This window comes from Papio anubis, chromosome 20, assembly GCF_008728515.1.
Source record: "Papio anubis isolate 15944 chromosome 20, Panubis1.0, whole genome shotgun sequence".
NCBI classification, from domain to species: Eukaryota; Metazoa; Chordata; class Mammalia; order Primates; family Cercopithecidae; genus Papio; species Papio anubis.
The window spans coordinates 37035421-37090555 of NC_044995.1; the positions used below are offsets into that span (position 1 = coordinate 37035421).

The 55135-nt window shown below is 46.0% G+C and overlaps 1 protein-coding gene and 1 long non-coding RNA gene across 2 annotated transcripts; one reads left to right on the forward strand and one right to left on the reverse strand.

Moving 5' to 3' along the window:
• Positions 1-11929: 11929 nt before the first annotated feature.
• Positions 11930-24833, reverse strand: CCDC105 (coiled-coil domain containing 105). Its single transcript, XM_003915064.4, has 7 exons — positions 24159-24833; positions 21469-21573; positions 14561-14759; positions 13693-13859; positions 13501-13596; positions 13287-13400; positions 11930-12337 (listed from the first exon to the last, which is right to left on the reverse strand). The coding sequence occupies exons 1-7, from the start codon at positions 24726-24728 to the stop codon at positions 12089-12091; spliced, it is 1500 nt and encodes a 499-aa protein (XP_003915113.2). The 5' UTR covers positions 24729-24833; the 3' UTR covers positions 11930-12088.
• LOC103879962 lies at positions 24740-39207 on the forward strand. Its single transcript, XR_004180359.1, has 4 exons — positions 24740-25070; positions 33931-33996; positions 34860-35015; positions 38726-39207. It is a non-coding gene; the product is annotated as an uncharacterized LOC103879962 (long non-coding RNA).
• The last annotated feature ends 15928 nt before the right edge of the window (positions 39208-55135 follow it).

The window sequence follows — 55135 nt, forward strand, 5'->3', positions numbered from 1 at the left end:
GCCTTCCCTCCCTGAAAGTATGAAAGTTTTGCAAGGCATTGAGCTAGCGATGCAATGGGGAGCCCAGCTGTGCAGCTGTAATTTCTCAAGCAATCTCCAAGAGAATTCTTGGTGTTTTTTTACTTCATCTCATTTTTTTATGTTCCTTCTGGGTGTCTATTGCCATGTGCATTCTCAATTAAAAAATTCAAACACGTTTAGTAGTAGCAGTCACACCAGCAGTAGTAGCTGTTGTTGTAGTAGGATGAAAATCTTGATGGCCTTTGCAACTGTTCTTGCAACTCAGCCCTGTGAAGAAGGGGGATTGATTTATCATCAAGGCAAGGAATGCATATCACCCATGTCACTTTTCAAAACAAAATTTACATACAATATACATGGAAGCTGTCAATCACACAGAATACCTATATTTCAGGTGCGATAGGTATTCTTTTACTGACCTTCACTTATCTGAGTCACAGGATTGAGGGATGCTCTTCATTCACTTAGAGCATTTTTTTTTTCTTTTTCATAGAAAAGGGGTCTTGCTGTGCTGCCCAGGCTGGTCTCGAACTCCTGGGCTTAAGCGATCCTCCCACCTCGGCCTTTCAAAGAGAGCTGGGATTACAAGAGTGAGGACTTAGAGCATTTTAAGCATAGAAATGCGAATCCCGACAACAACTGTGCAACTGCATGGAGAAAACTGAGGTTTAAGAACAGTTACATAACTTGGCTCCCAAGTGTTGCAGCTGGGCTCTGACGGCAGCTCTCTGGAACTCCCAAATCTTCTTATTTCCCTTCCTTTATGGTCCAAGGATGGGCTCCATGAAACAGAAATGAAGGAAATGCTTGGCTACTCTCTATGTCCATCCTGAGACGCTCACATGAGTTTGGCAGAATAAATGAGTTAGTCAAAGCTGCTCTGGGGGAACTGAAGCAGGTTTGATAACAAAGGCAGTTCTGTCTCTCTCACCTTAACCTGCATGGCTGCACTTCTGCATTCTCTGATGTGGTGCATCTTTTGACTATTTATGTGTTGCTTCTATCCCTACCAAGTTGCTATCTGTGTGTGTGTGTGTGTATGTGTGTGGTGTGAGGGGTGCAGGTGGAAGAGATGCAAATTCAAGTGAGGCATTTTCATTCTGTAGCAAGCAGATAGTTGAACAGCACGATGATAAAAATGTATCCTTTGAAATCAGACTTTCTGGGTTGGATTCGTGACCCTAGTGACTCGAATTCCGAGTTATGTAACCTTTTAGTGGCTGAGTTTCCTTACCTGTAAAGAAGCGGTAGTAATAACCACGTTACTGGAGTGTGGTGAGGGGTTAATATATCTAAAACACTTGGAAGAGTTTCTGTCATCTAGGAAGCATTCTGTTTTACTCCCCAAGTACTTATTGACTTCATCCTTTTCTCTCCAACATCCCTTCCTGTGCCCTAGTTGAGATGTCCAATATCTGTGACCTGGGGAGCAGATGTAGACTCCTAATAAATCCCTACTAGCTGGTTGTGTGACCTGGAAAGGCCCCTGCCACACCCCAGGACAACCTCCTCTTTAGTATCCACAAGGAAGTTGTCTCTGGTTAGCCAGCTGGTGTTTTGGAAGCTGTGTGGTGTGTGCGTTGCAGGTCTTTTTCGTGATGAAGGTGGAGGAAAGGAGGTGGCCATAACTGATACTATCCATGAGCTGGGCCAAGTCTTCAGGGAGGACCTGGTTCACACCCCATGGGATGAGATGACCTAATAGCAATTAATGATGCCTGTAATCATTGAGGTATTAGTGAGGCAGGAGATGAAGATAGAGGGATAATTATTGTATATTAGTACCATGAACAAGCAGAAATGGCAATGGTGGTGACTCTTGCAATGAAGAGTCACAAGCATGTTTCTGTGTTCAAGAAAGGGGTGAGGAAAGAGATAGGGAAGAACGACTGAGAGAATCGCAGCAAGTATGTGAAAGGGTGCTTGGGTAGAAGATGATAACTAGAAGAGGAGCTTCAACAGAATTGCCTGTGCCAGGCCCTTTCTACACAGAACGATGAAATGAAAGTCCACTGTTGTCAACAACGTATCAACTGATGGGACATTGTGAATCTAAGGGAATCTATTGATAAGATGTAGAGGCCTTTCTAGAAAGAACCTGAAAGGCCAGAAGTGGAAAATGTCTACGTGAAATCAGATCCCCCAAAGACTGACCTTAAGAAAGTCTCCTCCTCTCCTTCCCTCCCTCTCTCCCTCCCTCTCCCCGTTCCTCCCTTTCTCCCTCCCTCCCTCCCTTCTTTCCTTCCTTTTTTCCTTCCCAAACCCACCACATGCTTTCCTTCCTGCCCCAGGACCGTTGCACAGGTTGCTATGCTTTCCTGGCTCTTCTTCCTCACTCTCTCTTTTTTACCTGACTGATGTCCATTCATACTTCAGATGTCAGCTTTAATGTCAGCTTTCTTAGGGACTTCCCTGACCTGCTTTCACTTCCACTGGGGAAGATCTCCTTCACTTTATGCATCAGTCACACCTGGCCCTCTTCCTTTTGATCCTTTTTATTTTTTTTTTTTTTTTGAGATGGAGTCTTGGTCTGTCGCCCAGGCTGGAGTGCAGTGGTGTGATCTCGGCTCACTGCAGCCTCTGCCTCCCGGGTTCCAGTGATTCTCCCACTTCTGTCTCCTGAGTAGCTGGGACTACAGGCATGCGCCACCATGCCTGGCTAATTTTTGTATTTTTAGTAGAGACAGGGTTTCACCATATTGGCCAGGCTGGTCTCGAACTATTGACCTCATGATTCACCCACCTCGGCCTCCCAAAATACTGGGATTACAGGCATGAGCCACCGCACCCAGCCCTCCTTTGATCTTTTTAATGACTCAGGTCAACATTTATCCCCTCTGTTGATGGAGCACTCACTCACTGTGTGCTAGGCGCTATAGTGAGCACTTTAAGGAACATTATCTCATTTAATTCTCACAGCCCTGCAAGATAAGAATCTTTATTATGACCATTGTATATCAGGGAAACTGAGGCACAGAGAGTTTAAATAGTTTGGCCAGGGTCTCTCAGTTAATAATCACCTGCATCACAATTTGAACCGAAAGCTGACTCCAGCATCCACACTGTGCAATACTTCCTGCAGCATAGAGGGAGGAGGGGTGAGGCTGGACAAGTATGCAGGGGCTTCTCAGAGCAAGATGGCTCTGCTTTTCCTAGCCCCTTCTGACACTCAGAACTTTTCCTGTAAAACAGGGATCATTGGCTGGGTGAGGTGGCTCATGCCTGTAATCCCAGCACTTTGGGAGGTCAAAGCAGGCAGATCATGAGGTCAGGAGTTCAAGACCAGCCTGACCAACATGGTGAAACCCCGTCTCTACTAAAAATACAAAAATTAGCTGGACGTGGTGGCGCATGCCTGTAGTCCCAGCTACTCAGGAGACTGAGGCAGGAGAATCACTTGAACCTGGGAGGCAGAGGTTGCAGTGAGCCGAGATCGCGCCACTGCACTCAGCCTGGCAACAGAGCGAGACTCCGTCTCAAACAAACAAAAACAGGGATCATTAAACCCCCTTTTGGGTCTTACCAAACAGAGATATAATGCTTTGCAGGGACATATGGTTAAGTCAGTAGATGACTCCAGTGATGAACTGGGGAAGGTGGGAGGAGAGAACTGCTTAGTGGTCCATGGTTATGCCTCTGGAGGTGGAGAGGCAAAGGGGACCCTAGACTTCTACTAACACAATGTGGAAACTGAAAGAAATAATCCACCCCCACCCCATATATTACTTACACGTTTGGTAGTCTTATAGAATATAAGTAACTGGGCCGGGCGCAGTGGCTCACGCCTGTAATCCCAGCACTTTGGGAGGCCAAGGCAGGTGTGTCACCTGGGGTCAGGAGTTTGAGACCAGCCTGGCCAACATGGCGAAATCCTGTCTCTACTAAAAATACAAAAAATAGCTGGGTGTTGTGGTGGGCACCTGTAATCCTAGCTACTTGGGAGGCTGAGGCAGGAGAACCGCTTGAATTTGGGAGGCAGATGTTCCATGAGCTGAAATCGTGCCACTGCACTCCAGCCTGGGTGACAGAGTGAGACTCTGTCTCAAAACAAAACAAAACAAAACAAAAAACCCACTGTTTTAGTCCTTTGTGAGGCTCCCTGGAAAATTATAGCCCATGCTTGATTGCTTCTGTGCCAGGGAACTCACTACCTTGCAAAGCATGACCTCCATGGTTAGAAGCAATAAGGTCTTTCTTAGAGTGAAATAAGAAGCGACTGGTGATGGGCACAGGGTCTCCTTTTTGGGGAGATGTAAATACCTTGGAACTAGATAGAGGCACTGGTTGCACAACAATTGTGAATTCACCAAATGCCACTGACTGTAAGATGGCTCATTTTATGTGAATGTCATTTTGATAAACAAAAAGAGCGTAAACCATGTGTGGAGACCTCCCCACATGTCAGGCCCTGAACTAGATGAAAAACCCCATTGTCTTAATGGATCCTCCCAGCAACTTGATGAGAGAGGTGAGAGGTACTTTTATCATCCAGTTTTATTTTATTTTTCAGTTTATTTTGTTTTATGTATTTATTTATTTTTTGAGATGGAGTCTCGCTCTGTCACCCAGGCTCGAGTGCAGTGGTGCAGTCTCCACTCACTGTAACCTCCGCCTACCAGGTTCAAATGATCGTCCTACCTCAGCCTCCCGGGTAGCTGAGATTACAGGTGCCCGCCACCACACCCAGCTACTTTTGTATTTTTATTAGAGATGGGGTTTCACTATATTAGTCAGGCTGGTCTCAAACTCCTGACCTCAGGTGATCCACCTGCCTCGGCCTCCCAAAGAGCTGGGATTACAGGCTCACTGAGCCACCACACCCAGCCCATTCACAGTTTTATAGGTCACGAAAACAGAGGGTCAGAGAGGTTGAGCAAGTTGCCCGAGGTAACACAGCTCTAAAGGGTCAAGCCTAGGTCTGCATCTCTCCCACAGTGGATACTGTACTGCTTGCTTCCTATGTCAGTTGCTCACCTTCCAGGAAAATTAGAAAGATAATAAGGAAGACAGCAAAGCATGGTGAACTGGATGATTACAAAGGGAACTTTCCAGGTCTAAAGTGGAAAATTAAATAAGACAATGCACACAGTAACACTCTGCAAACTTTGTCTGTTTATTTGTTCATGTATTCACTTAAATATTTACCTAATGTCGGCCGGGAGCAGTGGCTCACACCTGTAATTCCAGCACTTTGGGAGGCCTAGGCGGGTGGGTCACCTGATATCAGGAGTTCGAGACCAGCTTGACCAACATGGCGAAACCCCGTCTCTAACAAAAACGTAAAAATTAGCTCGGTGTGGTGGTGCGTGCCTGTAATCCCAGCTGTTCTGGAGGCTGAGGCAGGAGAATCGCTTGAACCCAGGAGGCAGAGGTTTCAGTGAGCGGAGATCACGCCATTGCACTCCAGCCTGGGCAACAAGACTGAAAATATGTCTCAAAAAATAAAAAATAAAAGAATTAAATAAGTAAAATAAATACAAGAATGAGAGGAAAGTGCCCAATATTTTAAGGGGAAGTTGTAGGGTCAAATTTTGGGTTTTATGGGCCTTAGGCACATTTACCTTTGTGAGTTCCTTCTTCCATCAAAAATAAATAAATAGATAAAACTTTATTGATGTAGCTTATATGAGGTACCTGGAATAGTCAAAGGCATATACAGAAGGTGGTATCTGTGGTATCAGTGGTTGCCAGGGGTTGGGGGATGAGGAGGAGGGAAGGAGCAGTAATTGCTTAAAGGGTGTAGACTTTCTGTTTTGCAAGATTTAAAGGGTTCAGGAGATGGATGGTGGTGAAGGTTGCACAATACTGTGAATGTACGTAATGCTGCTGAACTGAACACTTAAAAATGGTGAAGAGGGTAAATTTTGTTATATGTAGTTTACCACAATGAAAAAAACATTGAAAAGGCAAAGTGCAGTGGCTCACGCTTCTAATCTCAGCATTCTGGGAGGCCAAGGTGAGAGGATCACTTGAAGCCAGGAGTTTGAGACCAGCCTGGGCAACAGAGAAAGACCCCATCTCAAAAAAAAAAAAACAAAAAACAAAAAAAACAAAAAAACACAAAAATTAGCCAGGTGTGGGGGCATGCACCTGTAGTCCCAGCTACTCAGGAGGCCGAGACAGGAGGCTCACTTGAGCTCAGGAGTTTGAAGCTGCAGTAAGCTATGATTATGCCACTGCATTCCAGTCTGGGCGTCAGAGTGAGATCCTGTCTCAAAAACCCCCCAAAACTCCCAAAACGCGAAAAACACCCCTACATTGGTATAGAGATGAATATAAATTGTGTATCACATAAATAACATACAATGCAATATGTATTTATTATTATATTCATATTTTTCTTCTGATTTAAAACAAAATTACAGGTCGGGCACAGTGGCTCACATCTGTAATCCCAGCACTTGGAGAAGCCGAGGTGGGCAGATCACCTGAGGTCAGGGGTTTGAGACCAGCCTGATCAACATGGTGAAATCCCGTCTCGACTAAAAATACAAAAAATTAACTGGGCATGGTGGCAGGTGCCTGTAAGCCCCCCAGTTACTTGGGAGGCTGAGGCAGGAGAATCTCTTGAACCTGGGAGGCGGAGGTTGCAATGAGCCGAGATTGCACCACTGCACTCCATCCTGGGTGACAGAGCGAGACTCCATCTCAGGAAAAAAAAAAAAAAAAAAAAGAAATTACAAGCTGGGCACGGTGGCTCAAGCCTGTAATCCCAGCACTGGGAGAGGCGAGATGGGGCGGGATCCGAGGTCAGGAGGTCGAGACCATCCTGGCTAGCGGTGAAACACAAAAACTAGCGAGGCGGGGTGAGGTGGGCACCTGTAGTCCAGCTACTCGGGAGGCTGAGGCAGGAGAATGGTGTAAACCTGGGAGGCCGGGCTTGCAGTGAGCTGAGATCCGGCCACTGCGCACTCCAGCCTGAAGCGACAAGCGAGAGACTCTGTCTCAAAAAAAAAAAAAAAAAAAATTACAGTAAAAATATTTTTTGTGGGCTCTCTCATTAGTGTTTACTATGCCCAATGCGGAAGTCAGCCCTGGGAAACCTGCAACAGCAATGCCGGTTTCAAACATTGGCGTGCATTGGACTTTCCTAGAAAGTTCACGAGCAATGCGGATTGTTGTGCCACAGCCTGAGGTTCCGATTCCGTAGGTCTGGAGTGTGACCCTGGAACCCGGTGCATGTAGGTGTTCTCATGCAGGTGATACCTGATCATTGTTTGAGGGGCATGGGAGGACTTTTTTTTTTTTTTTAAGGTAGGGTCTTGCTCTGTCACCCAGGCTGGAGTGCAGTGGTGTGACCGCAGCTCACTGCACCCTCAGACTCCTGGGCTCAAGCAATCCTGTTGCCTCAGCCTCCCAAGTAGCTGGGACTATAGGCATGGGCCACCATGCCCAGCTAATTTTGTAAACGTTTTTGTAGAGATGAGGGCTTCGCTGTGCTTTCCAGGCTTGTCTCAACTTTCCCGGCTCAAGCAATCCTTCCACCTCAGCCTCCAGTGCTACAGGGTTACAGATAATGAACCCTGTGTCCAGCCAGGAGGGACTTTTTTGAGGTGGGAAGTGGACTCCTACAGTTCCACTACAGTTTATTTTATTTTATTTTATTTTATTTTATTTTATTTTTATTTTTTATTTTATTTTTATTTTTATTTTATTTTTTTGAGGCCAGTCTTGCTCTGTTGGCCATGCTGGAGTACAGTGGTGTGATCTTGGCTCGCTGCAACCTCTGCCGAGAGGTTGAACCGAGGGGTTCAAGGGATTCTCCTCCTGCCTCAGCTTCCTGAGTAGTTGGGACTACAGGCGTGTGCCACCATGTGCGGCTAATTTTTGCATTTTTTAAAGTAAAGACAGGGTTTCGCCATGCTGGCTAGGCTGGTCTTGAACTCCTGACCTCAAATGATCTACCTGTCTCAGCCTCCTAAAGTGCTGGGATTACAGGCGTGAGCTACCACGCCTGCCCTGCCTACAGCTTTTACAGCCCACACTTAGCCCCTTACTTGCTGGGTGGTGGCATTTATGCGTTTTGTGCTGCTTTGAGCCTATTTCTTCATCTCTAAGGTTGGGATGATGACACCCACCTCATGGTGTCACGGAGAAGCTTGCTGGGTACTCAGGACTCACATCTGGGGCAGCTGCTGAAATCTCAGCTCTGAGGCAATGGGGGGAATTGTGCAAATGCTGTTTGGGGACATTGTGTGAGCTGAGGTCACAAACTGGGGCGGTGTCAGCAAGGATGAGGGTGGCAGGCTGTAAACCCCAGGGCAAGACATTGCTTGCGAGGGGAGTATTTGCATCCTATGCAAGATTTCTGGGCATCAGGATGGATAAAGGTGAGGGTAAAGGGATAATTCCCGGCCCCAGGAAGGACCTGCATGAGGGTCAAAAGCCAGCAGGATGGTTCGGCCCATAGGGGACACTGGCCAATGGACAGAGAGGTGGGTAGGGGCATTTCCCAGCGTCTACACTGCAGCATCACAGAGTTAGATGTTCCCATCTGCTAACAGCCCTTTCCCTTGAGACCCACAGGTGGGCAAGGCTCCCCGCAATCACCGCCATGTGGCTATCATGCTAGCTATCCTTTGAGGTTTCCCCACTCGCTGCTCGCACCTTTGCAAACACAGCTAATTCCTGTCATTTACAGTAATGGTCTATAAAGCCACCACGCACCCTCAATCAGGGAATGCTGAACCATGGCTCATGGGGAAACACAGGGTTGGATTTCTGTGAGCCTCTGGTCACAGCCCTTTTGTCAACGAATCAAGACATAAACTTGTTTTGTGTGTTTCTATTTAAAAAGACTTTATTTGGCCAGGTGCGGTGGCTCATGCCTGTAATCCCAGGACTTTGGGAGGCCGAGGGAGGTGCTCAGCAGTTCATTTGAGGTCAGAAGTTCGAGACCATCCTAGCCAACATAGTGAACTCCCCCGCTTTACTAAAAATACAAAAATTAGCTGGGCATGGTGGTGCGTGTCTAATTCCAGCTACTCGGGAAGCTGAGGCAGGAGAATCGCCTGAACACAGGAGGCGGAGGTTGCAGTGAGCCAAGATTGCACCACTGCACTCCAGCCTGGGCACAAAGAGTGAGACTCTGTCTCAAAAAAAAAAAAAAAAAAAAAGACACCTTATGTAATATATGTGATGGATTCATGCACACGGAAGTCACGGCCACCGCACTGTAATACATGCCTGAATGAAGCTTATCTAACACATATATTTTTTCCCCTAAGACACATTTCAGCCTTCTTGTGCTCAGGGACGGTAGACAGCACTTCAGCACGATCCCCTGGAAGTCATTTTATTTTATTTTATTTTATTTTATTTTTTTGAGGCGGAGTCTCGCTCTGTCACCCAGGCTGGAGTGCAGTGGCCAGATCTCGGCTCACTGCAAGCTCCGCCTCCCGGGTTCACGCCATTCTCCTGCCTCAGCCTCCCGAGTAGCTGGGACTACAGGCGCCCGCCACCTCGCCCGGCTAGTTTTTTGTAATTTTTAGTAGAGACGGGGTTTCACCGTGTTAGCCAGGATGGTCTCGATCTCCTGACCTCGTGATCCGCCCGTCTCGGCCTCCCAAAGTGCTGGGATTACAGGCTTGAGCCACCGTGCCCGGCCGGAAGTCATTTTAAATAGCAAAAATCACCAACGAAATACACAAAAATGCAAAAAAAAAAAAAAAAAAAAAAAAGAGAGAGAGAGAGAGAGATGCTAAATAGTCTGCAACAAGGACACTTGTTTACGGTAAGAGAACTGGTACAAAAAGGCAGCATCATCTTGTTTGACCTCAGAGGGGCAATGTGCGCATCAGGTGGCTAAAAACGTTTTCATGGCTCTGTGCAAATGATCGTGAAAGCACTACAAGTACTGATTTTGAAGTGACAAATACATTTCGGTCAGTGAATTAGCAAGTGAATTGGGGGATAATGAGCATCAACTACTGTGGTCTCTTTCTTAAACTTCTTTCTTTCTCTCTCTCTCTCTCTCTTTTAAGACAGTCTCACTCTGTCACCCAGGCTGGAGTGCAGTGGGGCAATCTCAGCTCACTACAACCTCCACCTCCAGGGTTCAAACGATTCTCCTACCTCAGTAGCTGGGACTACAGGCGCCCACCATCACGCCTGGCTAGTTTTTGTATTTTTAGTAGAGACAGAGTTTCACCATGTTGGCCAGGCTGGTCTCGAACTCCTGACCTCAAATGATCTGCCCGCCTCGGCCTCCCAAAGTACTGGGATTACAGGCATGAGCCACCACACCCGGCCCTTAAACTTCTTTCAAACGGGAGTGTGCTGTTTCTTGTTGATATCCTGACTGGTACTGGGAAGAAATGCTTGAAGAAGAACAGTTTATGTGGAAGTCTGAGCCCCAGAGAGACTGGGGGCCTGTAACCCCAAAGCTGTAGAGTCCGTCTTGACATGAGGGAGCTGGCTGTGATCCACAATGCTTCTGAGTCAGCCCAATGGAGCTGAGCCCCAGCTGAACTCCTACCCAGTTCTGTCATCCTGGGCAGATGGCTCTCTTTTTGCCCATGCATTTTTCTGTCCAATGGCCAGAATTTACCCAATCTCCATTCTGCTGTTTTGGGGACTCATTCAGATCCTGGTCGCTGCTTGAGATGCGGAGCATGACAGGTTCAAATCCTTCTTTACCCATCTCTTGACTGTGTAACCCGGGAAAAATGAGAAGAAAAATGAGCTTCATTTTCTTCTCTGCAAAATGTTGGTGCTTGGGTCCATACGACTGGCTGGCTTTGCCTAAAAGATACCAACATTTGTGAGGGCCATTCTTGGCATAGGCACTGTGAGCTCCACGATGGAGGGACACATCCTCGCTGTATCCCTGGCACCTCACACCGCCTCTGACACAGAGCAGTTGCTTAGGAGATATCTGTGCCTGTAATGCACGTTCCTTCTGTATGTGTGCAACCCCCTGGATCTTCCTGTGAAGAGCAGATAAGAATCATAGCTCAACGTGAGGGGTCCTGTGATGGGAGGGTGTCCAAGAGGCTACCGGAATACCTAGAAGGACCTGAACCAGAGGCACACCCAGATGGATGATGTTAGCTGCGCCGGATCAACCTGTGACCTCCCTGAGGGTGGGGACTACATCAGCCCTGCTCACTGCTTTATTCTCAGTGCCGGGCTCAGGACCAGACACGGCATGGGGTAGGACAGAGCAGAGCTCCTAGAAGTTCCACTTAGAGTGCAGGCTTTTGAGTCTGGAATGAAAATTCCAGCTTTGCTACTTCCTGTGTGACCTTGGGCAAGCTGCACAGCCTCTCTGTGCCTGTTTCTTCAACAGTAAAATGGAGATGCCAGTAATAACAGCTCGGGTGCCTTGAGGATATACTATGCAACCACCATGCTACAGGGCTTTCATGCATGAACTCATCTGTCCTCACAGCCACCATTTTTTTTTTTTTTTTGACACAGAGTCTTGCTCTTGTCCCCCATGCTGGAGTGCAGTGGCTTGATCTCAGCTCACTGCAACCTCCACCTCCTGGGTTCAAGCGATTCTCCTGTCTCAGCCTCCCTAGTAGCTGGGATTCCACGTGCACACCATCAGGCCGGGCTAATTTTTGTATTGTTAGTAGAGATGTTAGCCAGTCTGGTCTCGAACTCTTGACCTCAGGTGATCTGCCTGCTTCGGCCTTCCAAAGTGCTGGGATTACAGGCGTGAGCCACCGCGCCCCGCCTACAACCACCATTTGAAGTGGGTGCTGTCATGCTCCTCATTTTACAGATTGGAGAGACCAAGGCCAGAGAGGGACAGTGACTTGCCCAAGGCCACATAGCTTGAAACTGAGAAGGTGGGATTTAAATCCCAGCCATCTGGCACCCAAATCCATTCTGTTAACTACCAGGATATGCTGCTATAACGTGTCCTAGGGTAAGTGGTTGACATACAGTAGGTGCCTAATACATGATAATTATTGTTATTTTTAATTATAATTCTCCTAGAGGGCACTTGGAGGGAGGGTGCATCAGGGGAGAGAGAGGGCCCCATGGGGCTATGTCTGCTCTCTGAGGTCCCAGCCAGTATCCAACCAGCCAGCTGGGGCGGGGGACGCTGGGGTCACTAGGGGTCGGAGCTGCTCTTGCTGCGCGGCGGCGGCGTGCGCGGGTCCCAGTCATTAACCAGGCGCTGCGCCTGCTCGTAGCACACGTGCGGTTGCCGCTGGCGCAGGCGCAGGCGCACCACGCTGCCGTCCACCTCATGCCCAATGGTTTTGCAGTTGAGGCCCCAGGTGAGGTTCTTGTGCGTGGCGAGCAGCTCGTCCAGGTTCTTTTCCAGGTGCGTGATGTGGCGCTGCAGCTTGTCGGTGCCCTGGAGAGGGAGCAGGGCAGACCCGTGAGGCAGAGCAGAAGGCAGGTAGCTACCTGGGGTGAGCAGGCACCCCTGCGCCAGATGTGTGTGTAAGGAACACAGGTGAGGAGGGGAACACATCTGGGTGGGCCAGGTGCGCCTGAAAAAACAAAAACAAAAACAAAAAACCATGACAGGGCAGGCTAAGGGAGGGGAATGCATCTAGTCAAGATGTGTAGGAAGGAGCCTCCTTAGGAAGTGGGCTTAATAATAACAGCTCAGGGCCGGACGCGGTGGCTCACACCTGTAATCCCAGCACTTTGGGAGGCTGAGGCGGGCAGATCACCTGAGGTCAGGAGTTCAAGACCAGCCTGGCCAACATAGCAGAACTCTGTCTCTACTAAGAATACAAAAATTAGCTGGGTGTGGTGGCACACACCTGTAAGCCCCAGCTACTAGGGAGGCTGGGGCAGAAGAATGGCTTGAACCCAGGAGAGGAAGGCTGCAGTGAGCAAAGATTGCACCACTGCACTCCAGCCTGGGCGACAGAGTGAGACTCTGTCTCAATAATAATAATAGTAATAACAACAACAACAACAACAACAGCTCGGCTGCTTTAAGGGTATTCTATGGAGGTGCCATGCTACACGCCTTTCATGCATGAACCCATCTGTTCTCACCACCACCATCTGAAGTGAGTGCTGACGTGCTCCTCATTTTATAGGTTAGAGAGACTGAGGCCAGAGTGGGACAGTGAGGGTGTGTGTGAGAGGGGAGGACAGGGGTTGAGGGGACTTATTTGAGCCACGTGTGGGTACTGAAGCCCCCTCCCCTCCCCACTTCGTGGCAGGAGTTGAAGGACAGGCCGACTTGGGTGAGCGGGGAATCATACCTGGTCCAGATGTGCTTGAGGAAGGAGCCTTACCATTGGCGCAGCTGCGCCTACAGGGGTATCGGGGAGGGGGTTTACCTGCGCGAGGCGCGCAGCCTCAGGGAGTTGGGTGCCCACGTGTCTCTGGTACATGCGAACCAGGGGTCTGTCCAGCTTTTCTCCGGTCTCCAGGTGAACTTTCGACAGAGGACCCTGGTGGGGTGCGGGTGCGGTGTGCAAGAGCATTGAAACGCAGTCTCCACCCACCGGCACCCCTGCCTCCACCTCCGAAGGCTCTCACCCCGAACCCTACCTTGATGAGACCGTGGGTGGTGTACATCTCTTGGTTGTATTTCGTACACCGGTGGATAGTTCCCCTCATCAGTCCTAACGTCATAGTTAATCTTTCCTGGGGGCAGGGAAGCGCAGGGGGATAACGCTGGTTCCCAGTCCCCTTCTCCTCCCCTGTCCCACCCTTGCCCGCAGCCGCAGGTAATGCGCTCACCTTCAGCTCCAAGGTCTCGCTCGCCTTCTGCGCCAGCGAGGCGCACACGCGGTCGCTTATCTGCAGCTGTTGCTCCTGGACGTCCACCACGTTCTTTGCCATTTCCACCAAGGTGTCCTTGGACTCGACCAACAACCGCTTGGCTTCATTTAGCGCCAAGGCGCACTCTGTAAAAGCCCAGGACGCGCTTGGGGGCGCCAAGCCCTCCGTTCCCAGAGTCCCTGTCCCTCCCTCTATTCTCAGGTGGTGGTGGGCCCTGGGCTAGGGGGTTTTATTGAGGGACTGGGTGAAAGCCCAAGGGGCGCGGGGGATAGTTTAAGTAGCGTCTTGGGTTGGTTTCCTTAGAAGCAGAGCCCGTGACCTGTAATCCCAGAACTTTGGAAGGCCGAGGTGGGCAGATCACTTGAGGTCAGGAGTTCGAGACCAGCCTGGCCAACATGGTGAAACCCCCGCCTCTACTAAAAATACAAAACTTAGCCAGGCGTGGTGGCGGGCCCCTGTAATCCCAGCTACTCAGGAGGCCAAGGCAGGAGAATCGCTCGAACCTGGGAGGCGGAGGTTGCAGTGAGTTGAGATTGGGTGATTGCATTCCAGCCTGGGTGACAGAGCATGACTCTATCTCAAAAAAAAAAAAAAAAAAAAAAAAGGAGCAGAGCCTGTGAATGACTGAGTCCTCAGTGAGTGTGAGCAGGAGAGCACAGGGGGAAAATTGAGTAACAATGTGTGCTTAGCAAGATAGGCTTTCAGTCCTCCCATTGGCTCTAGGGCTATTTCCCAGGAAAGGGACAGCCAAGTGGATGAGGGGCTGCACTGACAGTCAAGGGGATCTGGGTGGGCACCAATACGACCCAGTACAGTGGACTCCTACCTGGGGTATAGGTGCCCACAGGGTCTGGAGGAGGCGTTTTCTGACCCTGTGTGCGTGGGGTGGGGGCCCGGGAGAGGTTCACCCATGAGTGGCGTCCGGCCTGCTCTAGAACCTTGTCCAGGGGCTGGTTCATGAGGTCCACGGCTTGCAGCCGCTCCTTGAAGCAGAAGTTCAGGGTGTCTCGGCAGGAGGCCAGGGTCTGGGTGGAGAAGGGAGAAGGAGAAGGCAGAGTGAGAACTGGGAGGTTGAGGGAAGTGGATGAAAGTGATTTCTCTGCTGCAGGCTTGAGGCTTATAGGCTGTAAAGCATTTCTACCTCTAAACAGAAACTGACCCTCTTATTTTTTTTTTTTTAAGAGACAAAATTTTGCTCTGTCATCCAGGCTGGAATGCAGTGGTGCCACCATAGCTCACTAAAACCTCAACATCCTGGGCTCAAGAGATCCTCCTGCCTAACCCTCCTGAGTAGCTGGGACTACAGGAGTAAAGCACCATGCCCTGCTAGTTTTAAAACTTTTTGCAGAGAAAGGGTCTGGCTATGTTGTCCAGGCTGGTCTTGAACTCCTGACTTCAAGCTATCCTCCTGCTCTGACCTTCCAAAGTTTTGGAATTACAGGCATGAGGCAGTGTGCCTAATATTTTTGATACTGGTAAAGGCTTTTACTTATAGATATATATATGTGTGTATGTGTGTGTGTATATATATGTGTGTGTGTGTATATCCTTTTGAGACACAGTCTTACTCTGTTGCACAGGTGGTAGTGCAGTGGTTCAGTCATAGCTCACTGCAGCCTCAATCTCCTGGGCTCAAGTGATCCTCTTGTTTCAGCCTCCTGAGACAGCTAATTTGTATTTTTTATTTTTTTTTTTTGTAAAAGCAGGGTCTCACTACATTGCTTAGGCTGGTCTCAAACTCCTAGGCTCAAACAATCCTCCTGCCTCAGCCTCCTGAAGTTTTAGGATTACAGGTGTGAACCACTGTGCCTGGCCTGGAACTATTTTTTAATTTAATTCATTCCCCCAATGTTCCGGATAAATATTTTCTTTCATGAAATCTTTTTTAGGAGAGACATGCCTATGTCTTATGAAAAAAGATTTTTTTCTTCCTTTGACTCACATCACACCACCCCTCAAGGTTTACTTTATTATTTTTACTTAAATTTTTGTTTTTAATTGAATAATAATTGTATATATTTATGGCATGCAATGTGATGCTTTGATTTGTGTATGCAATGTGGAAGGATTGTATCAAGCTAATTAACTTATCCATTTTCTCACATACTTATCTTTTTTTTGTAGTAAGTTCACTTAAAATGTATTCTTTTCCACTTAATTTTCCCAGCTTTATTGAGGTATAATTGACAAATAAAAATTATATTTATTTAAGGTGTACCACTTGATGTTTTAACCTATGAATATACTGTGAAGATATCACTGCATTCAGGCTGGGTGCGGTGGATCATGCCTGTAATTCCAGCACTTTGGGAGGCCAAGGTGGGAGGACCGCTTAAGCCCAGGAGTTCGAGACCAGCCTGGGCCACATGGTGAAACTCCACCTCTACAAAAAATGCAAAAAATTAGCCAGGTGTGGTGATTCACATCTGTAATCCCAGCTACTCAGGAGGCTGAGGTGGGAGGATCACCTGAGCCCAGGAGATTGAGGCTGCAGTAAGCCATGATTGCACCAGTGCACTCTAGCCTGGGCGTGAGACACTGTCTCAAAACAAAAACAAAAACAACCATGAACAGTACAGTTTCCTCAATAGCCATTACAGATAAACACATGGATGAGTGGGTGGTGCTGATAGATAGTCCCTTAAATGTGGCTTTTAGAGAAGGGAAGGTGTGTTAAGGTATGGGAACATGGAAATATGAGTCAAAGGTCAGGCAATTCTGCTTACATTTTTCCCAGGTGCTGGGTGTTCACTTGGATGTCAGGTAATCCAGGAAAGTAATATGTGTATATTTTCAGATAGGGTCTCACTCAGTCTCCCAGGCTGGAGTGCAGTGGCGTGATCACAGCTCACAGCAGTCTGGACATCCTGTGCTCAAGTGATCCTCCCACCTCAGCTTCCCAAGTAGCTGGGACACAGACACATGCCACCACACTGGCTAACTTTTTAAAAAAAATTTTGTAGAGATAAGGTCTTACATACTATGTTGTTCAGGCTGGTCTCAAACTCCTGGGCTCAAGCAATCTACTCACCTTTAGCTCTCAAAGTGCTGGAATTACAGGCATGAGCTGCTGTGCCCAGCTAGAGAAATTCTTAAGACTTTTATTCACGAAGTTGTCTTCTGTTTATGGCACTGTGCATAATAACCAGGTAAAAGTGAGTCTGCTCATTTCCAGACAGATCATGCAATGGTACGATCTTGGCTCACAGCAACCTCCGCCTCCCGGGTTCAAAGGATTCTCTTGCTTTGGCCTCATGAGTAGCTAGGATTACAGGCATGTGCCATGATACCCAGCTAATTTTTGTACTTTTTAGTAGAGACAGGGTTTTGCTATGTTGGCCAGGCTGGTCTCAAACTTCTGACCGCAGGTGATCAACCCCCCTCGGCCTCCCAAAGTGCTGGGATATGGATTGGTTCTGAGAAACTGGTTTCCTTCGTCACTTCATTCTTGACCCTTTCCTGTTCTTTTATTTTGAGACAGGGTTTTGCTATGTTGCTCAGGCTGGTCTTGAACTCCTGGGCTCAAGTGATCCTCCTGCCTCAGCATCCCAAAGTATTGGAATTACAGGTGTGAGCCACCACACCCGGCCTCTTGCCAGCTCTTGTTGTTGTTCTTGGGAAGAAGCAATTTCCAAGTTGAAGCTCAGACATCTCCTACCTCCTTACCCAGTTCAGAAGCCTTCAGTGACTCTTTGGGGTTGGGGTGAGGAGAGCAGTAAGAAACAGCAACAGCTTCCCTGTGCTGGGTGTCAATTGCTTGGTTTCTGTGCCTGGCTCTGTTCTGGCACCCTGAGAAAGCAGCCTGTCTCATGCATTTCCCCACTGTAACATGGAGAGCTGGCACTCACTCTACCCACATCTTGATCTTTCTGTGTCACCCCCTTGATTCTCAACTGGCACTCATTCCATCCCCACCTCTAGCCTTGAAGTCTCCCTTCCTCTGCTCTGATCAATATTAAGAGACTGCTATTCTCCGAGTTCCCCCCTCCCACCAGGCTGTATCTCATCTGGACAGCATCCCGCCATTGAAATCTTACTTCCTCCACAATAAAACGAAGCATATCATATTCCTTTGATATTTGCAATTATTTGAGAGTTACATCAAAACAAGTCATTTGCACATGTATACAGCCTTATAAACACTCTCCATCAAGATGTACAATATTTCCATCATGCCATACATTTTTCTGTCTCCCCTTTCCTCTCTCTCTCCCTGACCACCTCCAGTAAGATGACTTGGAGATTAGTTTTACCTGTTCTAGTCCTTCCTTTCTTCATTCATTTGTACAGAATCTGGCTCTGTCTCCCGGGCTGGATTGCAGTGGCATGATCCTGGCTCACTGTGGCCTCAAACTCCTGGGCTCAAGAGATCCTCTCAGCTCAACCTCCTAAATAGCTAGGACTACAGGTGCATGCTAACCATGCCCAGTTATTTTTTAAACATTTTTGTAGAGATGATATCTTGCTATGTTGTGCAAGCTGGCCTCAAATTCCTAACCTCAAACTCCTGGCCTCAAGCAACTCTCCCACTTGGGCCTCCCAAAGTGCTGGGATAACAGATGTGAGCCACTGCGCCCAGCCGAGTTTTGCCTGTTCTTAAGGAGTTGATAAATTTCCATCCTATGGATGGGTGACCTGTTTTTGTAAGTAAAATTTTATTGAAACACAGCCATGCCCATTCGTGTGAATATCATTTCTGGTTGTTTTCATGGCACACTGGCCAAGGTGAGTACTTGGGGCAGAAACAACACAGTACACAAGGCAGAAAGCATTTACTAACTGTACCTTAAAGAAAACTCTTGCTGAATCTAAAACTTCACATAAATGGAATCCTACAGGGTGTATACTTTATGTCCAGCTTCTGTCTCTGAATGTAATATCTTTGGGATTTATTGATTGGGTTAAAAAGTGGACTTAAAAAGTCTTTTGTTCATGAACTCAACCATTAATTCAACCCCTACTGATGCCAGGCGATGTGTCAGTTGATGAAAATACAGTGACCAGCAAGACAGCTGTCCAGGCCGGGCGCAGTGGCTCACGCCTGTAATCCTAGCACTTTGGGAGGCCGAGGCAGGAGGATCATGAGGTCAGGAGTTTGAGACCAACCTGGCCAACATGGTGAAACCCCGTCTCTACTAAAAATACAAAAATTAGCCGGGTGTGGTGGCAGGCACCTATAATCCCAGCTACTCGGGAGGCTGAGGCGGGAGTATTGCTTGAACCCAGGAGGCGGTGATTGCAGTGAGCTGAGATCACGCCACGCCACTGCACTCCAGCCTGGGCAACAGAGCAAGACTCCGACTCAAAAAAAAAAAAAAAAAAAAAAAAAAGGGCCGCAGTGCAGTTCAGCACCACGGACAGCGTTCCACCAGCCCCTGAGTCTTCTACCTGGTCCACAGACAGCCTTGACCCTCAGCCTGTCCCTTCTTCTCCCCTCCTTCCCACCCTCCAGTCAACACATCCTTACTGAACTTTGCTACGTGAAATATAATTTAGTACTGAATCTGTCTTCAAGGTCCAATGCTTGTTCAAATGCAGTTTAGCTGAGGAGCCTGCCTGGAGTCAACATGAGCAAGTTGACATACGCAGATAAGATCCAGTGGACTAGAGAAATGGGTATCTAGAGGGGCATGTAGATCAAGAGAGGTGGGCTTTCTATTGTAGTAAAATAGATATAACATAACATGTTGCCATTTTAACCTTGTTAAGTGTACAGTTTAGTGGCATTAAGTGTATTCGTACTGTTGTGCAACCATCATCTCCAGTAAGCTGATTTGGAGATTAATTTTACTTGTTCTGTTCCTTCCCTCCTTCCTTCATTCATTTATGTAGAATCTTGCTCTGTCTTCCAGGCTGGATTGCAATCCATCTCCAGAACTTTTTCATCTTCCCAAACAGATCTGTACCCATTAAAGAATAACTCTCCTTTTGTTCATGGTGACAGTGAGCCAAGAGAGAAGGAAATGTTGATGATGCAGAAGGGTGGAAGGGTGGAATTATAGGATCGACAGAGGAAAAATGAGAGAGGTTCCCTTTGGTGGTTTTCATTGAAATCACTGTAGAGCAAGGAAGGCACAGAGAGTTGGAGAGAACTGAAGGAAGAGAAGGTATGAAATCACTTGCCCAGCAGGTCAGCAAGTCTTCTAGAGACTTAAGGCGAGGTCTGTGGGAAAGGTTTGAGTGCCAATTTGAAGTCTGACTTCTTGATTTTAAATTGAAACAAATCTGATTGGTGGTATTTTTCTCCAGCAATATTCAGACCAGATCCTGCCAAGCAGCCTGTCTTTGTTTCTATCTACATCTGTCCTTTCCCACCTCTCTCTCTCTCTTTCAGAGACAGGGTCTTCCTCTATCACCCAGGCTGGAGTGCAGAGGTATGATCATGGCTCACTGCAGCCTTGAACTCCTGGACTCAAGCAATCCTCCTCCCTCAGCCTCCTGAACAGGGACTGCAGGCAACTACAACTGTGCCTGGCTAGTTTTATTTTATTTTAAAATAGAGATGAGGCTTTGCTATGGTGCCCAGGCTGGTCTTGAACTTCTGGCCTCAAGAAGCAATCCTCCTGCCTTTGCCTCCCAAAGTACTGGGATTATGGGCATGATCCGCTTCCCTCTTTATAGCCCTTTGCTCCCACGTCCATCCTCAGGGGCTTCTCCCTTCTCTGCCTCCGACTTCCTGGAAGGATATTTCAGGAATCATTAGATTTAAAGGAATATGACAGCAGCCAGAAGATATGCCCTACTCAAGTTCAGCACCGCGGACAGCGTTTCACCAGCTCCTGAGTCTCCTGCCTCGTCCACACCCTCGTCCCCCAGCCTGTCCCTTCTTCTCCCCTTCTCCCCACTCCCCAGTCAACACAACCTTACTGAACTTTGCTACGTGAAATATAATTTAGTTCTGTATCTGCCTTCAAGGTCCAATGCTTGTTTAAATGTAGTCTAGCTGCGGAGCTCTCTGTATAAAAGCAAGGAAAGTTCAACAGCAGTAAAAGACTTGACAGTTCAATCTCACAATAGGAAATAAAACAAGTCCCCAGCCTGTCTTTTCTTTGAATGCCTCTAGAATGTTAACTCTTCAAGGGCCAGGCTAGTTCTTTCTCAGTCACCAATTTATCTATGATGCCAAGCTCAGTGTCTGGGAAGCAGGTACTAGATTAGTATTTATCAAATGGATGAGTTGAAAGCACACAAGTTGCCAGCAATCCCTAATAGGTCCCAAAGGCCTCCGAAGTCTGGCTGCTCTTTCCCCTTCATTTGCACCCTCATGAAGAAGTTCTCCTTGCAAGCGCGAAGGATGCAGCGAGAGATCAAGTCTGGCTGAAGCTGGAGCACATGTTAGAGTGCAAAGATCTAGACTCCAGTCACCTGGGCTGAAACCACAGCGCTGCCATTGATGGCTTTGCTTATTAGGTGAGGTCGTCTCTCTCTGAGTCTCAATTTTCCCATCTCTAATGAGGAAATCATAGTTTCTGCTTCACAGGACAGTCTTAACGAGTGGATTCAATGACTGCACAGGGTTTGGTACAGAGTGGGTGTTCATGGTTATTCTGAGACCCAACTTCATCTCCCATGGCCTCACTTTTTCCATTTCACAAAGTGAAATGCAATGAATATCTGGTCAGTGTGGCTTGAAGGAATTGCTATTGTGACAGTCCCCAGGTCAGAGCGATTTGTCCATTAGGCAGACAGGGATCCCCCTCCAGCCCCCGTAAGTTGTCCTCAGGCACCCCTAACCTTGAGTAGGACCTCTGATTTTTCCATATCTTTCTCCATTTTCCTCTTCATGCTTTTCAGCTCCTCTTTCTCCCATGTAAGCATACTGTCAGCTTTGTCAGGGATCTAGAAAACAAGGAAAGAATCCCTCACATCCTTGGGAAAGGGCTGGGAAGAGATTTCTCTTTCCAGGGTGGTAGAGGGTTTGCCAGCCTCCTAAACTCTGAGTTTGAAGGATGAAGTTGGGGGTACTCCCATCCTTTGGGTGAGGTGTCTCCCTATTTGAGAAGGTTTGATTTTTTCAACGGGCTCTCTCACTTGGGGGGGCCTTTTTTTTTTTTTTTTTTTTTGAGACGGAGTCTCCCTCTGTCGCCCAGGCTGGAGTGCAGTGGCGCCATCTCGGCTCACTGCAAGCTCTGCCTCTCGGGTTCACGCCATTCTCCTGCCTCAGCCTCCCGGTTAGCTGGGACTACAGGCGCCCGCCACCGCGCCCGGCTAATTTTTTGTATTTTTTAGTAGAGACGGGGTTTCACTGTGTTAGCCAGGATGGTCTCGATCTCCTGACCTCGTGATCCGCCTGCCTCGGCCTCCCAGAGTGCTGGGATTACAGGCATGAGCCACCGCGCCCAGCTACTTGGGGGGTCTTGCTGTCTGGAGCTTGAGATTGGGGGCTTCTCTCTTTTACAGATAGGAGCCCCGGGGGCTGAGATGAAGGTGTCTCAACTTGGGGGAGGGTTGTTCTCACCTCCTGAGACTGGGAGCTGGGCACCCCTTCCTCAGTGATGGTCTTATCTCCTCTCCCTGGCTACAGGTGGAGGGATCATATCATAGGGATGATGAGGGCTTACCTTTTTGGAGTCTTAATATTTGGATCTGGGGGCTGAAGGTAGGAATCCCATTCTGTGGGTGGGGGTCCCATCTCTCCCCCGGGAGGCTGGAATTTTTGTACCTTTTGGGGTGGGGATTTGAGGTTTCACTTTAAGGGGAAGATTCACCGGGACTGGTACTAGAGGTCTCATTCTTTCTCTCTGGATGGGGCCTCAACCTTTGGGTGTGAGGGTTGGGAGTCTGAAGCCTCTCTCTGCAGGGAGGACTTCTTCCTTTCACCACAGATGAGGTCTGGGGGCAGGGATTTTCACTTCCTGAAGCCAGGGGAGTTGGGTTTTATTTCACATTCTAGGGAGAGTTTCACCTGGGTTGGGACCAGGGTATCAGCTGCTCTCCTCAGCTGGGAGTTGGAAGAGTGTTTTCACTAGGACTGGGGCACTGAGGGTCTCACACCTATGGAAGGGTCTTACCCTCTGAGCCTGGGATCTGGGTGGATGATTTCATGCTTGGACTGAGGGCTGTGGGTTTTACTTTTTGGGGAGATTTTCATGGAGTCTGAATCAGGGGCTGCACCCTCTCTTCCTGGCTGGGAGATTTGGATAATTTTATCCTCTGGGGCAGGGAAGCTGAGGATCTCATCTCCTTGGACAGGGCTCACTCTCTGGGTCGTGGGGGCTCAGGCATCTCTTCCTGGGCCTGTCTCCATCACCTTTTTTTTGTTTGTTTGTTTTTGAGTCTCACTATCTCCCAGGCTGAAGTGTAGTGGCCCTATCATATTTCACTACAGCCTTGAACTCCTGAGCTCAAACAATCCTCCTGCCTCAGCCTCCCAAGTAGCTGGGACTAGAGGCATGCACCACCATGCCTGGCTTTTTTTTTTTTTTTTTAAACTTTGGTGCAGACAGGGTCTTGCCGTGTTGTCCAGGCTGACCTCAAACTTCTGGCCTCAAGCAATCCTCCTGCCTTGACCTCCTGAAGTGCTGGGATTACAAGCACAAACTACCACACCTGGCTAATTTTCCTCCAATTTTTTGAGAGATGGGATCTCACTGTGTTGTCCAGGCTGGATTGCAGTTGGTCTGATTATAGCTTACTGCAGCCTCAAACTCTTGGGCTCAAGCAATCCTCCTGCCTCAGCCTCCAAGTAGCTGGGACCATAAATGCATGCCATCACGCTGGGTCATTAAATTTTTTTTTTTTTTTTTTTGTAGAGACAGGGTCTCACTATGTTGCTCAGGCTGGTCTCCAACTCCTGGACTCAAGCGATCCTCCTGCCTTGGCCTCCCAAAATGCTGGGATTACAGGTGTGCACCACCACCCCCAGCTAACTTTTCAAATTTTTTGGTAGAGACAGGTTTTCACCTGTCACCCAGGCTGGAGTACAGTGGTGCCGTCATAGTTCACTGCAACCTGGAAGGCCTGGCCTCCCAAACTGCTGGGAATACAGGCGTGAGCTACTGCACCCAGCCCTCAACTTCTTTGCCCTTATTCACCAGAGTTGGGTGTTCTCTCTATGGAAAGATTTAAAAAAAAATTTTTTTTGAGATGGAGTTTTGCTCTTGTTGCCCAGGCTGGAGTGCAATGGCGTGATCTCGGCTCACTGCAACCTCTGCCTCCCGGGTTCAAGTGATTCTCCTGCCTCAGCCTCCCAAGTAGCTGAGATTACAGGCATGCGCCAGTAGGCCCGGCTAATTTTGTATTTTTAGTAGAGACGGGGGTTTCATCATGTTGGTCAGGCTGGTCCCGAACTGCTGACCTCAGGTGATCCATCAGCCTCGCCCTCCGAAAGTATGGAAAGGATTTTTCCGGGGCTGAACACTGCATAACGAAGGCCTCAGTCTTTGCAATTAGGCTGGGGTTGGGGGCGGGGAAGAGGGTCCCACCTTCTCAGACTTGGGCCTGTAGCCCCGCAGCTTGACACTCTGCTGGTTAATAAGCAGGCCCTTGCGCACTTCGCTGAGCCTGTGGTCGGTGACCTCGCGCTGGCGCAGCAGCTGTCGCACCCGCCCGTTAATCTGGTGCTGCGCGCGGCCGAGGCGGGCGGCGGTGAGGCGCGCTCCACGCGCGTGCGCGTGCACCACCTCGGTGGTCTGCAGGGCGCGCGCTTTGCGGTGCAATGGTAGCGGCAGGCGGGCGTACCAGGCGGGCGGCTTCATCTTGCCCTTCCACAGCGTGACGCCCTCGCCTGGCGGCGGCTTCTCCACGGTGCCGCCGCCTTTGAGCATCTCCACGCGGAAGCGCCAGGGCTGGATGTAGGCGGCGCGGCCGAGGTGGTGCGCCACGTTCGGGTCCAGCACGCTGTCCTTGGGCTGCCACATGGTCACCGCCTCCTGCCCGCAGCGATCCGTCAGGATGTGCGCGGTTCTCGACATGGCCTGAGCTGCCTCGCGCCATGCTGGGGCCCCAATGCGTGTGTCCTGGCTGCGCTCTACCGGGGGTGCCAACACGCGCATGGTCCCTGCTTGGTCCCTCGGCCTGGCCGGGGACCCCCAGGCGGATCAGAAGGGACCCCAAAGACACACAACTCTTTCCTGGCCTGTGGAGAGCGTGTACTGAGAGAGCCCGTCACCATAGCGATGGGCGCAACAAGGAAGGTGGAATTCCAGAGGTGGGGGGAGGAGTAGGATGGAATCTTTGCTTTGGAACTTGGCCTAAGTGCGTTGGCATCCTGACTCCTTGAGAAAGAGCCGGTCTAGCGTCCCTCTCGCCGTTGTTTCCAGCAACGTGGCCCTTCTTCCAGCTTTAGGATGTCCTAAGCCCTTCCAGCTGTCCAGGTCACACTCTGTCGCATGTCGGTAAGCATGGAAGAAGGGCCATGCTTCTCACCAGGCATTCCTCTCGCTGTTACCTTCCAGCACATGGCTTGTCTTTCAGCTTCAGGATGTCCTCAGCGCTTTCTGCTGGCTGGGTTCTTGTTGTTCTTGACTACCCAAAAGTGGCTCTTTTAGTTTCCCCTCCCCTCCCCTCCCCTCCCCTCCCATCCCCTCCCCTCCCCTCTCCTCTCTCTCCCTCTCTCCCTCCCTTCCTCCCTTCCTTCCTTCCTTCCTTCCTTTCCTTTCTTTTTTCTTTTTTTTTTAGACAGTCTTGCACTGTCCCCTGGGCTGGAGTGCAGTGGTGTGATCTGGGCTCACTGCAGTCTTCACCTCTCAGGTTCAAGAGATTCTCCTGCCTCAGCCTCCTGAGTAGCTGGGCTTACAGGCACCCACCACCATGCCCAGCTAATATTTTGTTTTTTGTTTTTTTTTTTTTAGTGGGGACAGGATTTCACCATGTTGACCAGGCTGGTCTCAAACTCCTGACCTCGTGATTCTCCTACTTTGGCCTCCCAAAGTGCTGGCATTACAGGCGAGAGCCACCGCTGCCAGCCTAGTCTTACATTTTCTTTCGTGTCTTCACAGCACTCACCGCTATCTGAAATTATCTTATTCATTTGTTGGTTTACTTTGTAACTTTTGGGCATCTCCCACTTGCCCTAGAAGAATTAAGAGCCTTAAAAATTTTTTTATTTTTATAGATTTGGGGTACAAGTGCAGTTTTGTTACGTGGATATATTTCGTAGTGTTGAAGACTGGGCTTTTAGTGCATCCATCACCCAAATAGTGTACATTGTAGCCAATAGGTAGTACTGTATCCCTCACCCTCTTCTCACCCTCCTACCTATGGGAGCCTCCAATGTCTGTTTTCCACTCTGCTTGTCCATGTGTACCCATGGTTTAGCTTCCACTTAGAAGTCAGAATATGAGTTTTTTTGACTTTCTATTTCTCGGCCATTTCACTTAGGATAATGGTCTCTAGTTCCATCCATGTTGCTGCGGAAGACATGATTTCACTGTTTTTTATGGCTAAGTATTCCACAGCATATATATGTGATATGTATCTCTATATATACAGCACATGCATTGACATATAAGCTATACGTATGCTATCTAGATAGGATATCTATGTTATGTGTATGTTATCTAGATAGCATATATGTGATATTTATGGATAGCTAGATATCTATGTGATATATATGCTATTTAGATAGCATATCTATATGATATATATACTATACATAGGGCATATGTATTTGGTATAGATATGCTATATATATGCTGTCTAGATAGCATATCTATGTGATATATATGCTGTCTAGACAGCATATATGTGATATATGTAGACATCTATGTGATATATATGATATTTGGATAGCATATCTATGTGACAGACATGCTATATATAGGGCATTTGTATTGATATATATATGCTATCTAGACAGCATATCTATGTGATATATATGCTCTCTAGATAGCATATCTATGTGATCTCTCTAGATAGCATATATAATATATATAAATTTAATATAAGGTATACATAAATATAATATATATATATATAAATATATAAGATATATAAATAGATAATATATAAATATATATAAGATATATAATTATATAATATATAAATATAAGATATAATATATTTTATATATTATATATAATATATAATTATATATTATTATATATTATATAAAATATATATTGTATATTAGTATATATGTATATAAAATATACAATATATATTTTATATAATATATAATATATATCTATTATAAATATATAATATATATAATAAATATATATTTATATTTATATTTTATATATAACATAAATATATATTTTATTTTTATAAATAACATATAAATATATATTTTATTTATAAAAATATATTTATAAAATATATATAACATAAATAAATTATAACATAAATATATATAACATATAAATAAAATATATATAACATATATAATACTATATATGTTTTCCATGCCTCTAAGTTCTAAAACACTTCACCAACCCCCAAATAAAATCTCATCCCCACGAGCGCTCACTCTCATTCCCCTGTCCCCTCGGTTCCTGGTAACCACTCATCTGCTCCCTGTCTCTATAGATTTGCCTGTTCTGGACATTTCATGTCAATGGAATCTCACACTATATGGCCTTTTGTATCTGGCTTCTCTCACTCAGCATCGTGGTTTCAAGATTTGTCCATGTTGTAGCATGGATCAGTGCTTCCTTCCTTTTCATGGCTGAATCATATTCCATTGCATTTATATATCATAACTTTGTTTATCCATCTGACCAGTGATGGACATTTGTTTTTCGCCTGTGAACTTCATGAGGGCATTGATTTTGCCTCTCGTATTTACCATTGTATTCCACCACCGAGCACCCAGCACAGATAGTGGCTCACGACAAGCACTCAGTAAGTATTTATTAGATGAATATATAAGTGGAAGAATCAATAAATGTTTTATTTTTATTTTATTTTATTTTTTCAGACAGGGTCACACTCTGTCACCCAGGCTGGAGTGCAGTAGCAAGATCATGGCTCACTGCAGCCTCAACCTCCTGGACTCAAGGGATCCTCCCACTCTCAGCCTCCCGAATAGCCAGGACTATGGGCATGTGCCACCATGCACGGCTTAGTTTTTAATTTTTTTAATTTTTTTTTTTGTAGAGACAGAGTCTTGCTATGTTTCCCTGACTGGTCTTGAACTCCTGAGCTTAAGCAATTCTCCTGCCTTGGCCTACCAGTGTGCTGGGATTACAGGCATGAGCCACCGTGCCTGTCCAAATATTTTCGTATTGAGTGAATGAGAGGTGTGACCGTCAAGAAAGAATGAATGACCCTGGGTTTGTAACCAAGGGATCATTCAGTAATGGGGCGGGGGGGAATAAGATGGGCAACCAGCGACTCCCACACCAGCCATGCTGGAGACCCACCATTATGTTCTTTAGGGCCACTAGCAAGAGATGGGGCCAGATAACATTTGGTGATGGAGGCTTGGGAATATGGGGTTAGCACAGTCATTTGCTGCTTGGACCAGTGGTATCTGGTTCAACAAATTTTCATGAGCATCAGGAGAGTATTATGGTCTGTATTCTGGATCCAGATGAGCTAGGATTCAAATTATGATTCTGCCACTTACTGTCCATGTGACCTCAAGCAATTCACTTAGTATCTCTGTGCCTGCGTTGCCCCATCTGTCAACTCAGATATTAGGATTGTGGCATGGAGACAATGAGCTGATATGAATGAAGTGCTTAGCACCTCGGCTGACACCTAGTAAGCATTATGTAAGTGTTTACTTTTTACTTTTATTAATGGAATGAACCCACAAATGAGCTATTTCAAAACCAGAAGTGGTCCAGAGAGGGTTTCACAAAGAACCTGGGAGACACCTCACGTGAGATGCCCTTCTGCACACAGCCATCTACCTTTGCTTTGTTCGTGAAGTACTTCCACCTTCCCAACCAGGGGATCTCATCTGGGTAGGCTTGCTGCCTGGTGTATGAAGCACCTCTATTGGGCAGAACTTGTACCAAGCTACCTGAGACACACTTAGGAAGCTTTCTCATGCCAGATCTACATGTGAGGATTTTGGCTTCCACATGGCTCTCTAGTGAAATGCGTTAGGGCTATGGAAGTGGGTGCAGACTGTTACATTCTGGCTTTTTATTAGTCCAACACACTGACACCAACATGCTGCTAGTATATGATACTATTATCTAAGCATTGAAATTGGTGCAGACCATTGCTTAATCGGGCCAACTTCTCATTTCCATCTCCCAACCCCAGCTTCCGTTCTCTATATCAACTTCCAAAACCTCACTGCTAGCTCCTGGCTTTGATGACCCATTCTGGACACTTCTCTAGCCTGATGTGTATTTGAAGAACAGGTGAGTTATCTGCTTTTTTGTTTTTTATTTTTATTTTTTTTGAGATGGAGTTTCACTTTTGTTGCCTAGGCTGGAGTGCAGTGGTGCGATCTCGGCTCACTGCAACCTCTGCCTCCTGGGTTCAAGTGATTCTCCTCCCTCAGCCTTCTGAGTAGCTGGGATTACAGGCGCCCACCACCATGTCCCACTAATTTTTTGTATTTTTAGTAGAGATGGGGTTTCACCATGTTGGCCAGGCTGTTCTCAAACTCCTGACCTCAGATGATCTGCCCAACTCAACCTCCCAAAGTGCTGGGATTATAGGCATGAGTCACCGTGCTCTGCTTTTTTTTTTTTTCTTTCTTTCTTTTTCTTTTTTTTGACAGGGTCTTGCTTTGTTATCCAGGGTAGAGTACAGTGGCACCATCATGGCTCACTGCAACCTTGAACTCCTGGGCTTAAATAATCCTCCTGCCTCAGCCTCCTGGGTAGCTGGCACTACAGGCATGTGCTACCATGCCTGGCTAATTTAAAAAATTTTTTGTAGAGACAAGATCTTGCTATGTTGCCCAGGCTAGTCTTAAACACCTGGGCTCAGACAATCCTCCTGCCTTGGCCTGCCAAAGCTCTGAGGTTTCAGGTGTGAGCAACTGCGCCTGGCCTGTCTGGAAGGAACCATTCATTGCCGGGCTGGGATTAGCTCTCAGTTTCCAGGTGATTCACCTACGTGGGTCTGAACAGAAACAATGATGTTCAAAAAATCCTACAGAAACATTATGTACATAAGCCCGAGGACTGGGAAAATTTTTCACTACTCTTCAAGCCTAAATACCTTTCTTAAACTAACAAATAAGCTGTGAAAGCAATGTATGCACATTGTATAAAATGTATAAAATATGGGAAAACATAATGAAATGAATAAGAATCTTTTCTTTTTTTTTCTGGAGACAGAGTCTCACTCTGTCACCCAGGCTGAAATGAAGTGGCACAATCTTGGCTCACTAAAGTCTCCAACTCCTGCTCTCAAGAGATCCTCTTGCCTCAGCCTCCTGAGTGACTGGAACTACAGGTGCATGCCATCACACCTGACTAATTTTTTTTTTTTCATAGAGATGAGGTTTTGCTATATTGCCCAGGCTGGGTCTTGAACTCCTGACTTCAAGCCATCCTCCTGCCTCGCCCTCTCAAAGTGCTGGGATTATGGCCACGAGCCACTGTGGCCAGCCTTATTTTTTATTGTACTATCCAGAGATACCTATTCTGAACTTGCTCTTGATTTCACTCTAACCATTTCCACGTTCATTCCCCCCCGCCATGCCTCCGTGTATGTGCGTGTGTGTGTGCATGTACACAATTATAGTTATACATATTTCCCTCCTTCCAATATGCTGAAGCCCAAATACTTCTAACTCAGGCCAATAGGGAGCTATATTTCTTTGTGAAATTAGCTCTCTGATTTTTGTTTATTTTATTTATGTATTTATTTTTTTTTTAGAGACAGAGTCTCGCTCTGTTGCTCAGGCTGGAGTGCAGTGGCGTGATCTTGGCTCACTGCAACCTCCTCCTGCTGGGTTCAAGCAATTCTCCTGCCTCAGCCTCCTGAGTAGCTGGGCGCCACCACGCCCAGCTAATTTTTTGTATTTTAGTAGAGATGGAGTTTCACCGTGCTGCCCAGGTTGGTCTCAAACTCCTGAGCTCAGGTCATCCGCCTGCCTTGGCCTCCCAAAGTGCTAGGATTACAGGCACGAACCACTGCACCTGGCAGCTCTCTTGATTTTTATAATAAAGAACACTTTACAGAAATTTGTTTTTGCAACCATCCTTGCTGGGGCCACCTGTTCAATATACTGATTCATGCAATGTAGGGAGCAGAATTCTGCTTTTGGGTGAAATTGAGTGAAATTGCAGAATGGATGAAGAAGGAGAACCTTCTAAAACTTCTAGCCTTTTTTCTTTTTCTTTCTTTTTTCTTTTTTTTGTTTTTGGCATTACATGGAGATGCCCTTCGCTGTGAAATCTTGTTAGGTAATTATCAGAGACCCCTTTTTAGGTTCCCCGATGTCTTCCCTTCTGGGACACCAGATTCTACTTTTAGTAGGTGCCCCTCTTTCTCTTGGAGATAATCACATCAATTGGTCTCTCATTCCAGGGGGATATGACCTAGAATCTGTTTTGTCTTTGAGAAATGAGGTCGCTTTTCTGGTGGAGGTGTCAGGAGACGGTGGGAAGCCCCAGGCTGGGAGAGGAGGTGCTTCCTGGTTCTTCCCTGTCATCTCCTGCAAAGGCAGTGACCCTGCTGGTCAGTGAGTGACAAGGACCTGTGTCTATGGCTATACCCTCGATCAATCCCTTAAAATGGCTCAGGCAGGCCAGGCATGGTGGCTCATGCCTATAATCCCAGCACTTTGGGAGGCCGAGGTAGGCGGATCACTTGAGGCCAGGAGTTCGAGACCAGCCTTGCCAATATTGTGAAATCCCGTCTCTACAAAAATGCAAAAATTAGCTGGGAGTGGTGGCACATGCCTGTAATCCCAGCTACTCAAGAGGCTGAGGCATGAGAATTGCTTGAACCCGGGGGGCAGAAGTTGCCATGAGCTGAGATTTTGTCACTGTGCTCTAGCCTGGGCAAGACAGACGCTCTATTACAAAAAACAAAACAACAACAACAACAACACCCCACCAAAAACAAAAAGACAAAAACCAAAAACACAAACCAAAAACAAACAAACAAACAAAAATAATGGCTCAGGCATCCATTATCAATGTCTTCCTGCAATGGACAAATTCCATAGTTTCTTTTCTATCCTGCTCAACTTGACCTCCTGGGAGCTTTGAAATTGTCAGCCCCGGGGCCGGGCGCGGTGGCTCAAGCCTGTAATCCCAGCACTTTGGGAGGCCGAGACGGGCGGATCACGAGGTCAGGAGATCGAGACCATCCTGGCTGACACGGTGAAACCCCGTCTCTACTAAAAAATACAAAAAACTACCCGGGCGAGGTGGCGGGCGCCTGTAGTCCCAGCTACTCGGGAGGCTGAGGCAGGAGAATGGCGTAAACCCGGGAGGCGGAGCTTGCAGTGAGCTGAGATCCGGCCACTGCACTCCAGCCTGGGCAGCAGAGCGAGACTCTGTCTCAAAAAAAAAAAAAAAAAGAAATTGTCAGCCCCCTGTGACTTGAATCCCCTCCCCTGTGCTCTTTCGCATGTTTCCTTTTTCACCGCTACTCTGTGTTCTTTACTATCTGGTTGTCCGCCATCCACCCCTCAAAAATGGTGGGTTTCTTTTTCAGCTGGGTTAGGCATCTTTAGACGGTCCTGAATGGTCGCCACCTCCTGATCCTCATGTCCTGTGTAATCCCTTGGGTATGGGCTGGACCTGATGACTCACTTGTAACCAAAAGGCTATGGCAAATGTGATAGATGCCGCTTCTGAGATTAGGTTACAAAGTGATCATGGCTTCTGTTCTGCTCTCTCTTGCTTGTACTTTCACTTGCTCACTCTAAAGAAATCCAAGTCAGGCATGGTGGCTTATGCCTACAATCCTAGCACTTTGGGAGGCTGAGGTAGGAGGATTGCTTGAAGCCAGGAGTTTGAGGCTAGCCTGGGCAACATAGCAAGACCCTGTTTCTTAAAAAAACAACAAACAAACAAAACAAAACAAAAAACAGCTGGGTGTGGTGGTGCATATCTGGAATCTGAGCTACTCAAGAGGCTGGGGTGGGAGGATTGCTTGAGCCCAGGAGTTGGAGGCTGCAGTGAGCTATGATTGCACCACTGCACTCCAGCCTGGGTAACAGAGCAAGATCCTGTCTCAAAACAAAACAAAACAAAAATAAAATAAAATAAGAGAAATAGCGTGTACATCAAGCTTTCATTCTCCATTCACTTCTCATTCCTCACTTTTTCCTTGGAAAATCTTTTTCACATTAGTGAATTTGGGTATTAATAGTTAGGTTAGGGCCAGGTGTGGTGGCTCACACCTGTAATCCCAGCACTTTGGGAGACTGAGGCAGGTGAATTGCTTAAGCCCAGGAGTTTGAGACCAACCTCGGTAACATGGTAAACCCTGGCTCTACACAAAATAGAAAAATTAGCAGGGGATTATGGGGTGTGCCTGTGGTTCCAGCTACTCTGGAGGCTGAAGAAGGAGAATCACCTGAGCCAAGGGAGGTCGAGGCTGCAATGAGCCCTGATTGTGCCACTGTACTCCAGCCTGGGGGACAGAGTGAGACCCTGTCTCAAGAAAATAAAAAGGTTAGGAAGACTGTGGCTTTACAACCAATGGGTAGGTTCAATGAAGTGAACCTCGAGTTTAGAATGGCATCCAAGTTCCTTACCATAATCTGCAGAATTCCAGTTTCTTACCATCTGGTCCCATCCCACCTTTCCTTCCGTCTCCCACATCTCTGTCCAAAGAGATGAAAGTATCAGTCATGATGTGCTCACCATCCGTGTTTAATCTCATAGTCTTTGCATTTGTTTTTCCTCTCTCTGAAATGTTCTTTCTCCTCTGAAATGTTCTTATTCTGCATTTTTATATGGCTTACTCCCTTTCTTGTTTTGGGTCTCTGCTCAAATATTATCTCTTAAAGAACTCTTCTTTGACTACTTGGTTTGAGGTCTCACACCACCGGGCTATGCTCACTCCCTCCTCCCCTTATAGCTCTTGTCAGTTTGTAATTCTTTTGCTTCCCTCTCTAGAATGTCATCTCCTTGGTGGGTGTCTCATTTGTCTTAGTTATTACTGAATCTACAGTTCCCAGCCCGGTTCCTGGATCAAAGTAGACCCTTAATATTTGTTTGTTGAATGACATAATGATGACTGCTCTGCCATGCTAAAACATACTCCTTGTGGGTGGACCAACCAAGGACTTTCTTCTGCTTCTGCTATGAACATTCCTGTTCTAGCTGTTCAACCTTCAAACATCTTTTCTGTTTGTGGGATAACCCAAATTAGGTGTGAAGAAGAACTGATGAAAGACCTTATCTACTGTTATGGGTTGAAGTGTGCCTCTCAAAAAAGGTATGTTGGAGTTCTCCCCGTGGTACATGTGAATGTGATGTTATTTGGAATTAGGGTCGTTGCGGATGTAATTAAGGTAAGGTGATACTAGAGTAGGGTGGATCCTACTGCTGTCCTTATGACAAGTTAGCCATGTATATAAGAGAACAGAGATGCATGGGGAGAATGCTGTGTGAAAACGTAATGATCAACAAAGGAAATGGCATCAATATGTCGAGGAGATATCTGCACTCCCCATGTTTATTGCAGCACTGTTCACAGTAGCCAAGATATGGAATGAACCTGAGTCCATCTGGTTGGATAAAGCAAATGTGGCACATACCCACAACAGAATACTATTTAGCCATTAGAAAGAAGGACATCCTGTCATTTGCAACAACCTGGATGAAGCTGGAGGACATTAGGCTAAATGAAATAACCCAGGCACAAAGACAAATACTGCATCTTGTCACTTATATGTGGAAGGTAAAAAAGTCAAACTCGTAGAAACAGAATAAAATGGTGGTTGCCAGAGGCTAGGATTGTGGGCAGTTGGGGAGATGTTGGTCGGAAGACACAACATTTTAGTTAGAAGGGAGGAATAAGTTCAACAGATCTATTATACATCGTGGCAACTATAGCTAATAACAATATATTGCAGAGCGATATGCCTCAACTTAAACCCATCATAAATTGAAAATATTGTAAGTCAAAATGCATTTGATAAGTATAACCTACTGACCAGCATAGCTTAGTCTCATCTGCCTTAAACATGCTCAGAACACTTACATTAGCCTACAGTTGGGCAAAATCATCTAACACAAAACCTATTTTATAATAAAATGTTGACTATCTCATGTAATTTATTGACTGTTGTATTGAAGGTGAAAACAAGAATGATTGTGTGGCCACTCAAAGGATGGTTTCTACTTTGCACCATTGTAGAGTCAAAAACTCACAAGTTGAACCATTGGAAGTTGGAGACTGTCTGTACTTGAAAATTGCTGAAAGAGATTTGCAGTGTTCTCACCACAAAAATGGTAAGTATGTGAGATAATGCATGTAAACCAAAAAGTATCTCAGATGAGTCTCAATCAGCTTAGAAGTTTATTTTGCCAAGGTTATTGACATGCCTGTGACACAGGAGAGGGCCTGATGACATGTGCCCAGGGTCTTTGGGCTACAACTTGGTTTTATACATTTTAGGCAGACATGAGACATCAATCAATACATGTTAGGTGTACATTGGTTCGATCCAGAAAGGTGGGACAACTTGAGGTGGGGAGGAGTTGGGGGGGCTTCCAAGTCATAGGTGGATTCAAAGATTTTCCAACTGGCAATTGATTGAAAAAGTTTATATAAAGATATGGAATCCATAGAAGAGAGTGTCTGGGTTAAAATAAGGGGTTGTGGAGACCAAGGTTCTTATTTTGCAGATGAAGCCACCAGGTAGCAGGCTTCAGAGAGAGTAGATTATAAATGTTTCTTATCAGACTTAAAAAGGTTCCAGACCCAGTTAATTCTCTCCTGGATCAGGGAGAAGACCTGGAAAGGAGAAGGGATGCCCTAAAGAGTGTAGATTTTCCCCACAAGAGACAGCTTTGCAGGGCCATTTCAAAATATGTCAAAGAAATATATTTTAGAGTAAAATACCTCAATTTCTTTCAGGACCTGCAATCTGTCATGTGATGCTATACTAAAGTAATTTGGAATTTGGTGTCTTATTGCTACAAAAAGTCTTAAGATCTCTGTTTTTTCTTTCTTTCTTTCTTTTTTTTTTTTTTTTGTCTCTTTGTTTGTTTTTTGAGACAGAGTCTCATTCTGTTGCCCAGGCTGGATTACAGTGGCATGATCTTGGTTCACTTGGTTCACTTGGATCTCTGCCTTCTGGGTTCTAGTGATTCTCTTGCCTCAGCCACCTGAATAGCTGGGACTACAGGCATGTACTACAATGACCAGCTAATTTTTGTATTTTTAGTAGATACAGGGTTTCACCATGTTGGCCAGGCTGGTCTTGAACTCCTGACCCCAAGTGATCTGCCCACCTCGGCCTCCCAAAGTGCCTGGATTACAGGTGTGAGCCACCACACCTGGCCAAGATCTCTGTTTTAATGTTAATGCTGGCCAGCTATGCCTGAATTCCAAATGGAGGAGGGCATAATGAGGCATGTCTGATTCCATCTTCCCATCATGGCCTCAACTGCTCTTTCAGGTTAACTTTGGAATGCCCTTGGCCAAGAGGAGTCCATTCAGATAGTTGGTAGGGCATAGAATTTTATTTTTAGTTTACATGCATATGTTAATAGCTTGATGTAGTCATTCCATAATGCATACACACACAGACACACAGACACACAGACACACGTGCAAACATCATATTGTACATCATACATCATAAATATATGCAATTTTTACTTGTCAATTCAAAAAAAGACATGAAAGTTGGAGTGGAGGATATACAAACCAAGAAATGCCCAGGATTCTTGGCAACTCTGGGAAACCAGAATGAGGCAAGGAGAGATTCTCCTCCAGAGGTTTGGAAGGAGCACAGCCCCACCAACACCTTGATTGCAGACTTCTGCCTTCCAAGACTGTGTGAGAATAAATTCCTGTTGCTTTCAACCAGACAATTTGCAGTGATTTGTTATGGCAGGCCTAGGAAACTAATACAATGGCTTCTGCTGCATTAGCTGAGGGTCCCTGGCCTATTCCTGGCCTATCTCTATGTGGCATTGCCTATCACAGATAGGAGCACCGGGGAAGCATCTCAAATAGCAGAGCAAGAGAGAAGCAGCCACTTGCTCTCTTGGCTGCCTGAAGCTCATCTTTTTTTTTTTTCTTTTATAGGCAATGCCAGATATGGAGTCTTGCTTTGTCGCCCAGGCTGGAGTGCAGTGGCGCGATCTCGGCTCACTGCAAGCTCCGCCTCCCGGGTTCACGCCATTCTCCTGCCTCAGCCTCCCGAGTAGCTGGGACTACAGGCGCCCACCACCACGCCCGGCTAATTTTTTGTATTTTTAGTAGAGACAGGGTTTCCCCGTGGTCTCGATCTCTTGACCTTGTGATCCGCCCGCCTCGGCCTCCCAAAGTGCTGGGATTACAGGCGTGAGCCACCGCGCCCGGCTGAAGCTCATCTTCTAATTTCCTGGTTTCCCACCTTAATCTGCCCCCAATGCTGCCATTTTCTGGGGATTCCTTTAAGCGATGAACCCCAAATATCTGAGACAAGTCTTAGTCAATTTAGGAAGTTTATTTTGCCAAAGTTAAAAATGAGTGCCTGTGACACATCCTCACGAGGTCCTGATGACATGTGATCCAGGTGGTCTGGGCACAGCTTGGTTTTCTACATGTTAGAGAGACATGAGACATCAGTAAATAAATGTAAGAAGCACATTGGTTCCACCCAGAAAGGTGGAACAACTCAAAGCGGGGAGGAGGATTCCAGGTCATAGGTAAGAGACTAACGGTTGCGTTCTTTTGAGTTTCTGATTCGCCTTTCCAAAGGAGGCACGCAGATATGCATTTATCTCAGTGAGCAGAGGGATGACTGAGTTCTGTCTGTCCTTTGCCTGCGAGGAAATTCCTTATGAGGGAGATATGTACCTCTTTTATCTTAGTAGCTATCTTTTTTAGGAATAGAATCGGAGGCATGTTTGTCCTAAGTAGTTCCCAGCTTGACTTTTCCCTTTGGCTTAGTGATTTCTGGGTCCCAAGATTTATTTTCCTTTCACACTCCACCAGATTCTCCAAGGCAGGGAGCCCATTGATATCCACAAAAATCCACCTCCTGGGGTGCAGAGCAAGTTGGAGGGCTGCATCCTTTCTCCAGATGGAGAGTAGACTTGGGGGCCCACTAGAAAATCTTTCTTTTCTAGTGACTTGATTGATTGATTGGTCGAGTGACTTGATAAATATTTACTGAGCATCTGCTCTGTGTCAGGCGCCAGGCTCAGAGCCAGGAGAGGAGAGCAGTAAGATGAAGTTTCTCTTCTCTCCTGGAGCTTGTCATTCAGTGGGAACAATGAAAAACTAAAATAAACCATCAAGATCATGTCAGATAGAAGTAATGGCTTAAGGTACAATGAAAGGAAGAAGGAGAAGGAGAAGGAGAAAGAGAAGAAGAAAGAAGAAGAGGAAGAAGAAGAAGGAGGAGGAGGAGGAGGAGAACAAACTGACCAATTGGCAGGATTCTAATATATCTGCTTCTAAGTGTACAGTTCAGTGGCATTAAGTACAATCACATTGTTGTGCAACCATCACCTTCGTCTGCCTTCCCCAGCTGAAACTCAGTACCCATCAAACAATAACTCTCCATTCTCCTCGCAACTCTGCAGTCCCTGGTAACCAATACTCTACTTTTTGTCTTTACTTTGGCTGTTATTTGTATCTCTTATGAGTTGAATCATACAATGCTTGTCCTTTTGCATTTGGCTTCTTTCACTTAGCCCACTGTCTTCAAGGTTTATTCACGTAACAAGTAGGCATGATTCTAACTTTGAACTAAGACAAATATCTCCACCTGGGAAGCAGTTCACCAACAATTTAGTGTTGATTATAAATAGGATTTGATTGATTTTTTCTACCGTGTTTCCTTCTATTCTTTCTGCATTTTTCAGATTTTCTGCAATGAACATGAATTACCTTAATCCTTAAGGAACATGAAATCCTTAAGGTCTTTAAAATGGACACCCCCTTTTCCTTCTGTCTCTCTTCTTCATCAATGATATTACCATCTAATGTTCTTTTCTAGGGTACCCTGGCTCCTGGATCTACCACTGATCTACCATCTCTCTTCTTCTATGAGGTCAACTGAGGATGCTTCTACTACTATACTTTACTTTTTTAATGTCAAATTGTATTTTTGTTCACCCTTAAGCAACTATTGATGCCAACATTGGGGATCTGGACTTTTAATATATGTTTTAATTAAAAATTTAAACATTGACACAAACTGTATTTGTGTATCATGTATAGCATAATGTTTTATAGTGTATATATATATATATATATTGTGGAATGACTAAATCTGGTGAATTAACATATGCATTCCCTCATATAGTTATCACTTTTGTGGTGAAGCATTTGTATCTGCTCGCTTAGTATTTTTCAGGAATAAGGTAACCATGCTGTACAATAGATGTCTTGAACTTTTTTCTCCTATCTAACTGAAATTTGGCATCCTTTGACCAACATCTTCCCAACCACCCAAGCCTATGGTAACCACTTTTCTACATTCTTTTTCCTTTCTTTTCTTTCTTTCTTTTTTTTTTTTTTTTGGAGAAAAAAGTGGAACAAGTTTCACTCTTGTTGCCCAGGCTGGGGTGCAGTGGTGTGATCTCGGCTCACTGCAACCTCCACCTCCAGGGTTCAAGCAATTCTCCTGCCTCAGCCTCCCAAGTAGCTGGGATTACAGGCATGCACCACCACACCTGGCTAATTTTTGTATTATTAGTAGAGACGGTGTTTCACCATGTTGGCCAGGCTGGTCTCGAACTTCTGACCTCAGGTGATTCACCAGCCTTGGCCTCCCAAAGTGCTGGGATTACAGGTGCGAGCCACCACGCTCGGCCACTCTCCTCTCTTTTTCTATAAGTTCAACATTTTAGGATTCCACATATGAGTGAGATCATGCAGTGTGTGTCTTTCTGTACCTGGCTTATTTCCTGTAACATCATGTTCTCTGAGTTCACCCATGTGGTTGCAAATGGCAGGATTTCCTTTTTTTTTTTTTTTTTTATGGCTGAATACGATCCCATTGTGATTATACTCTACCACCTGCCTGCTTATTTTTCTTCTTCCTCTTCTAAATACCTATCAAGAGGGAAGTCTGTGCAGAAAGAAACTCAGGATGGCGCACTCAAACTTTTTAAGGAATAGACTGGCAGGGGGGTTTGCCCTAAGCAGCTCCCAGCTTGACTTTTCCCTTTGGCTTAGTGATTTTGGGGTTCCCAAACTCATTTTCCTTTCACAAAGCCAACCCCATCAGATTCTCCAAGGTAGGCAGCCCATTGATAGCCACAAAAATCCACCTTCTGGGATGCAGAGCAAGTCGGAGGGTTGCATTCTCGCTACCTGCTGGAGAAAGATGGAGAGTAGACTGGGTAGTTTGAGGGGAGTTGGGACAAGGTGTGGGAGGGGCTAAAGAAACCACACAGGATTGCAGAATCCATGCAGTTCCCTGGAGCAGGCAGCATCTGGGAGTTATTACCACTCCTGGGCAGATGCAGAGAGGGGAGGGAGCTGTTACTACTGGAACCTAGAGAGGGCTGCCAGCCAGGACCCTGTGCTCTGCAGTCTAAGGCCAATCTGCAGGGGGATGCAGGGAGGGACCCAGGAAATACATACTCTGGTCTCACCCTCTTTCATCCCTCTTGCCTCCTGTAAGGGCTTCCCATTGCTTGAAGCCAACCAGAAGACAGAAGACAAGGCTTCCTGTTGGTTTGGTCCATGAACCTGGACACAGAACAAGGGGAGGACAGATGGAGAACGTCCCTGGAGGCCATCTAGAAGGTCTCCAGCATCATTTCGTGTGGAGCCCTGAGTTAAAAGAAAAATTAAAGAATGGGCTTCTCTGGGGTTGACAGAAGCAAATGTTCTGAGAAACGAGGTCAACTGCAAAAGGCCCACTAGCACCTAGTGCTCAGCTCACAGCCCGCCTGCACCGTAGCATCCTGTCTACAAGCATTCAGCTCACAGCCCACCTGCATCCAACTATCCTGTCTACAAGCATTCAGCTCACAGCCCACCTGCATCCAAGCTATCCTGTCTACAAGTATTCAGCTCACAGCCCACCTGCACCCAACCATCCTGTCTGCAAGCACTTCAGCTCACAGCCCATCTGCACGAAACCATCCTATCTACAATTATTCCGCTCACAGCCCACCTGCACTCTTTGCAGACAGCAGACAACCTTCCTTCTGCTGTCTTACCCATTGCATCCTTGCAATGCATGTCCCCCTTTCTTTAATAAATCTGCCTTTTTTTTTTTTTTTTTTTTGAGACGGAGTCTCGCGCTGTCGCCCAGGCTGGAGTGCAGTGGCGCGATCTCGGCTCACTGCAAGCTCCGCCTCCCAGGTTCACGCCATTCTCCTGCCTCAGCCTCCTGAGTAGCTGGGACTACAGGCGCCCACCACCGCGCCCGGCTAGTTTTTTGTATTTTTAGTAGAGACGGGGTTTCACTGTGGTCTCGATCTCCTGACCTTGTGATCCGCCCGCCTCGGCCTCCCAAAGTGCTGGGATTACAGGCGTGAGCCACCGCGCCCGGCCATAAATCTGCCTTTTAAAACTCACTCTTGTCTTGGTAAATTCCTTTACCCCCTGCATGCAGGTCTCAAACAGTTGTTGACCATGACGTCTCTCACTAAGACAGAGTTGCCAGGGTGGTACCGGGCCTCCCCTCCCAGTGCAATGCCGGGCAGAAAGTATATGTTAATAAATGTTGATGAAATAGCCAGGAATGAGAAGGAGACTGACTTTTTAAAATTATAAAATACACATAACGTAACATTGACCATTTCAAAGTCGATGGTTCAGTGACTTTAGTACATTTGCAGTGTTGTGCTACCATCATCATTACCAAGTTTGACTACAGTTTTCACCTTCACAGAAGGAAACCCTGTACCCATTAGCAGTCATTCACCATCGCCCCCCGACTCCAGCCCTGGGCAACCACTAATTGGATGTCTCTCTTTATGGATTTACCTGAGCTGGGTATTTTATATAAATATAAGCGCAGACTGAATTTGGGAGGGGGTATCCTGAATCCCTCAGTTCTGACTTTCCCCTTTTTATCTCCCCTGAAATTCTACTTTTAGACAATTCGCTTGCATATCAGGTCACTCTGGTAATGAAAGAGGGGGGATCAGGAGAGGGAGACCTGGTCCTCCTCCCACCTCCTCTGCTCCCTCTGGGCCCTGGGAACGGTGGGGAAGCTGTTAGCCGATAATGAGACCCCCGCTCCCTTAATGACTCTGGGGGCTGCGGGGATGCCTCAGGCTAGCTCTGCCCTAATTAATTAATAGGGAGCGTTTCCCACAGAGGAATTAGCCTCAATTCCTCAGTCTCAGGCTCTTCTTGGCTCAGCTCATGTTCAAGCTCCACCTTGCAGCTGGGGCAGTCGTCTGGGGCAGCCTGGGGTGCTCCGTCTGCACTGCCCTGCCCTCCTAATGCTAGAGCCAGAGTTGGAGCCTCTGATCAGAGTGGACCGGGGGTGACTGGAGGTTTCAGCCAGACAGAGGTGGGCTCCAATCTAGCTCCACTCAATTTTTTTTTTTTTTTCTTGAGACAGAGTCTTGCTCTGTAGCCCAAGATGGAGTGCAGTGGCACGATCTTGGCTCACTGCAACCTCCACCTCCTGAGTTCAAGTGATTCTCCTGCCTCAGCCTCCTGAGTAGCTGGGATTACAAGTGCGCACCACCTGTCTGCCCACCTTGGCCTCCCAAAGTGCTGGGATTACAGGCGTAAGCTGCCACACCTGGCCCTGACCCTGCTCTTTATTAATTCTGAGGCCTGCTGCTTAACCTCTTTGAGACCCTTTTATATCCATAAAAGGGAGCTGGCAGCCTTTACTGTTGAGAGAGCAAGAGATCCACAAGGCCACGATGAGGTTAAGATACCAGTCCCGCATGCAAAATATAAGGTAGCACCAAAAAACTCGGCGACTAAACTAAATAATGTTCCAATGTCAATAATTAAAAAAACCCAACAACTCATGAAATTAACGCAAACAATCCATGGTTAAACCAAATAGCAGAATGTTCAAGACGGAATCAGTAAGCATGTTGAACTGAGTCATACAGGAGCCTAAAAAGTGGAAGGCACTGGGCGCAGTGGCTCACGCCTGTAATCCCAGCACTTTGGGAGGCCGAGGCGGGCAGATCACCTGAGGTCAGGAGTTCGAGACCAGCCTGGCCAACGTGGTGAAACCCCGTCTCTACAAAAAATACAAAAATTAACTGGACGTGGTGGTGGGCACCTGTAATCCCAGTTACTTGGGAGGCTGAGGCAGGAGAATCGCCAGAACCCAGGAGGCAGAAGTTGCAGTGAGCTGAGATCACATCACTGCATGACAGAGCAAGACTCCATCTAAAAAAAAAAGCAGAAGGAAAAGTAGGAACTTTGGTCCCGTCTTTATTTAGCATGTTGATCTATTTTGTTCATTGTGGATTTTTTGTGTTCATTTGATTTCTAAAAAGATTGCATTGAAATATTGTTTCTCTTTAATATTGGGGATTTTTGGCACTCCTTTACTTTTGTTTTATTGAAGTGAAATTTGTGTAATGTAAAATTAACTCTTCTTTTTTTTTTTTTTTTGACACAGAGTCTCCCTCTGTCACCCAGGCTGGAGGGCAGTGGTGATATCTTGGCTCACTGCAACATCCTCCTCCTGGGTTCAAGCAATTCTGGTGTCTCAGCTTCCCAAGTAGCTGGGATTACAGGCGCACATCACCAGCAGCTAATTTTTGTATTTTTAGTAGAGATGGGGTTTCACCATGCTGGCCAGTCTGGTCTTGAACTCCCGACCTCTAGTGATCCATCCACCTCAGCCTCCCAAAGTGCTGGGATTACAGGCATGAGCCACCGCACCTAGTCAAATTAACTCTTAAAGAGTACAATTCCCGGTGTTCTGTAACCATCACCTCTATCTAGGTCCAGAACACTTCAATCACCCCAAAAGCAAATCTATACCCTTTAACAGTCACTCATCATTTCTCCCTCCTGCAGCCCCTGGCAACCACAAATCTGCTTTCTAAATCTAGGATAGGATTTGCCTATTCTGGACATTTCATATAAACAGAATTATATACACTTACGTGGCCTTTTGTATCTGACTTCTCTCACTCAGCATTATGGTTTTTTTTTTTTTTTTTTTTTTTTTTTTTTTTTTTTTGAGACGGACTCTCGCTCTGTCCCCCTGGCTGGAGTGCAGTGGCGTGATCTCGGCTCACTGCAAGCTCTGCCTCCTGGGATCATGCCATTCTCCTGCCTCAGCCTCCTGAGTAGCTGGGACTACAGGCGCCCGCCACCGCGCCTGGCTAATTTTTTTGTATTTTTAGTAGAGACGGGGTTTCACCGTGTTAGCCAGGATGGTCTTGATCTCCTGACCTTGTGATCCGCCCGCCTCAGCTTCCCAAAGTGCTGGGATTACAAGCGTGAGCCACCACGCCTGGCCAGCATTATGTTTTTTAAGGTGTGTTTTAAAAATTATATTTATTTTAAAATTTTATTGAAATGACAGATAAAATTGTGTGTATTTATTGTGTACAGCATGTTTTGAAGTATACACATACACATTGTGGAATGGCTAAATCTAGCTCACCAATATATGCATTGCCTTCCAAAGTTCATTTTTGTGGTAAGGACATTTACAATGTACTCTCTCAGCATTTCTCTAGAATACAATGTATTGTTATTAACTAGAGTCACCATGTTGCACAATAGATCCCTTGAAATCATTCCTTTTTAAAAAATTTTTTTTTATTTTAGACGGAGTCTTGCTCTTGTTGCCCAGGCTGGAGTGCAGTGGTGCGATCTTGGCTCACTGCAACCTCCGCCTCTGAAGTTCAAGAGATTCTCCTGCCTCAGCCTCCCAAGTAGCTGGGATTACAGGTGTGCACCACCATGCCTGGCTGATTTTGTATTTTTAGTAGAGACAGGGTTTCACCATGTTGGCCAGGCTGGTCTCAAACTCCTGACCTCAGGTGATCCGCCCACCTCAGCTTCCCAGAGTGCTGGCATTACAGGTGTGAGCCACCGCACCCGGCAAAAATTATTCCTCTTTACTAACTGATATTCGGTATCCTTTGGCCACCATCTCCCCAATCCCCCTACTTGAGTCTCTGATAATCATCATTTTATTCTCTGCTGCTATGAGTTCAGTTTTCTTTAGATTCCACTTGTAACTGAGATCATGTGGTATTTGTCTTTCAGTGCCTGGCTTATTTCACTCAACATAATGTTCTCTAGGTTCATCAAAAGGAAATCCTATTATTTGTTCATGTTGTCATAAAGGACAGGATTTTCTTTTCTTACAACTGCATAGCATAGTACATTTAAAAATCCATTTCTCGGTGGACACTTAGATTGCTTCCATATCTTGACTACTGTGAATAACTTTGCAATGAGCATGGGGGTGCAGGTATCTCTTTGAGATACTGATTTCATTTCGTTTAGATATACATATCCGGTAGCGGGACTGCAGGATCATATGGTAATTCTATTTTAACTTTTTGAGAAACCTCCACACTGTTCTTTTTTTTCTAGACAGAGTCTTGCTCTGTTGCCCAGGCTAGAGTGCAGTGGCATGAACTTGGCTCACGGCAACTTCCGTCTCCTGGGTTCAAGTGAATCTCCTGCCTCAGCCTCCCCAGTAACTGGGATTACAGGTGCACACCTGGCTGATTTTTGTATGTTTAGTAGAGACGGGTTTTCACCATGTTGGCCAGGCTGGTCTCAAACTCCTAACCTCAGGTGATCCACCCCCCTCAGCCTCCCAGTTTTGAAATTACAGGCACGAGCCACTGTGCCTGGCCTCCATACTTTTTTTTTTTTTTTTTTTTTAAATAATGGCTGTACTAATTTACATTCCCACCAACAGAGTACCCGGGCTCTCTTTTCTCCGAATTCCCCTGACCACTTATCTTTTATCTTTAAAAAAATTTTTTTGACCCGGCGCGGTGGCTCACACCTGTAATTCCAGCACTTTGGGAGGCCGAGGTGAGTGGATCACCTGAGGTTGGGAGTTCAAGATCAGCCTGACCAACATGGAGAAACCCTGTCTTTTCTAAAAATACAAACTTAGCCAGGCATGGTGGCTCATGCCTGTCATCCCAGCTACTTGGGAGGCTGAGGCAGGAGAATTGCTTGAACCCAGGAAGAGGAGGTTGCAGTGAGCTGAGATCACACCATTGCACTCCAGCCTGGGCAACAAGAGAGAAACTCCTTTTTAAAAAACTTTAAGTAGATTTTGGGCATACTGTGCAGTTTTGATACAAGGAAATATTGAATAGTGTTAAAGTCTGGGCTTTTAGTGTAGCCATCACCCAAATAGTGTGTATTGTACCTAATAGGTGGTGTCTCATCCCTCAGCCCCTGACCCTCCCACCTTTTGGAGTTGCCGGTGTCTGTATATCCATGAGTACCCATAGTTTAGCTCCCATTTGTGAGAACATTCGGTATTTCACTTTCTTCCTTCTTTTTTTAAAGACAGGATCTTGCTCTGTTGCTCAGCCTGGAGTGCAGTGGCACGATCACGGCTCACTGCAGCCTTGAGCTTCTGAGCTCAGGTGATCCTCCCACCTCTGCCTCCTGAGTAGCTGGGACTACAGGTGTACATCACCACACCCAGGTTATTATTATTATTATTATTATTAGAGATGGGATCTTGCTATGCTGCCCAGGCTGGTTGTCTCCTACTCCAGAGCTCAAGTGATCCTCTCTCCTTAACCTCCCAAAATGTTGGCACTACAGGCATGAGCCACCACACCGGCTAGTATTTGACTTTCTGTTTGTGAGTTATTTCGCTTAAGATAATGGCCTCCAGCTCCATCCAAGTTGTTGCAAAAGACATTATTTCATTCTTTTTTTAATGGCTGAGTAGTATTCTACGGTGTATATTCTGACAGGCATTAGGTGATGTCTCATTGTGGTTTTAATTTGCATTTCCCTGATGATTAATTATATTCAGCATTTTTGGTTTCATGAACCTGTTGGCCATTTTGTATGTCTTCTTTTGAGAAATGTCTATTCAAGTCCTTTGCCCATTTTCTAATTGGGTTATTTGTTTTCTGAACATAAGGTTTCACAGAGCAGGAGCACCATCATCTTGGACAAAAACCGCCACTTTAAGTTCCAGCTCCTTTTCTAGCCTCACGCATTGCAAGGAAATCACCTCTCTTCTAACTACAAGCAGACAGAAAGAGCAGACCATAAAACACAAATAAGACAGCTCGGGCACAGAGGGAGGTGGGGAGAAAGTTTATTGGGTAACGACCAAACTGCACCCTCATATAATGGACCCCAGTAAAACAGTGGGTCTTAATAAGCACATTCCTTTCCCTTCAGGTGCCCTAAGATAGGGAAGCTAAAAGCAGACTTGGGGAATATGCCAGGAAGCTCTCCACCTCCTGGGTTCCAGCAATTCTCCTGCCTCAGCCTCCTGAGTAGCTGGGATTACAGGTGTGCACCACCACGCCCGGCTGATTTTTGTATTGTTAGTACACATCTGTGGTCTCAGCTACTTGGGAGGCTGAGGAAGTAGGATCGCTTAAGCCCAGGCATTCAAAGCTGCAGTAAACTATGATTGCCCTACTGCACTTCAGCCTGGGCAACAGAGTGAGACCCTGTCTCAAAAAACCAAACCAAAATGAACAAAAAAACCAAAACAGAAAGGGCATGCTCTGCTGGACTAGGCTCCCTGAGTTGCTTTGCAAATACTTTCTAGTTGGGCGCGGTTTGAGTCTGAGCTGCTGTGGAACCTATCAGGGGAGATGCATGATGTGCTTGTTGGGCTTCAAACAGCACGGGCATATTCTGTTCAGAGTCTCTGCATTTACTGTTCCCGCTACCTGGGTTGCTCTTCCTCTAGTCATTCTGCCTGCTCACTTCCTTATCTGCTTTGCATCTTTGCTCAAATATCACCTTCACACTCGGACATTCACTAACTGCTTAATGAAGACTGTGACTCTCTCCTCACCCTCCATATGTTCTTTTCCTGATTATCACTATTTTTTTAATTTAAAAAAATATATATTTTTCGAGACAGAGTCTTGATCTGTCGCTCAGACTGGAGTGTAGTGGTGTCGGCTCACTACAACCTCCGCCTCCTGGGTTCGAGCAATTCTTCTGCCTCAGCCTCCCAAGTAACTGGAATTACAGATGTGCACCAACATGCCTGGCTAATTTTTGTATTTTCAGTAGAGACAGTATTTCGCCATGTTGGCCAGGCTGGTCTCGAACTCCTGACCTCATGATCCTCCTGCCTCAGCCTCCCGAAGTGCTGGGATTACAGGCGTGAGCCACCGCGTCCAACCCTGATTATTTTTTTCCTCCATATGACTTATCACCGTCTGACAATGGTTTGCAAAGGGTAGGCTGCAAATCCCTAGGGTGTGGTGGCCTTGAGACCATTCAGGGGGTCTGCAAGGTCAAAATGATTTTAATAGTCACACTAAGATATTATTTGCCTTTTTTCACTGTGTTAGTCTATGCACTCGTGGAGCAAAAGTGAGGGCGAGTAACAGTGTCTACCATCTAAGCATGAGTCAATGCAGCAGCACCAAACTGTACTAGGAGGCATTATATTCTTCATTGCCACACACTCATGGTTTTAACAAAAGTCAGTTTCAGGCCAGCTACAGTGACTCATGTATGTAATTCCAGCACCTTGGGAGGCCGAGGCAGGAGGATCACTTGAGTCCAGGAGTTTGAGACCCAGTCTCTACAAAAAAGTAAAAGAAAAATTAGCCAGACCTGGTGGCACACACCTGTAGTCCCAGCTACTCAGGAGGCTGAGGTGGGAGTGTCGCTTGAGCCCAGGATGTCAAGGCTACAGTGAGCTATGATCACAACACTAAACTCCAGCCTCGGTGACAGAGGGAGACCCTGTCTCAAAAAAAAAAAAAAAAAAAAAAAAAGCCACTTTTATTTTGGCTTATGCTTGATAAAGCAATAAAATTATTCATTTTATGAAATCCTTTTTTGTTTTTTGAGACAGAGTTTTGCTCTTGCCGCCCAGACTGGAGTGCAATGGTGCAATCTTGGCTTACTGCAAACCTCTACCTTGCTGGTTCAAGCAATTCTCCTCCCTACATCCCTAGTAGCTGAGATTACAGGTGCCCGCCACCATACTGAGCTAAGGTTTTTTTGTATGTTTACTAGAGATAGGGTTTCACCATGTTGGCCAGGCTGGTCTTGAAATCCTAACCTCAGATGATCCAACCACCTCGGCCTCCCAAAGTGCTGGGATTATAGGTGTGAGCCACCGCCCCCAGCCCATTTTATTAAATCTTGACTGTTGAGTATGTATCTTTTTAATTTTCTGTGTGATGCAATAGGAAGTTTGGGTAAAGAATTTTTCTACACACAGAAGTACCATGGTAGCTGTCTCCAGGACCAAAAAAAAACCCCCCAAAAAACATTTTTATGAGTGTTTGAATTGCAAGCTGAATCAGCTACTTTTTTTTTCATGGAATACCATTTTTAGACAGACAAACCGTGGCTATTCTGATATGGTGTATTAGCCTGTTTTTGTTTTTGTTTCTTTCTTTTTTTCTTTTTTGAGACAGAGTCTTGCTCTGTCGCCCAGGCTGGAGTGCAATGGTGTGATCTCGGCTCACTGCAACCTCTGCCTCCTGGGTTCAAACAATTCTCCTGCCTCAGCCTCCTGAGTAGCTGAGTGATGTGCACCACCATGAACAGCTAATTTTTGTGTTGTTAGTAGAGATGGATTTTTGCCATAGTGGCCAGGCTGGCCTCAAACTCCTGGCTTCAAACGATCCTCCGTCCTTGGCCTCCCAAAGGCTGAGGTTACAGGCGTGAGCCACAGCACCCGGTCAGACCGTTTGCATTGCTATAATAAAGGAATACCTGAGACTGGGTAATTGCTAAAGAAAAGTGCTTTATTTTGGCTCATGGTTCTGCAGGCTGTACAGGAAGCATGGTGCCGGCATCTGTTTCTGGTGAGGCCTCAGGGAGCTTCCAGTCATGGCAGAAGGTAAAGGGGAGCAGAAATGTCAGATGATGAGAGAAAGCAAGAAAGAGAGAGGGAGGAGGTGCCCGGCTCTTTTAAGCAGTTAGCTTTCCCGTGAACTCATAGAGTGAGAACTCACTCATTACCAGGAGAATGGCAGCAAGCCATTCATAAAAAATCCGCCCCCGTGACCCAAACACCTCCCACTAGGCCTGCCTTCAACACCGGAGGTCACATTTCAACACGGGATTTGGAGGGGACAAAACACTCGAACCCTATCAAAGGAAGTTTGACAGACATTTTTGCAAAAATGAAAGAAATGTATCTGTCACTTCAAGGAAAATGATTCACAGTCACCATTGTCAATGATAAAATTTGCACTTGTTGGCCAGGCGCGGTGGCTCATGCCTGTAATCCCAGCACTTTGGGAGGCTGATGCAGGCGGATCGCCTAAGGTCAGAAGTTCAAGAGCAGCCTGGCCAACGTGGTGAAACCCTGTCTCTACCAAAAATACAAAAATCAGCCAGGCGTGGTGGCACGTGCCTGTAATCCCCGTTACTCAGAAGGCTGAGGCAGGGAATCACTTGAACCAGGGAGTCGGAGGTTGCAGTGAACTGAGATCGCGCCACTGCACTCCAGCCTGGTGACAGAGCCAGACTCTATCCAAAAAAAAAAAAAAAAATTGCACTTTTGAGTGAAAATTATAATTTTTAAAAATTTGTATTCATGACTGTGACAGCTTCCCAACACTTTAAAACTCTCCATGAGATCAGGGATGATATTAACAAACATGAGTTTTTGCTGCTGCATAATGAAATGTGTTAATATTTAGAAGATCTGTAACTAGTGAGCTAACATTTTTCAAATGACGAATGCATGAGGTTTCAAAATCATGCATGGTTAAAAGACGAGCTTAATGGATTTTAATATTAATAGAACACAAGAATTCACGGACAGGGTTTCCGATTCCACATTGCAACTGTTCTGGAAGAAACTATGTAGCATTTTGGTGTCACTCAAAGAATAGACACAATTACCTGAAAAGCTGATTGAAATAATCTTCCCTTTTCAACCGCATATCTGTGTAAGGCAGAATATTTTTCATGTATTTCAACCAAAACAATATGCCACGACAGATTCAATGCAGAAGAAGATACAGTTGATTTTCATTATTCATGGTAGTTATATGAAGTTGCTTTTTTTTTTTTCTCTGCCTTTTTTTTTTTTTTTTTTTGGAGATGGAGCTTTTCTCTTGTTGCCCAGGCTGGAGGGCAATGGTGTGATCTTGGCTCACTGCAATGGTGTGATCTCAGCTCACTGCAACCTCAGCTTCCTGGGTTCAAGCGATTCTCCTGCCTCAGCCTCCCAAGTAGCTGTGACTACAGGCATGTGCCACAATACCCAGCTAATTTTGTATTTTTAGTAGAGACGGGGTTTCTCCACGTTGGTCAGGCTGGTCTCCAACACCCAACCTCAGGTGATCCGCCCGCCTCGGCCTCCCAAAGTGCTGAGATTACAGGCTTGAGCCACGGCATCCAGCCCTAAAAACTTGCTTTGAACACTGAAGTAGCAGATACTAAATCACTGCTTCCAGGGGGAAGTATAAGATTTAGTTTCTGTAAGCACCTGGTCACAACATTTTTGTCAACTGATACATACTTTGTTTTATTTGTGTTTTTGTTTAAAGACACCATATTTAATATATGTTGTTGATTCATTAACATCATATATGTTAATGATTCATTAACAATTCATTAACATTCATTCATTAACATCGAGCTCATGGCCAACAGTACTAAAAGTTATGTCTGAGCACAGCTTACCTAACATACATATTGTCTCTGTAAGGCACGTCACAGCGTTACAGCTTTTTTTTTTTGGTGGTTGTTGTTGTTGTTGTTGTAGAGATAGAGTCTTGCTCTGTCGCCCAGGCTGGAGTGCAGTGGTGCGATCATAGCTCATTGCAGCATCAAACTTCCAGACTCAAGTGATCCTCCCACCTCAGCCTCCTGAGTAGCTGGGACCACAGGCACGCCCACCATACCTGGCTCATTTTAAAAGTTTTTGTAGAGATAGGGGAGTCTCGATATGTTGCTCCGGCTGGTCTCAAACTCCTGGGCTCAAGTAATCCTCCTGTCTTGGCTTCCCAAAGTGCGGCTGGGATTACAAGTGTGAGCCACCGCACCCAGCTACCCCACAGCCTTCTAGAGCTTAGAAACACACTAAGCACGTAAGCTTAGAAATGCTAGACAGCACTTCGGCAAAGTGCCTGGGACCATTTTAAACAGCAAAATCAACAAAAAACGTGAAAAAAGGAAAGGATGGCATTAAATAGGCCACAAATAGGATGCTTGTTCACCGTATGAGCTGAAACAAGATAACAGAGCGTGGTTTTATTGTACCTCAGCTACAGATGTTCACACTGTGCAGCTCAAAATGTTCATCTCTCTGCAAATGACCCAGAATAACTTCAAAATCTCCGCAAGTATTAATTTTGGGGTCACAAATACATGTTAGTGAGTGAGTGACTTTGCAAATACAGAATCCATGAATAATGAAAATCAACTGCATAAAAATTCCGTTTCCTTTTTATTAAGGCAGACATCAAAGCAATTTGAAAAAGTGTAAAACAACGTCACTCTTCTCTTTTTTTTTTTCCTTGTTTTGGAAAATACAGTTATTTTTCATAAAAATATGCTATTTTATGTTAACATGTAGTAGGTTTATTTTTGTTATGTCAAAATGAATAAATAAGTGTAGAAACACTTTTTCAGTTTTAATTTCTGATACTATAAAGATCAATAGCTGTAACCTATATAAACAAAAGCTCTTTGGGATCTCCCAGGATCTTTTTAAATTAAGACACAGTTTCTGAGAACAGTTTTAGATTTACATAAAAAATGAAAAGATAGTACGGACAGTTCCCATATACTCTCTTGACTTAGTTTCACTTGTTATTAATATCTTTCATTAGTATGGCACATGTGTATAATTACAACATTGTAACATTGATATATTATTATATTGATACATTATTAACAAAATGTTATTGTTAGAGATACTTTTTTTTGAGACAGAGTCTTACCCTGTTGCCCAGGCTGGAGTGCAGTGGCATGACCTTGGCTCGCTGCAACCTCTGCCTCTTGGGTTCAAGTGATTCTCTTGCCTCAGCCTCCCGAATAGCTGGGATTACAGTCACCCACCACCATACCTGGCTAATTCTATATTTTTAGTAGATACGGGGTTTCACCATGTTGGCCTCAAACTCCTGACCTCTAGTGATCTGCCCACCTTGGCCTCCCAAAGGGCTGGGATTACAGGTGTGTGCCACCACGCCCGGCCAATATGGATACATTATTATTGGTGAAAGCCCATACCCTATTCAGATTTCCTAATTTTTTCCTTATATCCTTTTTCTTTTCTAGGCTCTCACATTACATTTGGTTGTCACATCTTAGATTCCTCTTGGCTGTGACAGTTTCTGAGACATTCCTTGTTTTCTCATTTGTTAATTTTAATTTTTTTTTAGAGACAGGGTCTCGCTGTGTTGCCCAGGCTGGAGTGCTGTGGCACAATCACAGTTCACTGCAGCCTCAACCACTTGAGTTCAAGCAGTCCTCCCGCCTCAGCCTCCTGAGTATCTGGGACTACAGGGCGCCTGCCACCAAACCCTGCTCCAGACGTTCATTAATTTTTAATGACTGTTTTGAAGAGGACTACGCAGGTAGATTACAGGATGCTTCTCTATTGAAATGTGTCTGATGCTTTTCTCATGCTTAGGCTTCAGTTGTGGTTTCTTTGGGATTGTCCCTGATTGTTACGGGTGTAAAGGGTTTGCAAGACCCAATTGCCAGGGAACTATTGCTATTTTATTTACTTATTATTTTGTGTGACAGACCAAGGGCCCTGTTGTCTTCGCTGCTGAATCTCCAGCCTCTAGCACAGCCAAGTGCACAGTAAGTATTTGTGGAGTGAATGACTGTAAGAGGCAGGAGTTCAGAGGCAGCTCTAGGTTCAAGAAGGATGCAGAATCGTCCAAGCATAGTGAGTGACTGAAGCAGAGGAGTGAGAAGGTTGCAGGGAGGGGTTGCCAATGTGGTCCAGGGGAACCTGACACCAAGGACAGAGATTCAGCCTTAGCCATACATTGGGGAGCATTCAAATATACTGATGCCTGGGTCCCACTCCCAGGGATGCTGAAATGCTTAGTATAGCGTGTGGCTTGGGCATCAGATTTCTTCTCTTTCTTTCTTTTTTTTTTGGATAGGATCTTGCTCTGTTGTCCAGGCTGGAGTGCAGTGGTACAATCATAACTCACTGTAACCTTAAGTTCCTAGGCTCAAGTGACTCTCCTGCTTCAGTCTCCTGAGTAACTGAGACTACAGATGTGTGCCCAGCTAATTTTTTGATTTTTTTTTTTAAATTAGGGACAGAGTCTTGCTATGTTGCCCATGCTGATCTTGAACTCCTAGACTCAAGTGATCCTCTCTCCTTGGCCTCCCAATATGCTGGGGTTACATGCATGAGCCACCATGTCAGGCTGGCTTCAGAATTTTTGAAAGCTTTCCAGGTGATTTAAAAACACAGTTAAGTTTGAGAATCACCAATCTAGGAGCTGTTGCAAAGAAGCAGAGCTAGGGCGATGAATGCAAACAATTAGAATTGGGGCACCTGTTTCCTGGCTGTGTGACCTTGGACAAGTTATTGAACCTTTCTGAGCACCTGTCTGCGCCCTGAAAATAAAGGAAGTGATATTTACTTTATAGGAGTATGCAGATTAAATATAAGTATTAATAAAAGAGCCTGCCTAGTTCAGGAGGGTGCCATCAACACTTCATCAATAACAGCAACAATAATAAAAAACATTGAACGTGCATTGAGGTTTTTTTTTTTTTGACGGAGTCTCGCTCTGTCGCCCAGGCTGGAGTGTGGTGGTGCGATCTCGGCTCACTGCAACCTCCGCCTCCTGTGTTCAAGAGATTCTCCCGCCTCAGCCTCCCGAGTAGCTGGACTACAGGCATGCGCCACCATGCCCGTCTAATTTTTGTATTTTTGTAGAGACAGGCTTTCACCATCTTTGCCAGGCTGGTCTTGAATTCCTGACCTCAAGTGATTCATGCCCACCTCGGCCTCCCAAAGTGCTGGGATTACAAGCTTGAGCCACCGCGCCCGGCCTGCACTGAGTTTTTATTCACATGACAGACTTTATGCTCAGATCTTTAAATGGCGTTAGCTCTCAGGAGAGGCGGAAGATGTGGGAAGCAACCAAGTCACTGCCTTTCGAGAAGAAAAGCCGAGTGCGCCTTTCCTGGTGTGCTCTAAAGACAGCGAAGAATAATATTAATTACAATAGGAGCAACATTATCCATCTCCCATCTGCCCAATGCTTCGCGCTGGCATGGAGCATTTCCAGCCTCACGCGCTTTAATTTTCCCAGCTTTAATTTTCTATGGGGTCGGCCAAGTCATCTCC

Excerpts from the sequence above, each read along its gene's own strand:
- CCDC105 (XM_003915064.4), bottom strand. The coding sequence starts at position 24,728 with ATGCGCGTGTTGGCACCCCCGGTAGAGCGCAGCCAGGACACACGCATT. Across the intron at positions 13,860-14,560 it reads TGTGGGCACCTATACCCCAG|AGTGCGCCTTGGCGCTAAAT; the intron begins GTAGGAGTCCAC and ends GGGCTTTTACAG. Across the intron at positions 13,401-13,500 it reads CCACCCACGGTCTCATCAAG|GGTCCTCTGTCGAAAGTTCA; the intron begins GTAGGGTTCGGG and ends GCACCCCACCAG.